At 37.9% G+C, this 72,089-nt stretch overlaps 2 protein-coding genes across 3 annotated transcripts; one reads left to right on the plus strand and one right to left on the minus strand.

Annotated features, from left to right (window-relative positions):
- The first annotated feature begins 526 nt into the window (after nucleotides 1-526).
- DYNLT3 (dynein light chain Tctex-type 3) lies at nucleotides 527-9,065 on the plus strand. Its single transcript, XM_069463877.1, has 5 exons — nucleotides 527-584; nucleotides 2,776-2,817; nucleotides 7,409-7,532; nucleotides 8,186-8,263; nucleotides 8,547-9,065. The coding sequence occupies exons 1-5, from the start codon at nucleotides 555-557 to the stop codon at nucleotides 8,621-8,623; spliced, it is 351 nt and encodes a 116-aa protein (XP_069319978.1). The 5' UTR covers nucleotides 527-554; the 3' UTR covers nucleotides 8,624-9,065.
- A 17,459-nt stretch (nucleotides 9,066-26,524) lies between these two features.
- On the minus strand, nucleotides 26,525-58,103 carry CYBB (cytochrome b-245 beta chain). 2 transcript variants are annotated; one of them, XM_069462810.1, is made up of 13 exons: nucleotides 58,042-58,103; nucleotides 54,836-54,931; nucleotides 53,421-53,531; nucleotides 45,382-45,466; nucleotides 43,643-43,788; nucleotides 41,321-41,511; nucleotides 38,517-38,646; nucleotides 36,252-36,344; nucleotides 33,481-33,734; nucleotides 32,408-32,570; nucleotides 31,236-31,382; nucleotides 28,987-29,111; nucleotides 26,525-27,864 (listed from the first exon to the last, which is right to left on the minus strand). In XM_069462810.1, exons 1-13 carry the CDS (start codon nucleotides 58,084-58,086, stop codon nucleotides 27,738-27,740), a joined length of 1,713 nt encoding a protein of 570 aa, XP_069318911.1. In that variant the 5' UTR covers nucleotides 58,087-58,103; the 3' UTR covers nucleotides 26,525-27,737. The 2 variants fall into 2 exon arrangements, with proteins under 2 accessions (XP_069318911.1, XP_069318912.1); XM_069462811.1 differs by lacking the exons at nucleotides 53,421-53,531; nucleotides 54,836-54,931.
- Between the last annotated feature and the right edge of the window lie 13,986 nt (nucleotides 58,104-72,089).

The following is a 72,089-nucleotide window of genomic DNA, read 5'->3' on the forward strand; positions in this document are numbered from 1 at the left end:
GTATACAACATCTCATTTTGTCCTTACAACCAGCTGTGAAATGGGTATGATTATAACTTTTCATATGACAAAATTGAAACTGTGGGAGGAGAATTTTTCCAAGTATCATAGCTACTAAGTGGACAAATCAAAATGGCTTGTTCCCTTTGCATTAACTACACTTATTGCTGGATGATGATGAATGAACAAATACGTACAAATAACCACAGCAGTATGCACTCAACTAATAGTGTAGAGTCTAGACCCCCCGGCACTGGGTCACCCTATCTGATCCACACTGGCACGATTCCCAGCTCTTTAACATCCCTTCTTTGTTTTCAGAAAGGTTGGAAGAAGCAAGGAAGAGGTGCCTGACCCACAGTGACGCCAGGCGTCACCCAGGGCCCGCCCCGCGTTGCTAGGAAGGTGACGCAAGCCACTGTGACACAAAGGCGGGGACTGCGTGGGGAAATGCCCCAGGCCATAAACGGGGGCGGGGCCTCCCTGGAGATCTGTGCGCGGCCGCGGAGTTAGACACGCGCGTCGCTCCGCCCCCTGGGAGAGCCGGCGCCGCCATGGAGGAGTACCATCGCCACTGCGACGAGGTACCGCCCCTCTATGGCCTGGGAGCGTTCCCCCGCCCCCGCCTGCCTCGGCGCAGGGTCTCAGCTGGGTGATTTCCCTGTGGGGGCCGGCCCATAGAGTTGGGGTACTACGTCCTCCGAGCCTGGAGCCTTTCCGCGGGGCCGCGAATCCGCCCCGCGCGTCCCGGTCCCCCCATCCGGACGTCCTGAGGATGGTCTGAGAGTCTGGGTTGCAGGGGTGGACAGGAGAGCGTGAATCAGGCGGTTGGGTCGGGGCCGGGTTGGGCGGGGGCCAGGCCTGAGTTGGGGTGCCTGACGTGACGGGGGATGGCAGGCACCGCCCGTCTGCCGGGCGGGCCTCAAAACCGGTCTTCACTCTGCTTCCTCTGTGCCTTTGCGTCCCCAGAGCAGGTGCCGCCCCGCTGCTCAGGGCCTTGGTGGCACTGCCACTCTCGCCCCGGGAGCTCTCGCCTGGGTGGGCTAAAAGGAAGTGCTTTGTGGATTATGAGCTTATGTGGATATTTGCTTACTGACTCAGGCTTCCCTGACCCCTACGAGAATCCCATGATGTCAGTTGTCCTGTTACTGACGGAGACTCTGACTTTTCATGACGGCTAAGTGACTTGCCCCAAGTTAAAACTTACAGGAATGACAGATGTTCAGTTTGAACCCAGCCCTCTGACTACACAGCTACAGTTCTTGCTTCATTTTAACCACTAGGAAAATGAGGCCTGTTGGATCCCAGCATAACTTGTGACAGCTTGTAAGAGCAGAATAGACAAAGACATTTCCTATACAGTGGTGGCCACTGGTGAATGATGCAGGAAAATAAAAGTAGGCGCATGGTGGAGATGCAGCATAAGATGCTGTATTATTTAGTTCCTGGAAGGGGTTCTGGTCCAGTGGGACAGTTTAGGATGTGGGCTTCTGCAGAAACTAAAACCACATTTAAATGAATTAATTCTGTGATACTTACAAGTGGTACTTACAAGTCAATGATAAAGTGTTCTAATTTTAGAAATAAGGACTTGAGGCATAAGAAATTCCATGACTGGCTCCCTCTCAGGCATATCCCCCAACAAGTGCTCCTCACCTGACTCCTAAGAGGGTTCTTTCCTGCAGTTCTTCCTAAATACATATATTTACAAAGAAAAGAACTAAAGGTATGTATGTTGCCATGGCCACCCAATGCATCCAGATTATTAGGTGACTTTCCAAATTGAAGTGAAATGGGCAGCATCTCATTCATGGGCCAATTTTGAAAGTAGATAAGGACCCAATTTTAAGGTAAAATGATAACTTGTAATAGGGTCCTCCTATCTGGCTATAATTTTGTATCTTTTAGCAAATCTCTCCTTAGTTACCTCTTCCTCCTCCCCTTCCCAGCCTCTAGTATTCTCTGTTCTACTTTTTACTTCTATGAGATCAACTTGTTCAAAGTAAATTTAAGTTGTATAGTGGTTTTCACAAAAATGCTGATGTCATGAAGCACCTAAAAACGACTCCATGGAAACATATCATGTATTACCTGAAGTGTCTTGGTTTAGATTTCAGTCTTATCATATAACCTAGTTCTGTACTTTAGGACACTTGGATGTCATCGGTAGTTACTGTTAATTTAGGATTCTAACAAGCTACTCCAAAGAAAAGACTGTTATCAAACCAATTTATAGTATTAAAGTGATATTAATTTTGAATGATCAGGTATTTTTATAATCTTTAATTTAGAAAAGCCACATTTTTGCCTAGCATAATTTAAAAACAAAATTGAAAATAATCTATTAAGCATTCTTTTCTTACAGACCACTTCATTCTTCCACTTAGCTAAAACCATTTCCTACATACTGATAACACATATGTCTTTATGGCCACTTCCTATTTATTTCCTGAGCTTTACAATATAATGATTCTTAATCTAGGATGTCCATCAGAATCACCAGTATAAAGCACTTTTTTAAAAAGATGTAGTTGCTCAGGCTCTATACCAAACCTAATGAATCAGAATCTCCAGGAGGTAGGTAGGGAATGTATTCTGTATTGTTACATGTTTGGGGTAGGATTGGCAGCCTTGGTAGACCTAGTGCCTCTTATCACTATGGTCTCCTATCACTAACACTTGTCTAAGCCAGCATAGGATATTCTGTGTAGTGTCATATCTACAAATAAAGGGAGTCTGTGTTGAAAACAGCTTTTCCTATTGTTTTCCCTTTAGGTTGGCTTCAATGCTGAGGAAGCTCACAATATTGTCAAAGAGGTAAGTGATATATTTTGTTTATCGAGAAGCTTGCTGCATTGGTGGAAATTAAAAAAAAACCTTTTGACTTTTAGTACAAAGTTAGAAACCATAGTGTTAAAACAAGAAGATTTTAAAAATGTATCCACTGACTATAAGGATGTATCTGTTTTGTTGTGTGCTGTCAGGCATCTTGGGGCTTACTCTGAAAAGATGCTTAAGGACTTTCTTAGTCTAGAAAACTGGTTTGCTGTTTTCTAAAATTGATTCTTTTGAATGAAAGAACTTTGATTCTAGTAGGCCAAACATTATTTTAAATGTTAATGCTATAAAAGTATGTGTTTATGTGTGTGTGTATCTACATATATATACTTTTTATATCTATATATATACACTTTTTATAATGTAAAGTGTACATGTAACATATATGCATATTATGTCAAAAAGATGAAAGACCCTACAAATGTCTACCTTTAGACATTGTATGCTATTTTTGCACAATATAATTGGAAAAATAATCACTTGACATCTTTTAGACAGAGATATGATAGTAAATCAAAATCTTAAGAAAAATATTTGAAACATGAAATCTGGTCCTCCTGTTAGGAAAATAGAAAAGAAGTTCTTTTGGGGATTTAATTCTGACAGAGAAACTTTCATTTTTCTAATGATATCACATACAGACTACTGTGGGTAAGGTATTTATGAACACTTTAATAATCCTGAGTCATCTTTAACTTTGCCAAATCCCAGAAAAAGTCTGAGCTGGCCCAGAAGGCAGGCTTGTATTGTGAGTATGGCTGCTGGGGCTTATGTCTTAGCAGGCCCTGGTTGCATTTAGTCAGAGCTGGATCAGCTCCACCCTCTGGTCATTGTTCACATCATCAGTGCATCCTGAGACAGTACCTCACCTGCCTGAATGCTCTGGGGCGCCAGCTCATCCAGAGCTCAACCAGGGGTCACCCAGGGCTGGCCTTGTACAACTAGGATTAATTCAAGGTCTGGGAGGGCTGGCCAGGCGCCTTGAAAAACCTGCCAGATTTTAATAGTTCAGAATCATGTATTATATACATCTATGTAGCCCAGGAATAGTTAATTATTAAAAATAGAATGCAAATGTTTTTAATACCTGGACAATGTAAAAGCACAAACAAGAGAAACCGGGAGGTAGACGAAGCAATAGAAGCAGTGAGAAGGGCAGAGTGATAACAATCTCATTTTTCAAAATAGAAAGTCAGGAGAAACTGTCCTTGGTTGATGAAGCATGAAAGAAAGGATGCTAGGGTCTTTGAGGGTCCCTTTAAATAGTGCCTTCTTCTTTACCCAAGTTCTGAACCAAATGAAGAGACAAGTCACTAGAGAACAAAATACCACCTTTACTAATGATAAAAAGTAAGTTGGCAATTATATCTTGTTTTGTGAACTCCCACTCAGTTCTCAGTTTAGACCTTAGAAAAGGCATCCAAAGGAAAGTTTGAGTCAGCAGAGAGAAACACTTACCCAGGCTGGTGCCTTTCACTGGTTTGGGTGGAGAGGGAAGAAGAAACCAAAACCCAAGTCCAAGACATTTGGGAAATTGGCTCTCCCAAATGAGAATATTGGAACAGTGGTGTCACCCACCGACCCCAGGTAACTCACTCCACCTCCATGGGGAGGAATAACCAGTGGGACAAGAGGCCAGGAATGTTAGGGAGAAATCCTCTGTGTGGAAGGAAATGTTAGGAGTGGAAAAGAAACATGTTCCTAAAAGTGTAAATATATTGATAAATTAAAATAGTGAATTCATTATTTTGAGGGAAGTGGTGAGAGGAAGGTGGCAGGTGGTCTGAGAGAACCAAATCTTCATCTATCTTAGCAGGAGTTCTATATTTCTTTGAGATACGTAAGTAACCGCTAGAAGAAATAAAAACAAACAATTGTACACTGAAGGATTTCCTCTGGGAAATGGGGCTAGGATGTGAAAGGAAAGAGTAGGGACGGGACTTTTGCTTTTTATTGTAAGCTCTTTCTTGAGTTTGGATTTTTAAAACCATGGGCTTGTATTACTTTGATGTTAAATTAAAAGAACCATGCTTCTTAAACTGGGATGTATGTAGTTGGCAGTGACTAGGTGGTGCTAGAAGCCACTATATGCATTTTAAAGCATCAATTTTACTTGAATATTTGCAAGAGGGAGTCAAGTAATATAAGTAATTTAACTGAAAACATTTTTAATAAAAACTCTGATACATTATGTAGTCAAAAGCAAGCGTCTCTTGAATTTTTTATATGAAATATGAGACTCCAGAAATATATCAGGTTTGCTACATGTTACTTGCAGCTACATTGTCTGTCCTCTTCCTTTCTCCTTTTTTCCTATGAGTCAACTTTCTTCTGTCATCAAAACATTTCCACTGAGGCATTGGAAAGGCTTGAGTGTGAGTGAGATTTTAAAGCATTTCAGTACTTCCTAGATGATTATATAATTTCAGCAATTATTTCTGTTTTTCTTATCTCTTACTGATCTTATTTTCTTTCCTTTGATTTCCTTGCTCTAAGCCCCTATGCTAATATAATATTTTTCCTGCTGAACTCTTAGAGCCACTCATTTATCAGTGATACGCATACATTTTATTTAGTGTTAATGATAGAATTTGTCTCCCAAAAAATCCTCGAAGAAAAAGTGAATTAAAAATGAAATTAACTTGGAACTTAGTCTAAAGTATATTTAATTTAGGATGCCCAGATAGTATATCCAATCCAAAATTGCTTCAACAACATACATTTATGGAGTACCTGCTTTATGATCAGGTCCTGAGTTTGGCCCTGAGAATAGAGAGCTGTTTAAGGACTTCACTCTCTAGTGGGCCTCTGGGTTAATGGTAATTAATTAAGCTAAATGTTAATTAATAGTAATTAGCAGGGCTATTTACAGTGGCACCCATACCCCATGGTGTTTTCTGCTGTTTAGAGCAGAGCTTCGAGTGATCCTATTAAATAACCTGAAAGAAAAATGAGTGCTCTTACTTTCTCATTAAGGAAAGGTGATCTCTAGAGAGGAAGAGATTTGTCCAAAGGTCATCAGCTTAGTAATGGCAAAACCGGAATTAAAATCCTATTCTCCCGACCCTTAGGCCACTGCCTCTCTTATTTTGTCATGTTATTGAACTTTCTAAGAGAATAATTTCAGCCACATTACTTTCATTAGCCTCTCTAAATTATTTAATTTCTCTCTTTTACATTTTATCATTAGTGAAGATTTTATACTATCCAGCTTAAAATTCCATATTAGTGTCTTTATAAATCTTGATTATAGTCTGACTGTGGTAAATGAAAGCTGCATGTGTGTATGTGTGTGTGTTATTAAGCTAGATTCTAAAAATGAATTGAATGAGCGCTTTATTATTTAGGCTATATCACTAGAACATAAAATAATAGGAATAATGATAATTATAATAATAATTAACATTATTTATGTGCTGACTCTGTGCTAGTCACTGTGTTTGAGCACTTGGAGTTTCATTACCTCATTTCATCCCCATAACAACCTGATAATATGATGCCATTATCTCTAAGGATTAAGAAAATAGGGGTTTGAAGGAGTTAAGTCACCTACTAAAGGTCACACAGTGAGCAGGTGGCAGAGCAGGCCTTAAAACCTAGGATTGTGATACTAAAGCCAGTGCCCTTAATCAGGTGTCTGAAACGGATGCAAGTAAGGACTATAAGAAATTATTTGACTTTCTTTTTCCAGATCATCTTTTTTTTTTTTTTTTTTTTTGAGACAGAGTCTCACTGTGTTGCCTGGGCTAGAGTGCCATGGCATCAGCCTAGCTCACAGCAACCTCAAACTCCTGTGCTCAAGCGATCCTACTGCCTCAGCCTCCCGAGTAGCTGGGACTACAGGCATGCACCACCATGCCCGGCTAATTTTTTGTATACATATTTTTAGTTGTACAGCTAAGTTCTTTCTATTTTTATTAGAGACGGGGTCTCGCTCTTGCTCAGGCTGGTCTTGAACTCCTGAGCTCAAACTATCCGCCTGGGTCAGCCTCCCAGAGGGCTAGGATTACAGGTGTGAGCTACCATGCCCGGCTCCAGACCATCTTTACTTTCAGTGGCAGGTGTGCTAGTTGTATTATAGCTAAGCAATTACATGGCATGAATAAGAATTATTATGCACCCTACGTTTCTAGCATCTGAGCCTTAGTTCAAATCCAAGCTATTTACAGGCCACTCTTTAACCAATTGATGTCACCTTCTTTTATTTGCCCCATTGTAATCCTTTTACGACATAACTTATCACCCATGATCAGTCTTCCTTGTGTTTATAGATATTAGAATTCTTTTATCAGCTTATCTGCTAGATTGTTAAGTTCTTTACAAAGAAGCCATGGCACATTTATCTTTATATGGCCTATAGTATCTTGCAGAGTGAGAGATAATGCATGCGGAAACTCTTTGAAAACTCTTAAGCAATTAAAGACAGTGCATAATCAATATTTACCAGATGTATATTTTCTAAGATGCTTTATTGAGTTGTAAATGTGTTTTATGTTTTGAATAAATTTTTACTGTAATTTGTGTAAAGCTTGTTCTTTTTGGCTAATTCAACTGTCCTCTGCCTTTTTAGTGTGTAGATGGGGTCTTAGGTGGTGAAGATTATAATCACAACAACATCAACCAATGGACCGCAAGCATAGTGGAACAATCTTTAACCCATTTGGTTAAGCTGGGAAAAGCTTACAAATACATTGGTAAGTATCAGTGTCTTTCCTCACTAGTTTACTTGCCTTTGTTTTTGTGATTTTCCCTGAATTTTGAGAATGTATATGATGATAGACATTTAGGTTGGGTACTGTTAATAATAGAGTATGAAGGACTTCTTTCTTATTCATTGAACAATAATATAATAATACCTAAAAGATGAAGATCTTTCACTACTCAAAAGCAGTTTGAGCCACTTGTCTTTGGTAGCATCATCCTTTGCATGTGCATCAGTTCTCTCTTTCTCTCTTCCCACTCGAGACCCCCTTAGTCTGACTGTCTTCCAGTAGTCCTGCGCCTCTTTACCTGTAAGACCGTGAAATTTTATACAGTCACTGTGGAATATTTTCTGCATTTCTGTGTCTGAATTCTGCCCATGGTTCAAAGCACACAATTTAACCAAGATTTTTCCTGCAATACAATCACCAATGGTTATGGCAGTGGTCAACAAACTGACTGGATACAGTGGGGTCAAAATCATGATGGCAGATAAACAAGATGAGAGACTTTTTTCCCAATCCATTTGCTGAATGCTTTGTTTTCCATTATTTTTTTCACAGCTTTTAGGTCTCTAAACTTAAACACTTTGACCTTGGCTCTCTTTCTGTTTGTAAGTGCCCTCACTCTGTGACTTTATTTGCAGTGACCTGTGCAGTGGTCCAGAAGAGTGCATATGGCTTTCACACAGCCAGCTCATGCTTTTGGGATACTACAGCTGATGGTAAGAGACTTTAATCTGATTCACACAAAATCTAACTTTTAGCGAGGTCACACAGTGTACTTTTTATCAAATACTTGTTTAGCTCTAATTAAATTCTGAAACACTTTATCAAGAGAATTACTTTGTAGCTAGTAACAAGTATGCCCTCAGGCCAGTATGAAATGTGGAGATTTAATAGGTTGAAGGAAATAAGATGTTAAAACCTTTGAAAAATGTATACATATGCCCTGACAATTTTAATGTTTTGCTGGTATTTCAAAGTCTTTATTTGCTGTGTTTTCAGGAACCTGTACTGTAAGATGGGAGAACCGAACCATGAACTGCGTTGTCAATGTTTTTGCCATTGCTATTGTTCTGTAACTGACTAAAAATGTTGGGCTAAAGCCATTAAATTAAAACTTTGTCAGTGTATCCTTTCGAAAAAGAGTAATAGTTACTTATTAATGTACTAGGTGACAAGTGTGCAATATGCTTCAAAGCTATCAACAAAAACTGAATATTATAAACAAGCAATCTCAGAGTAAATTGGCAGATTATCTCATATTCTATACAGCATAATTTAAATAGGAAAAATTGAATGTTAGCAAAAATAAATGCAGAAATTTGGCATGAAATGAAATACAATCATATTAATATTTACACCAGCTTTTCACTAACATTATGTACCTAAGGCTATGGGGAAATCCATTCAGATGATAAAATTCTCTTTCAGCTAGAGAAGTTAATAGGGAAACATATATGAACGAAAAAGCTACAGGGATAAATATGGAGAGAATGATAAGAATTAGCTAACACCTTTTAGGTTTTTTTTTTTTTTATTTCTTCCCCTCAGTTGTACCTAATATTTAGTGGAAAGTAACTTTGTTCCTTTATTTTGTATCAACTAGTAATACAGTAGCAACCATGGTTAACTTGTTCACTTTTTCTGAGAATTGGTAAATTGGTTTTTTTATTTCAAATTTTTGGATTTACACTTGAGGATAAGTTAAATCTGGTAACCCGAATTTCCTAAACAAAATTAGTTACAGTGTATGATGAACACTATGTGACTCAAACAGCTGCCTTACAATTCACTCATTCCATATGGAACAAACATTTATTGAATGCCTATTATAAGCATATTTATCTGTAAAGCATTACAGTTACCAATGTGCTGTTGAAATGCTAAGTTCCATTTAGCAACTGTTCAGTTGAAAAACTAGCAGTTATATTTGAGGGAAGAAAAAAAGGCTTGTTTTACAAGGTTGGAAAAAATCAAATCTGGCTATACATGTAAAAGTAAGCAAAATGAAAAGCACTTGCTGCTGACAGAATTATAGATATAATTTTAAGAGTTGCTCCTAGCAAGTTTAAAAATGCATAAAATATGCAACTCTTAGTTAAAGGCCTTATTACCATTCTTAAGTATACAAGTAGTAAATTTTATCATTGCTTTAGTTACAACCATCTGTAAATAATTTTAAATACTTATTTTGTGGGGTTCAAGTTGCGTGGAACAAAGTATAGATTAAAAATATACGATCAATAGTAAGTTATCTAATATCTCAGGGCTTATGAAATATAATTAAATTTATTAAGAAAATAAAAGATGAAAAATTAGGGTACACAGCTGGCCACCAAATGTGAAGTCAATCTGCTATTTAACCTTGAAAACAAAATCAATTTTGCATATTACCACTAACACTAATACATATAGAGAGTGAAATCATAATTCATTGAATTTGGGGGGAGAAAAAAGCTTAGTATTAGTATTGACAGTATTAAGGAAGTATTCTTGTAGGAATACTATGTGCATGTTTGATATTTGCTGAATAATATTCATCATTCAGTGTTTAAGAAGAATCTTAAAGGATAAAGTTTACTGAGGTGATCTACATTTTTTGGCACATCAAAAATTCATTACCTTTATGTTACTTTATGCTGCTGGCTTTTGTGCCCTTGAAGGTTATAATAGTGACCAAAATATCTGTGCAGTAAAGACTTATTTTTTATTATTGTTGTTGAAGCTTGATTTTAAAAAAGATAATCAAATCATACCTCGTGGACTTGCTATCTGCTCTGTTTCTAGTTAAAATATAATAAATATTATCTTCCTGTGCTGTACTCTTGCTTCTGACTGATCATTCAATAATTAAAGAAATGGCATTCTGCTTACTCTTAAAAATTCTAAATAGGTGGAACGGGGAAGAGAAATGAATATGGGACCACATAGATATATTGTAAAGTATAAATACCATTAAAATAGCAACCAAAATCCAGTATTCACCATTACAACGTAATTAATAGCTTCTATTTTATGCCTTTTATGATTTTAACATAAAATTTTATTTTAAAATAACACAAAATTTTATTTTAAGAAGTCAGTGTAAAAATATATTCTGTAACTATTTATAAGCTTTTAATGATTATTTTTTGCAAGGAAATTTGTCCTATTTGTCAACTTGCAATTGAGTTGTTGCTGTTATTTTTTTTAATTAAGGACTTTAAGCATGTAAAATTACAGTATTCAAATGGAAGTACTAACTCAGATTTTTGTAAAGTTGTAATTTTATGTTTGTAAAATACCAGTATGCTGCCTAAATGGTGGCAACATCTCATTACAATTTCTCTAGTAAAATGTACTTTTCTGTTCTTCTTTCCAAGTAGGGTGTTAACTAATTATGAGTCACTGAATGTATTTTCACCACCTACACTCATCATCATATTTTAAAATTAATCCTAGGATGTTTAGGATTATTTTTTCAAAATTTGAGTAAAAATAGTTATCTATTCTTGATAACAATTTTTTAAAAGTGGAAGAAAAATCTGTGACTTTTTATGGCAAAGGAAGTCTTTCTTATTACAGCAGATACCAAAGCAAAGTTTGGGAGATGAATTGAAAATGAATTGCTAGAATCTACCCAAGGGGAATTTGTTTTATAATCCAGAAGGTGAGGCTGTATTTGTGACCAAAGAGGATTATAGGTTCAATGTTGAGTAATTCTGTAAAGTTGACCTTTGCATATTAATGAAATTTTTTATAAAAGGATCTTAAACATTCATCCCTTACAAGATTAAGATGACCATCAACAATATGCATTAACCTCAGTGGCTTAGGAGAGTCTAGCCTATAATTCTCACTGTGGTCCCGCTGCATGTCACTCCACATCATTCTTATATGTGTAGGATGTATCTACAATTCAGGTCTCGATATAAATGCCCCCAATTGCTTCATGAAGAGTGTCTTTTCCCAAAATTATTTCTGAGGGTCTCAGGGTTAAAGCTGGGACTTTGTACAGACACTTGCAGGACCACTGGTATGGTATGTATCTTCCCTATAGGAGACAAAACATGGGCAACCACCCTTCACAGCTCCCCCTAAACAAGTCAGGGAATTTGGTGCCTGGGCCTATTCAGTAATAAATATTCAACTTCCTTTATGGCAAAATGCATACCTTCTTATTTGATTGAATGCCTCATATTTTTAGATACATTTTCATGGGTGCCATTGTCTTAGTCTGTTTGGGCCACTATAACAAAATGCCATAAACTAGGTTGCTAATTATAATAATTGATTTCTCATAGTTCTGGAGGTTGGGAAGTCCAAGATCAAGGTGCTGACAGATTTCCCGTTTGATAATAGACCATTTCCTGGTTCATAAATGGCTCCTTGTAGCTGTGTCCTAGCATGGTGCAAGGGACAAGGCAGCTCTCTGGGTTCTCTTTTATAAGGGCACTAATCCTATTCATGAGGGCTCCATCCTCATGATCCAATCACTTTCCAAAGACCCCACCTCCCAATACCATCACATTGGTGATTATGTTTCAACATAAGAATTTGAGTGGTTCACAAATATTCAGACCATAGCAGCCAGCTTCTAACTTGATATATTTCAATCTAGTTTTCTCAGGTCAGAGTTTTACATGAGGCTGTACTATTACTTAATGGAAGTTCTGTCAATTTATGTTAATCCCCTATAATGCCTTATGAAGAAAATATCCATGAAAATTATTAGATTGTGGCATGTACTGACCTTTCCATAACCTTTAATTTTGTAGGCTAGGAATTTGATATGGGATAAGTTGCATGGGCTAACATAGACTTTTGCAGTTAATGCTCATGCAGAATACCATCAAAAATGATCAGGATTGGAGTAATGGATTCTTAATAATAATTAAATTAAACAAAGCAAACTTTTTCTGTAAAGGGCCAGATAGTAAATATTTGAGGCTTTGTAGGCCTTTGCAACTACTCAAGTGTGCTGTTGTAATGTGAAAGCAGCTGTAGACAAGTAAATGGATGGACATGACTATGTTCTAATAGTACTTTATTTACAAAAACAGGTGGCAGGCTAGTCGGAGTTTACCAACCCCTACATTAGAATAAGAGATGTTGTCTAGCAACTTAAAAAATTATACCTTAATGAACTTTTTTTACTATTATAAACAATGCAACACAAAGCACTTTTATATATTATGATTTTATCATCTTGGACCCAGAGGGATCTTATCAGTAAAGCAAACCTGTGCTCTCTTTATTATAAGAAAGAAAGGCTATAAATCAACTTTTCCAAAATTAGATTATTCCTTTTTGATACATATCACCTAACTTTTCACTAGTTTACAGATAATTTTATATATTCTTGGAATTCATTTTATGACCATACTTTTTTGAAGACCATTACTATAAAAAGTTCAACATTTTGTGAGTGTTTTATTTATTTTTGCTTATTTTTGTGGCTAGGATAGGCATCTAGTTTATCTAGAGAATTTTATGTACATACTAGGAATGGCATTCATGGCTCACTCAATTCCTCCTGTTAGCAGAAATTGCATGACCCACCGATCAAATAACACTGCCCCCCAGTTTGGGGAAATAGATACTCTTTACACAGAAGTGGTAACATATTACATTAGTCATGAACATCTGACACACAGTGATGCCTCATCCATAGGCTGTAAACCCACAAGGTGGCTGGTACAGTAACTAAGCCAACCAAACTAATTTCTCCTGAATTTTAGATTGGAGAATAAGGAGAGCATTAGTCAGTTAATGGGAGGAAAAGGCAGCAGATAAAGAGAGAAGCAGAAACACTTGGGTCTGGTAAAGAATTGGCTCGAGTTTTCTTGATGGCAGAGCTGTCACCACAGTTGTCCTTTTGTCTGTCTACACCCTCCAATCCAGGGAGGGACTGTCCAAGCTCCAGTATCAGCAACACCAGCAACAGTATTGATAATGGCATCAGAAGAAATTGTGGCAGAGAGCATGGTGTACAGGCAGGAAGCAAGTTTTTGGGAACAGTCTACTCCAGTAGATGGCTTAGGATTGCCAGCATCTGGTGATATTAAAAAACAGACCAGCAATCTGGATACCAATGTTCATAACAACTTTGTTAGTAATAGAAAAAATCTAGAAACCACTAAGATGTCCTTCAGTGGGTGAATGTTTAACAAACTGTGGTGCATACATAGGTTATTACTCAAAATAAAAGAACTAACTATTGATACACACAACAATTAGCATGAATCTCCAGGGAATTATACTGAGTAAAAAAGCCAATCCAGAAGAATACATACTGTATGATTCCATCTATATATTAATAACATTTTTTTAAAAAAATGAAGAACAGATTAGTGGGTACCAAAGGATAGAGATGGTATGTGGGGTGGGGCAGGAGGGACTTGGCTGTGGTTATAAAAGGGTGACGTGAGGAATACCTGTGGTGGTGGAACTGTTTGGTATCTTGGCTGTGGTGGTGGATACATAAACCTACACATGTGATAAAATTGTGTAGAACTAAGTATACACTCGAATGAGTACAAGTAAAATTGGGGAAATCTGAATAATATTGGTGGATTTCAAGAAGGTCAGTATCCTGGTTATGATACTGTACTTCAGTTTTGCAAAATGTTACCACTGAGTGAACTGGGAAAAGGGTACAGAGGATCTCTGTTATTTCTTATAATTGCATATAAATATGCAATTATATCAAAACAAATTTCAGTTAAAAATGAAGGTGAAATAAAGGCAATTTCATACCAAAAAACATTTAAAAAGCAGATCAACTTTTGTTTGGTTTTATTATTATCTTTAAATCCCCTCCATATAATGCACCGTTTTTCTGCTTGTACCCATGGAGGAACACTCCCACTTCTCTCCTTGATACAACAGTGGGTAGAAATATAATAAAGAGAAAAAGTGAGATAGCAGAACAGCCAAGCCTATTGCAGGGGTAACAAAATGTGCCAACATAAGCAGGTAGGTAATGTATATGTTGTCAGAAATATTTGCTATCAGAATTGAGCTTTATTTTTTCTGAGCTCTGATGTCACTATGTAATAGTTTATTATGTGTGTATAATATTGGAAATTATGTTTAAGTCTGGAATTTAAAAACCAATAGAAAATGGAAACATTTTATTTGTAATTTTGCCCTCTGTAATATTTTACTCCTTTCATGCGCATCTAACAACATTTCTCTTCAGGCCCAAGGTGTCAATGTCAAGGTCTTTTATTTCTCTTTGTGATGTGCAGTAAATAATTTAGTCTAGATTTCTTTAACTGGGAGCAGTATATAGTTCTATTCAGTTTTTGGTTTTGTCTTGAAGAAACAGTTGTTCACAAAGGTAGGTACTTCCAACATACATAAACGTTTTCCAAAATGGCCTTCGGTAACTCCTCCAGAGGTCTATTTTTTACTGAGTCTTTAAAATTTGTTCTTTATATACTCTGAATTTTAATTCTTTGTCTGTAATATATGTTGTAAATATATTTTCCTACTCTTTTTAAATGTTTTGTGCCGTTTGTTGTAGAGATGTTCTTCTAATTTTTGATGTAATAGCTTTTTAGTACGTTGTATTCTGAGGTCATAAAGACTCTCCTATGTTTTCCTGTATAATTTTCAAGCTTTTGTTTTTTACGTTGATGTCGTTGATTCATTCTTAGTTTGTTTTGGTCTGTGGTTTGAGGTATAAGAATCTATTATTTTTCTAGTTGAAAAGTCCAATGTCATTTATTGAGTGGCACATTGTTTCCCTCACTTATTTGGGATATCATTTCTATCACATGCCAAGTTCACGTATATGCCTGGGTCTGGGTCCTTTTTTGAACTCCCTATTCTATATCATTTGTCTACATACCAATGCCACTCTGTTTTAATTATCATAGCTCTATAATAAGCTCTGATACTTGCAAAGTATGGTCTTCCTCCTTGTTTTATTTTTTTCAGAATTGTCTAGGCCATTATTCAATCTTTACTACTTTGTGTAAATTTTAGAATTTGTTTGTTTAGCTCTATAAATCTTAGGATTTGTTTATTTAATTGATTAAATAATATTCCATTAAATTTATTAATTCAGAGAGAATGGACAACTTTGAATATTGGGTCTTCCCATCAATAAACATAAAATGCATTTATTTAAGTCTTTTAATATATTTTTCTATATCATCTGGTAATTTTCTCTATAAAGATATAGTATCTCTATATCTAGATGTCTTACAGGTTTGGTTAATATTTTGAATGAAATTCTTACTGTTATATTTTCCAATCGATTATTGCTAGTATATTGATTTTGGTATGTTGATCTATTCAGAAACCCTGCTAAACCCATTCATTATTCTAATAAATTTTCATTTGATTCTCTTTCATTTTCTGTGTGAGCAACTGTGTTGTCTGAAAATAATTTGTCTTCTTTTCCAGTGATTGTTCCACTTATTGCATTGACTAAAACTTCCAATACCATGTTGAACAGTAGTGGTGATAGTGGGCATCTTTGTTTTTGAGAATGCTTTTCAATGGTCACCTTTAAGGGTGATATTTGCTCTAGGTTTTTGCTAGATAATCTTTAGCAACTTCCCTTCTACTACTCATTTAATCTAAAGTTTTAAAATAACTTTAATCATCAATGCATTAAACTTTCCAAGATAGTGTCAACATATAAAAATAAGTTATTTTCCTAATGTTTCGCTGGATCACAGCATACTCCCCACCCCACCCCCCAAAAAAAAGCACAAGAACCGCAAATCACACACACTGGGCCTACTCTTTTTGGCACGCTTGGGATGTCATACCTGCCCTGCTCTTTACATAAACTTATGGGTTTTGTCGGTGGGGGGGGGGTGCTGTTGGCACCTGTGTTCTACATAGAACTTTCAAGAGGGTTTCTTCTAGATGACTTTCCTGAACCACAGCAATTTTTGTGGAAGTAGGAAGGAAATGTATCAATGTAAGACATATTATGGAGTTGGAATCCTCTGGAACTCATGACTGGTAGGTCTAGGCAGCCAGGCAGAGAACAAAACTAAGAATGTCATAGGGTTTGGTTTCTTGTTTGTTGAGCTGAATAAGGTTTGTTGAAGTGTCTAAAACCGTAGGAAGCACCATTTACTTTGATCAGCTAAATTGATGTCCATAGCTTTGCCTCTCTGCTGCCAAAAGGAGCATTTTGCATGGTATGAGAAGGCCTGCATTCTAGTCTTGGCTCACCTCCAATTAGCTATGTGATCTTGAAGTACTCATTTTACCTTTCTAAGCTATATATACTTAATTCATCTATAAAATGAGGGAGATAGATCATATCCTTTTTAGCTTTAACATCATGGAGTAAAAAAATCCAAATCAAGAGCCAAACATATATGTAGATATCTGTTACATGTATTTAAGTCTGTACATTTTACATCTAATAGATATTTGATACTAAATTAACACTTTGCATCTGCCCAGGAGCTCTTCTGGTACTTTTTTCTCCATAATACATGTTGTAAGGCTTTACAGAACTAAAATGGGACAAATAGAAAATCCATTGCTTACGACTGGCACTAAAAAGCAGGAAAGCAAGAAATCAGGTGCATGCAGAAATCTTGGTCAAAGGTGGCCATTGTCCTGAAGCCAAAGGGACAGAACAAGAGTGATCTGTAGCTTAGGCCAGAAGCCTGTGCAACATTGGCTTGTATTCTTCTTCAAATCAGCAAACAGGACATATCTTATGAGCAAGCCAAATTCTACCTTTGACATTTGCAAATTTCCCAATTTTTTGCTTTTGAAGGTTCAGGGCAGTGTCAGAGGAGGGACTTCAGACCCTCTTCTGTTATACTACCACTTTGGCCAGTGCTTCCCCAATGTAGTACACAGACCACCTACTGTGGGGAGAGCTTAAATGCTAGCTAAAGTGGAAGTGCCCAGGCTCCATCCTTGGTGTACTGAATCAGAGTCAGAGGGTGAGTTGGGGAATAATGGGAATTCTCCATTTTTTGACCTTCTCTAGTAAGTTGCCTGCATTTTCAAAGTTTAGGAAAGAGGATTAAATAAAGATTCTCACACTGCATACAACCAAAAAAAAAAAAAAAAAACCAAAAACCCATTGGCTTAGGGAGTCAACTGTGGTCAGGACACACTCCTTGAGGGTTAAGATTTCCAGTCACACAAACTCAGGAATAAAATATGTGTTGTTAGGCAGAAGTAAGAAGCACACAGTGAGGAATCCAAGGAGGATATGGATGCCTCCAGCAAGCAAAAGTCTGAAGTAGGAAAGTTAGGGATGCCCAGACTCATAGACAGGAAGGGAGTGGAATGAGAAAGGCTCGTCATAAAGTTGGAGAACCCCAGAATTGGCGAACACTTTGAGGCTGCCTATGCCAACCTCCCAGCCACAACAGAAATCCATTATACAAACACACTTGGCAGATGGCTATGAAAGGAGCTTACCTGGGGCCTAGATGAGGGGCTGTATTTTACAACAAAACATAGCTGTCAGGGTAATGTCTTCCATTCAATTGGTCCCCTTTGATGGGGGATGATGAGCTCGGGGTCAGGAAGTATGGGAAGGTTTCATAGAGGAGAAATCTTGAGAGATCTTTATCCTAAGAAAGCACACATATGCATTGCACATACACTTATGGTTGGTACAGGCTTTGAAAGATAGTACCTTGAAATTGTTTTGCTTTCTCATCTTCAAGGAATTTATCATCCCATGCAGTTTAGCTGTGCTGCCACCAGGGGACAGAAGGATGCCATTGATTGTGCACTGAAGTATAAACTTAGAAGTTTGTGCTCTCCGTAAGATTCAAAACGATCTCTTTCTGCTCATTTCCACCTCCTACCCAAGATGTATAGTCATAGATCTCCAGATTTTCCTATAAAACAAATGCCTTTGTTAAAGTGGTTAAAATACCTCAAACTTTAAACTCATCATACACTAGAACCATATTTCCCAGGCCCCCGAGAAAGAGCAGCAGTCTTTGGTTTGTAGCAACTTTTTCTCAGAGAAAATGCTACTATCATATGCTCAAGTTTTTCCAAATTCTCTGCCACTTCACTTATTTCATCAAGTTTCTTTATTTCCTGGAGATCTTGCTGAAGCACACTCCCTTCCTGCTTCTATCTGAAATAACTACTCTGAAAGCCAACTGCACAGCCGTAATTCTGAAACTTTCTTTCTCTGCTTTCTTGGGTTAAAGACATTACTTTCTGGATCTGATTTCCTCATTTGTTTCATATTACTTCCTCATTTTTCAAAAATACAGCTTCAAGTGACTTCTCAAGAGTTATGGGAGGTAAATTTTAGTGTACCTTCTTTCCCTCTTGGTCAGAGCCTGTCTGTGTGGAGTTGCTCCTCTTCTTCCAGGCTTGGGTGAAATGTCCCAACACAGAGCACAGGGTCTAGTTCTTGACCTCTCACTGAGGCTGGATTATGTAACCCAGGAGTGTGTGTGTGGGGGGTGTGGGGGGGGTGGGGTGGGTGGGGGGGGTTATATTCTCATGGAATGAATCTTGATCAGTGAAAAACAGGTAAGAGTGCACTGGAAAAATAAATCACAACCTCTTTCTCTGTTTCTTGGACCATCTGGAGGTACAATTCCTTTGAAACACCTCCGGAAAAGACCCATGCAGTTAACAAATACAAGTGCTGAGCATGGATTTTGGGGGTTCATTGTGAATTGGTGGCTGTGCAGTGATGCTTCACATCTTTCTTTGCCTCACTTCCTTGGTTTCTCACTCTCACCACCCTAAGCTTATACCTACAGATCAAAGTATCAGCACTTTGGCTAAACTAGCTGAGCATAGAATTCTAGGTTGAATATAATTTCCAGCAACACTTTGAGGACTTTGGTCTATGGTCTTCTAGTTTCCAGTGTTGCTAGAACCAGTTTGATTCACTTTGCTTTAATATTTCCTTTCTGGAGGCTATCGCAAATTTGCTTTAACCTTGATGTTCTGAAATCTTGTCATAATATATCTAGATGTGGAAATTTATTTTCAATGTGCTGGTTACTCAGTGGACTCTATCAGTATGATGACTTGTATTATTTAGCCCAGATAAAGTATCAGAATTTCTGACAATTTTCTCTCACCTGCTATCCCTATACTCTCTTTCTGGAACTTCCATTGGTTGGATGACAAACTTTACTCTTTTCAGCCCAATGTATCACTGTTCCTCTCCTTGGTATCTGATATTTCCATGCCCCTAACTTCTCTGGAGTTTTTCCTAGTAGATAGACATCTTCCCGAGCTTTATCCCCTTCCTGACATACTTCTGGTTTTGATTTCCTTCATCCCAATTCATGATTTACCACTTCTGCATCAATTATCCAGCTTCTAGGGATATGTTGTTTATTCCTTGAGGGTCCTCTTATATTCTCTTTGCATGGGTTATACCATCATCTTTTAAATATCACTTAAAGGTCTTTGGAGAGAGAGAAAGAATTCATCATCTTGAACTGGAAGTGCTTGAATTTTTATTATATAGCTGAATCTGTCTTTTCCATGTGACTTGTCTGTTTCATGACTGCTTAACTGGGCTGTATTTTTTCTCAACATTAGGCGTGCTTTAGATTCATTCAGCCAGGTTAATGTTTACTTAGAGAAGAGCTTGTGGTTCTCTGCTGTCTCAAAGCAGTAAACACCACCTGCAGCAGACCTTCATCTGGCAGATTAAAACTTCCTCATTTCTAAAAATAACTAATTGGGTTTTTAAATACCACTAAGAAAGTAAAAAGTAAAGCAGTTGTTTGTTACTATATTCTGTATTTTTCATTTTCAGCAGCAGATTTAAGGAATTACTTTAGAAGAATACAATTTTTTCTTCTTTTAATGCCTCAAATAGGATATAAATTTGATTTTCCTTCCTCCCACTTTTTAAAGCAATCTAGTTCTTTATTTTTATCTTTGAATTAACCTGTAAACAAATTTTACTTTTTAATGAAACAATCCACACAATTTCTTTACTCCTTCCCTCTAAAATGTGGAGGTTCCTACACTGGAAATTAAGACATGCTAATAATACTTAAGCCATCTGAGAACACCATGGAATGAGTCATTCTTAATTGCTGCAGTTTCCTAATACCTGAAAATTTACCCTTTAAACTTACTAGAAATTCTTAACCATTTTGCATGAATATTTTAGCTGACTTAACCTGGCTTAACTCTTTTGTGAATGGACAGTTAAGAACATCATTGCTATTACACATGATATTGTGCCAAATTTCAAACTCTAATTAATATTCTTGCTCCTTTGGGTTCTAGTCAGCACAATGACCAGAGGAAAAGCTCAGTGTGCATAGCATTTTTTGAATAAATACATTAGTGATTGAATGAAGAAATGTAGTACAATGGTGCTCTTAGGTTCTCTTGAGGCACATGGAGCTCTTTTCCCCTTACACTAACTGGCCCCAGGCTGCTATGCTTCTGCGTTTTTTAGTCTGCCTTGCAGTGTCTCTTTCTTTGCCCTTGCTTAGGTTCTCAGATGTCACTTGTTACCATTGTGTATGCACCTATCTCTAGCAGTCCTTCTCTCTTAACTTGACATTTCTCATCAACACAATGGGTTTGGGGTCAAGATAACTAAGCTGGTTGTGGCAAGTATACAAAAGCTCAGAGTGAATTTTTGACTGCCTTTACTATAGTTTATTGTACTTGTTTGTGGATGTGAGTTCTATTTTGTTTGCACAAACACTTCCTTATACCCTTATCCACAGTTCTTACTATTATTTCAGATAGCGAGATAGCCAGATAGCTCATTTCTACACAGATGGAACAACGTGCTAATTATTGGAGTAGAATTGAAATAAATTACCTGCACTTTCTGGATGGCAACACCCTTGATCTAAGCCCAGGGACTTTGGTACTTTCCAAACATGTATGACTGCATAAGTCATGAAAAATCGGAGGATATAGTGTTTTCTTCATGCAGAAGCTAATACAGTCTTTATGGCAATCTCCAAAAAAGTTCGTCACGTGGTGAAAGTAAGAATATAATCACCTACAGCTCTCACCCTGGACCCCTGCACCTCATTCAACAATTTTTGATACCATTTGTATCAGTAGCTTTGTTGTGTAACAAACTACCCTAAAGTTAGTGGCTTTAAACAACAACCATTTAATATTTCTCATGCATCTACAGGTCATCTGGGTGTTTCTGTCTATGTGAACTGTGCTCACTTGTGCATCTGCACTGAGCTATGGGTGGGCTGGGCAGTTTTGTTAATCTTGGGCTTTCTCTCACATGTCTAGGGTCTTGATTGGGACTATTAGGCTGACTCTGCTCCACCCCACAGATCTGTCCCTTGAGCAGACTAGCCTGAGAATACCATCATGGAAAAGGTAGAGGAGCAAAAAAGAGAACAGAAGCATGCCAGATTTCTTGAGGCCTAGACTCTGGAACTCACACATCAATTCTTCTGCATTCTATTGGTTAGTGCATGTTACAAGTATAGCCCCCATTCAAGGGGTGAGCAAATGGACTCCTCATCATAATGGAAGAAACTCCAAAATCATATTGCAGAGAACGTGTATACAGAGAGAAGTAAAATATTTGGGCCAATTTGCAATCAATTTAAGCACTATTAACTTTTTTTAAAAGCAAGGAAAAATAACCATTCTATTCATTTTAATATTCCCTATCTTGTTTTTTCCTTCTAATAATACTGATGTCATCTATTTGCTTCACTCCGCCCCCCATCTCATCTTCTCATCCTTTGTTATACAGTATCTTAAAGAGAAAGCAGATTTCTCAAAATGTATTTTTAAAGAGAACTACCATTTGATCCAGCAATCCCACTACTAGGAATCTACCCAAAGGAAAAAGAGACATTCTATAATAAAGACATCTGCACTCGAATGTTTATAGCAGCACAACTTACAATTGCAAAGACATGAAAACAACCCAAGTGCCCATCAATACATGAGTGGATTGGATTAATAAAATGTGGTATATGTATACAATGGAATACTACTCAGCTACAAAAAACAATGGCGATCCAGCATCTCTTATATTATCCTAGATAGGGATTGAGCCCATCCTTCAAAGTGAGGTATCACAAGGATGGAAAAACAAGCACCACATGTACTCGCCATCAAACTGGTACTAATTGGTCAACACTAAGGTGCTCACGTGGTAGTAATACTCACTGGGTGCCAGTAATACTCACTGGGTGCCTAGGGGAGGTAGAGGGTAGAGCGGGTGGGGTGGGTAAACCCACAGCTAATGGAGATGGGTGGACTGTAGGGGGGAAGGACACGCTTGTGGCCCTGGCTTGAGCGAGGCAAATGCATTTCATGTAACCAAAATGTTTGTACCCCAATAATAGCCTGAATTTTAAAAAATGTATTTTTATATATACCAAGTAGAAAATAAAGTTTGTTGATTATTTCCTATAAAGGAAAAAAGTGCAAAAACTCATATTCTTAAAGTCTGTTTTACAACTGACTTTCTTTGTGAGTTGGACATAGTCAAACTTGCTGTTGTTTTTGATCTCAATAAAGCCATAGGCACATTTGCCCTGGCAGAATGAAATTCTGGGTAATAAATACAGCAGGAAGTTGACAATACAGATGTCTGAGTGTGATGTTTTAGCTGGAGATGATGCAGAGCCCCCAAATGGAAAACAGGATGATCAGATACCTCTGCTGGCCTTCAATAGCTTGGTCTGGAATAACTACCATGTCAATAGTGTGCCCTGGTGATTTTCAGCCAATATAACACATTAGCTGTTCCCAGGAGATGTTTAGGTAGCATGATTTTTTTTCTTATCAACCAACACCAGGATCTCTAAGATTTGCTCTGAAATCTCTTGGGAAGAACAAAGGTGATTCATTCCTTATTCCCTGACTTGCCTCAACCTGACCAGAAAAAGTGGTGTTTAACTTTTTCCACGAGCATGGGTGGGTTACTAATTTTATTATTACTTAACTGGGAATTGCATTACTGAAAAGAGGAAGTGATGTTTAGCAATCGAGTGATCCAACATAATGGTAAACTTGCTGATTACTTAATAGTCTAATGTAATTTTAAGATTTATGAAGATCTGTTGAACTTAATTTTTTGTATAAATCAGGTTTGCTGTCTTTGGAGTAGTCTTCGTTGAAGGATGAAGTTTTAGAATATAATATGCTGGGCTATTAATATTTTTAAAAGTAAGACAGACATAGTCTTCTTGTCATTAGTTCTCAGAGTAAGATCCAGAGAATAAACTCACAGTGGCTTCTGCTCATGTGCAAACTTTCCTAGTACTTCTTTTTATCCGAAAAACAGTACATTTTAAGATTTTGTTTCTTCTTATAGTTTACAGTATCCCAGTTCCTTGAAAATTACTAATCTGTTAGCAGTAATTATTAACTGGAATATCCAATTCCTTAGACCACCACCACAGTGAGATAATAAAGACCACAGTTTAAAAAAATCTCAGGCCATCTGGTTGATTGTTTTTCCACATTTTAGAAATCTCTAGTAGTCAGATTTCCTAGCCTCTGTCATCAACTTGTTTTTTGCCTAACAGCATTTACAGTTGAAAAAATTCTGTCCTCTTATAAATCAGCTTTTTTCTCATGCAAGTTTACTTCACACACACACACACATATGCATGCACAATATGGACAATAACTGGCCATTCTCTGAAAAACAGGAATAGTTTATAAAGAAAATAAATATAAATGAAAAAGTAGATTTAATAAATATTATTGAGTCACCCTAGAGCCTTCTTTTCTCTAAGCAAAATAATTGCCTTTCTTGATAGGTTCTATTTTATCTTAATTTAAAAGTAAAAATTAGCATGAATCAGGTTAACCAGTGTTTCTAAACTAAGATACCAAGACACTTAGATGGCATAAACTGGGGGTTTATGCCAGCACTGTTACAGCCCTTCCTGGTGCATAATTTGTACCTCGCACAATTGCTTTGAAAATATCTTTGGTTACTTCCACCTTGTCTAATCTGCTAGGATAGTATAAAGAACATGGAGTTTTTCACCAGAAAGGTGTGGATCTAATGTTGACATAGTCACCAAGCAGTCGTGGGGACATTTGCTTATCACTCATCCTCTTTCAGACTCAGTTTTCTTATTAATAAACTTGGGATAAAATGACTAACTTGCAGTGTTGCTGAGGGATTAACTGAAGTGTATGTAAAATGTTTGACACAGTGGGAGGTGTTTACTAAATGCTAACTATTTCTATTATTGTTATTTGTTTTAGGTAATGTCCTTTCCCTCCATGGCAGCATTTGCTGACTCCCATAGGAAATTATCATGTCCACATCCCTATGCATTTCCTAAACTGAGGGGATCATAACTGGTTGATTCACTTAAAACAATGGACAATACAGAACCATGAGCACATATGCCCACAATCTGACTTGATGGCACCTAATTGAGAATTTAGAAGATGAAAGATCAGTAGAAATGGGGGAGGGAAGGTCCTACCTGGTCTTCTTTATCTTCGAAATTCTGTCTATGATGTAAAGTGACACTCCCTTGACCCTTATATCAGTGTTGTGAGGATCACCAAGACATTAGCACAGAACTTAATCCTCAGTTTTCCCTTCCTGATCCATAAACTGTGCAATGTTTGGCATGTCATATACAGAAACACAGAGAATCTCAACCCCGCCACGGCAAAGAAAATCTTTGCTTAGCTGAATTCACCCTTTTTAATACCAAAATGAGTAAGACAGACACAGAGAGAGCTCATTAATTTTAATAGTTGAGCATAGTCTTAACAGTTCTTCCTAGGAATTATCTCCCAGGTCCCACCCAAAACTATTCACATACAATGCCTGCAAGTATTAAAATTTCATAAACACATATTGCAAAAGCAGGAGAACTAGGAAAAGCCTTCATAGCCTTGAGATTAATAACAATGCTTCATCATTCTCTCAGTACCTTTTACTAAATGCTAAATACTAAGTACTAAAAAAGCTGTGCTGGCAGCTGGCGGCTAGGGGCTGGTGGCTGGCAGCTGGTAGCTTGGGAGAAGAATAGAGAAGGAAGCTCTCATAGTGACAAGCACATTTACACTCATTTTTCATCTCATAAGCAAGATAACACAGGGCAGATCTCTCTATTTCGGTAACTAAGTTGGTGTCAAAGACAGAAAACCCTGGAGAAACATTCTCAGGGCAAAGTTTGGCGCTGATTTTACTCATGCCACAGGTTAGAAAGGGCCAATATTCTCAGACTCCTTATAACTGAGGTTCCCCCTGTCCTGCACATAGGTTGGTGTAAAGAATTGAAACTATGAACGCAGAGTCTGAGTCATAGTAATAGCACAATAAATATTTGTTGAATGAATGAACTGATACCTGGGGTGCAGTGTGAATAGGCTGGACCTAAGTTTCTCTAAGCGGAAACCTCCCTGGCACATTTTGGAGAAGTGACATTCGCACAGCAGGCCTTATTTGTCAGAACCAACCCTCAGTTCCCTGAGGAACCTGGGAGGCCAAGGGAACAGTGGTATGACAAGGAACAACTGAGTTCTTACTTAGTTCATCCCAGTTCCCTGATTATGCCCCCTTAGCATCAAAATTTGTGACCCGATTTCAAAAGTTTCAATAATCATATGTAATCAAAATAAGATGGATATGTGTATACCTCCTTCAATTACACTCAGTACACACAAAACTTTAAGAAATCTGGGGTAGGAATTGACTATGTGAGACCCCCTTCCCCTCCCTTTCCCTTTTGTCTTTTTTGCTTTCTCTTACTCTTCCCTTCTGTTCTCTTCCCCTCCTTTCCATTTCCTCCTAGCCCAGTTTCCTGCCCTCCCCACTTCTCTTTCTTCCTCATTACCAAAGTTGAAGACTTCTTAAAACTCTGTGTCCACGGAGGGTGGGGCAAATAAAGCCGTTTTTTAGTTCCCAGAAATGGGAGAAGTTCAAAGAAAAAAAAAACAAACTATTCCTATCCACACTAACAGTGATATAGAGACTCTCTTTTGATATAATAGATATCCAGAAAATTCTATTGGGAGTAAATTCAATCTCTACTCAGTAAATTGGAGATTTTAGTTTTCAGGATGATGATGATATAATAAAAATAAACCATTAGCCACACACATAAGATCCATTTTGTGTGCGTGTTTAAGTAAAACAAGGGGTGGAAGCTATTTTTAAAAAATGAGCATATCAAATACATATCTGTTGCAATTCTTAAGTTCAGAATTCACAAGGGCTGGCCGGAATAGAATGTCTCAGGCAGGAAATCAGTCTGAGTTTATTTCAGGGCACAGAGAGCAGGACTAGAGGAGCCAACCAGAGTAATGGCAGGAGGTCAATTCCTTGCCTCTATTCCTCTTTTCTCCATGTTTCAAATAAGAACTTGAGGGTCCCTCTATGTCATCCTATTGGTTAGTATCCTTAGCCTGTCTTTGACCCTGGGGAGAATCAAGTTCCTTTGGTCTACAAGAGTAGCAGAAGTTATTTCCTTAGATAATTCTGTTTAAGGCTTCAAATTAATTCTACCCTGGCACTGTATGGTTCTAAATGCAATTTTATTCATTCATTCAACAAACTTTCCTTAAATATCCACTCTGCAAAGTACCATGATAAATGCTGAATATTACATTAACTCCAATCAGACTAATATTCTTTTGTAGGAAGAATCTCTGATCCAGTTAGGCTGCAGTATTGGTAAACTGGAGTATGGTCAGATGTCAATACAGTCACTACCAAGCTACCAGGTGTTGAATCACTTTCAGTATATATTATCTCCTATCTGGAAAATTTCCTTAAGTATAATACTAATAACAAAATGACACAACATGGAAAATGAATAGCCACTCCTTGGCTTACTCCTTCTTTTGGGGAGTATAAAATTGAATTTTGAAGCAGCTTGTCATTGTGGAAAGACTACCAAATCCGGAGTCAGGTGGCTTAGATCTGGTCTCAGGCTTCATAATCTTAGGGAAGTTACTGAAGCTTTTTGAGCCCCCCTTTTTTATACCAAAAATGAGTCCAGAAATCTTTGCTTTACCTTCCTCTGACATTACTGAGAGGAAAAATGAAATAATGTTTATAAAAGTGCTCTGAAAACCACAGAGCTCCATACAAATGTAATTTATCACTATCAAACAATTTGACATTCCTTTCAGGGATGTCAGGACTATTACATTATAGTTTCTTTTTCTCCTTTTTTTTTTTTTTTAGCAAGGGTAACTTATATCATCAACTAGCATTATTTGGGAATTTGGCAGCATAATGCACATTTATTTTCTCATGGAAGAGACAATTTAGAAGTTTTCCTTGTTGAAAATGAAGTGGACTCCACGAGGGCCAGACTCGGAGTTGGAGATGCACTGTTTACTGAGAGTTTCAGCCAAGGCTTCGGGTCCACAGAGGAAAACTCCTATTCTGGTACTTTTTGGGGAAAAAAAAAAAAAGACAGTTTCAGGCTTTGGAATGAGATAGGCTACAAAGCAGGTGGGGAATTTCCTATTAATTTGAAGCCCCAGGGCAGAGTTCCCTCTGCGTCTTTGTCTTTTCCACAAATGTCAAGGAGTTCAGATCACTCTGGTGGAGTGTGGTTCAGCCCTGTTTGTGGGGGCAGCTAGATAATTCAAAAGGTAGTTGACTTCTCTGGAAGAAAGGAATCCACACAGGGTTTTTAGAAACTTCTATCACAGAGAAAATGGTGGTGAGTTCATGAATCTGTGGGCTACTTCCCTTCAGGGCCCTGTGCCCCCGTGCCCTTTCTGGCATCTTGAAATCAGGAGCAAACATGCTTTAGATACACCAACACTGCTAGCAGTTTGGTGTGGCTCCATTCCTCTGAATTTTGGAGTCTAAAGTCTTGCTGTTTAAGGTGTGGTTTCAAGTAGCCTTGGCATTAGTCTTTTAAGAATGTATATTCCCTGGCCTCATCCCAAACCTACTAAATCAGTATATGCATTTTAAAAAGATCCCCAGGTGATTTGTATGTTCATGAGAGTGTAAGAAGCAATGGTCTAAAGGATCTATTTATGGTGATCTCTCAAGTTTCTCATACGTTGTTGAAATACAGGGGATCCCCTTTAAGGTTTCATAGTGACTAAAGCTTTAGTGAAAGCAGAAAGGAACTTGGGACATCTTCAACTTATGATCTTAGATCCAGAAGCTGTAACTGAAAATGGGGAAAGTGTCTTCTTAATAATAAGTATAAACCATTTTGAATCTTTAAAAGAAGTAGGTATATTAGTGAAATTTAGGAGACTAAAGAAAAGAACTAAACTATGGCCCTACTTGGGATGTGCAGGTAGAGAAAGTCTGAGGTGGGGACCTGGGAATATTTATTTTTTGCAACTCTCTAGGTAATTTTGGTATGATTTAAAGATCCCTCTTAAAATTAGAGATATCTGGAACCTTCCATTGGGCATGAATTCGACTTTTATATAGTAATATGGGTATTTGAGTTTCTAGAATATACAAGTCTAGCCATGATTGGGGGCTGCTGCTTTAGGCAAATCACAAGCCTCAAGAACATCATGGTGGGGACCTCCTTACTTAGGGTGTTGACTCGCAATTGTCTTGAATTCGTTATCCCAGTTGGGCCGGCCATACAAAGTCTTTTGTTTCAGGCCTGTGATCACGTCTTTCTCCTCGTCATGGTGCACAGCAAAGTGATTGGCCTGCAGGAAAGGACATGAATTCAGAAAAAGGAGACATGCTGTAAAAGCACATACAGATGTATTTACATAATTCGCAGATCAAGCTCTTACTACCCCTTCTAACTGAGGCACCCTGCTGAAGGCTAAAAGGTAAACAAAGATGAACAAACTGGGTCTTCCTCAAGCAATTTACAATCTAGAAGGAGAGTCCCTAAGTATAAATATAAATAACCCTGTATGTAGAACAGCATGTGATGAGTGCCATGGAAGAGACATAAACATTCTAATAAGAACAAAGAAAGAAGGTGTAGTGAGAGGATAGGGGAAGACTTAGGGCCACAGTGTTTGAGTCAGGCATTGAAGGGTGGGTGGTGTCTCACTGCTTTTCTCTCTGCTCTACATTTGACTTTCTCTTTTCACCCTTATATACTCCCACCCCTTTGGGAGAATCACTAAGAACTGAAACAATTACAGACTAAAATGCACTAATATTTTAATAACATGAGACACTAAATCAAGCCTAAAGCTAGTCCATGTGTATGCATGTGGGTGTGATGTGTACACAGTCACAAGTTGTTTTTCTGCTATTATTCTGGGGGGGGGCTCAGCTTGAACAGCAGGTATTTTTCAAAAAAGTGGCAAATTAAAATTATTTTTTAAAAAGTAAATCATATTTTAAATTCACTGGATGGATGATGGCGATAGAAGAGGTTAAACAAGGTGGTCATTCTGGTTTAATAATCCTGTAGGGACCAGTTTTTCAAAGAAAAATAATAATTATTTCTTCGATGCAAATATATTGCCCATTTGAAAAACTGTGACTGGCTTTATAAAATAACAAACTGTAAAATAATTTGTATATTATATAAATTATATATAGTTTTTTCCCTGGGCTTCATTTTTTTTTTCTGAGACAGAGTCTTGCTCTGTCACCCTGGGTAGAGTGCAATGGCATCATCGTAGCTCACTGTAACCTCAAACTCCTGGGCTCAGACAATCCTCCTGCTTCAGCCTCCCAAGTAGCTGGGACTACAGGTGCGCAACACGATGCTGGGCTACTTTTTCTATTTTTAGTAGATATGAGGGTCTCTCTCTTGCTCAGGCTGGTCTCGAACTCCTGAACTCAAGCAATACTCCCTCCTTGGCCTCTCAGAGTGCTAGGATTATAGGCATGAGCCACCATGCCCAGCCCTGGGGTTCATTTTTATCAAAGCGTTTTTGGGGTTTTTTGTTTTGTTTTGTTTTGTTTTTAAATTGCAGAAGTGGCATCTCGAAGCCACTTTTTCTGTAGCAGCAATTCTTATGGTCATGTGTCCTTGGCTCTACATTGCTTACTCTGCTAAGACTTGGAGAATCTATAATAAACAATATGTCAAAACCCAAATGAAAAGTCAGTCTTCATAGTGACAGGGTGCATGTGAAAGATGCCCAGGGTTGAGGAGCCAATGTCCATATACAGCCAGCTGTTATGGTTTGAATGTGTCCCCTCCAAAATTTAGCTGTTGCCAATATGATAATATTAATAGGTGGGGCCTTTAAAAGGTGATTAGAGCATAAGGGCTCATCCCTTATGAATGGGATTAAGGCCTTTATAAAAGAAGCTTAATGCAGCATTCAGCAAGCTTGTCCTGCCTTCTACCATGTGAGAACACAGCATTTCTACCCTCCAGAAAATGCAGTCCTCACTGAACAAACAAACCTATTAGCACCTTGATTTTGGACTTCTCAACCTCCAGAACTATGAGAAAATAAATTTCTGTTCTTTATAAATTACTCAGTCTCAGGGAGAGAGAGAGAGAGAGAGAGAGAGAGAGAGAGAAAGTGCGAACACCCGCACGTGCTGATTTTCCCCCCAAAACCCGGTGGATCATCTTGTCTACCTGGCTGAGACCCCTGGTGGAAGCATTGCTCTGATAATGTCAAAGTCATGGCTTTTATTTCCTCATAGGCCTCTTAGCTTTGAATATAGTCTCAACAGTCTAAACATCAATGGGGATACTGAATAAGAGTGAATGGGCTGGATCACCTGAATCTATTAACCATTCTTAGAAAAAAACAGTACACAAGACACACCAGTAACTAAGGGCAAGCGAGTAAGCCCTGGACACTGTGAGAGGGACCTGAGGCTTTGAATCTCATCCTCACCTGAGATTCATCCCAGCCAGTGAGATAGATGTTGTAGCTGAGGAAATCTGCATTGTTCCTCTCTTGCATCTGGGTCTCCAAAAGCTGTAGCAGGTCTGCAAACCACTCAAAGGCATGTGTGTCCCGGCACAGCCAGTAGAAATAGATCTGAAAAAGGGATGGATAGTGAAGCAGATTATATTTGGATAGGCCCTATCAACATTAACATGTGGATTTCCACTGTTCCCCAAACTTTTTCCTGATGTTCAGAATGCCTAGAAACAGGTTTTCATTTCACAGACTGGACATTTCACAGTCTAGTTCACATAAACCTTCTCTGGTCTTCATACTGACAGAGCAGTGAATAAATAACTTGGCCTCAGACATATACAGCTTAAGAAAAATCTATTGGCTCACCACTTTTCCCACTGGATCTGCTCTTACTCTCCCAGAATCCCTGACTTCCATTGAACTTCCTCTCAGAAAGGCCACTGGAATCTAGACTAACAGTGACTGCCATAGGACTTCTTTCCTGCCTGATCCTGCCAGACATCCATGAGTTCCTAGAAAGAAAAATAGTTCTACTCACACCTTCTCCACATATAAAAGAGGTAAAGGGAGAATGCAAAAAAAAAAAAAAAAGTATTGGGGGCCAGAAATCAAATCAATCTCAATATCTAACACAGAATGATAGAAAAATTATTTTATGTCCTCTCAATGGAACATGAAAGAATCATTAAAAATCATCATTATAAAGCCTGTGACAACACTGGAAAACACTTTCTATAATATTTTTTAAAATCAGGATATGAGATTATACATACTCAATATTTATAACTTTCTAAAACTATGTAAGTGTGGGAAAATATTAGAAGAGAATATACAAAAAGGATAGCTATTAGGTTGGGGTCATGAATACTATCTTTCTTTCCCAACTTCATTTCTTCTGAATTTCCAGTAAAATGATACAAATATAGTATATTCCATTCACTAATAGGCCTGCTTAGATAGAAGCATATTGAACTTATCAAATAGTCCTTTGAAGAAAAGCCTGCCCCTCCTGAACCACCCAAAGCTTTTCTTCATTTCCCATGGTCTGGTCTCTGCCAGCCTCAGCCCTGAAGGTGCTCTCGGGCCTCACTTAGCAGAGTGTAGGTGACTGCTCCAGGCTCTCCAAAACTGAAGGAACTTACCTTTCTGAGCCTCAGATTGGTGGCATTATTGCAATACTTGTACCAGACTGACTTGAGAATGGATGCGAAGGGCGTGACTCCAATCCCTGCTCCCACTAACATCACCACCTCATAGCTGAACACATCTTCACTGGCTGTGCCAAAGGGCCCATCAACCGCTATCCTGAAGGGAGATGGGGAGGAGATAGTTACAGAGTCATGTTGCTCTTCAGAGTGAGATGGGACACCCATTATTGTTGGGGATGTGCAATATGTCAATTCAAACTGGAGCAACATATCTATGGGGTGCTTTCTTCTATGAGATAGCTTTCAAGTGACCAACTTGGTCCCAACGTTGGGGTTGGAAGTAAGAAGAGGAAATTTTGGCTAACTGAAAACATTTGGTAACTCAGCCCAGGTATTTTTTCATCCCTTCAGCCCCTTCCACACAGAACACCCACAAACCTACACTCCTACACAACCACATCCGCACCCACACCCAAATACTCATACACACATGTCTGTATCTCTTTCCAGGACATCCCACACTTGAAATTCCTTCTCACATTGAGCAATGAGGTGAGAATTTCCACACCATAACATCCTTCAGCTTTAATATCACCACTTTTCATTTGTCTATTCATTGAATTATTCAACAAACTATCAAACTTTTATTCAGCACCTAAGTGACTGACCCAGTGATGGGCATGTGGGGAAGAAGAGTCAAAGGAAATAATGTTTGGCATTTGCCCTCAAATAAATTATGCCAATTAAAATGGAAGTATATGTTTGATACACCACAATTTTGTTTGTTAGGGAAGTTAATATAACTTGGCCTTGATTCTTACATATTTAAAGGAATTTGGGATTATTCTTTACTAATATTTGATTCAAATGTTTTATATTTCAGATAAGGATTATAAAAATATGCATGAACACACCACACACATGAAATGGGGAACACAGAAATAGCTACCTATATTCTTAGAACCTGTGTGTTTTGTTAGAAACTTGTGAAATACAGGGGGAAAGAAACTATTTAGTGTCATTTTTCCTGAACTCATACACCTTTGCAATATGCACATTGTACTCACTTAGGTAGTTTCCAGGCATCTTGAAACTCCTGCTTATCACAACCACAAGCATTGAACAGCCCCTCCGTCCAGTCCCCAACAATGCGGATATGGATGCTAAAGAAGTCTTCCTCAGGGGCAGAGGTCAATGTGAAAGGGTGCCACTCCAGCTTGGACACCTTGGGGCACTTGACAAAAATATATTGTCCCACCTCCATCTTGAAGCCCTTCTTCTTCATCTGTAGCTCGATAGTTTTGAAAGGGTGAGTGACCACCTATGGAACAAAACATGTGTCTGGAAATGCCACTTTTCCTCAACACTTGCCTTTTCAGTGTCCATATGGATAAAAAGAACTAAGATGCCCCCCCCGACCCAGATCTCCACTCGGGGGCCAACACAGCAGTTCCTCCAGCAGATGTGTCTGTCACTGGGAATTACCCTGGGCTGTAGCCCATGACTATTGATGGGCTGATGAAGGAATACAAAGGCCTAGTCCCTTCTCTTTAATTTCAGACAACTCAGAGGGGCCACCCCAACTCCAGTACTCCCTGTAGGGTCAGCGGAGGCCACAGTGGCAAATACATTGTGGGTCAGCTTTTCTCTCTCCCCAATCCTGCTTTTCTTACTTCCTTTACAGGTTCATCTCCTGAGAACATGTCCCTGGAAACCTTATGCATGAAGTTCTGTCTCAGAGTCTTTACCAAGGAATCCAACCTAAGATATTAACCAATTTTGATTTTTTTTTTCTCTCAGAAGTCAAGAAAGGTACTAAAAATAGAAAAAAAGTGATGGTTTCCTACTCATCCTTCCTATCTTCCGGGGGGATGAGAGAGGGCCTTAGCAACTGGACAGAAGAAGGAGATCCTATTGGCTTGTTATGTAGTAACATCCCCCAAACCAAGCCTAATTGGGGGTCTGTCTTTGTCCTGAATTATCCCTGAAACCTGCCTGATTCCATGCATTGGTTGTACATTTCTCTCTACCTGGGGAGTGTATCATCCATCTCTCCCCAAGCCAGATCCTACCCACTCATTGCCATCCTCATTGTCCATGTACACAAATGTTCATAGCAGCTTTATTGATTACAGCAAAAACAAACAAACAACAAAACAAAAACAGGAGACAATCCAAATGTCTCCTCAACTAATAAGTGGATAAACATTTTTTAATTGAACACAATAAAAAGCAATACAGACAGTAATATACCGTTTCTTTATTGATTACTAAGATGTCTAGAAGAACTTTATATGTATAACTAAAATAAACTGAGGGACATCAAAAGAAAGAAAAATCAACAGAAACAAAATAGCAGCTTCCTAAGGTTGATTGATATTGCTGGGATTTTTTTTTTTTTGCAAGCAGGGAGTTGTGGAAGAGTGGGACATTCCTTTAATAAAATATTATTAAACATTTCTAAAACTTATGATTTAAAAGCATCTTATATGATAAAGTCGTAGCCATCTTCCCTTGTGCTCTGAAATAAAGAGTTGTAAAGCTTCATTTTGAAAACAGAAAATGAAAATTATGTTGAAAATTGTCTTATCATGTTGCAATTTTGTGTGGTGAACAATTTTTACCACATTGCAATTTTGCTACCACAGGCACAAATGGGATTTAACTAAATAAGAAGTACTAGCGGACAGCATTCTCACTGGAATACTTTCGAATAACATCTTGTTTGTTATATTAGTTTATATGAGAAGAAAATGAATATCTATTTTCTTCACACTTTGCCTTAGAAGTATGTTTAAAGGAAATACTTGTCTGGTTCAGTCCTCTCTAGTCTAATAAGGGAAATTTTGTGGCAGCTCTTTTTGCTGATCTAGGAGATTTTTTTATAATACAATATAATATCACGAAAGAAGAACTATTGTGGCTTCCTATATTTCAAGACTTTCAATGCCAGTTGACCTAACTTTACTATGACCCTAGATGCCAAATGAGGAAAGCTAGGGTGGAGGACAGGAAGACTTTGCGTGTTTTGCAAAAGCAACCCATAGTAGGCTTTTGGCAAGTACTTTTTGAACTGAGTTGAATTGAATTAAATTTTATTTGATAAAAATAGTCTTGCCTGGTGGTCCCTGAGATTATAACAAGGAGTTTCCATTTATATTTATTTAGTTGGATATTTAATTATTTTGTGATGGCAAACAGCTTAGAGAACAGTTGGGGAAAAGCTACTCTAGATCTGGAGTTAGGAGACCGAATTTGAGGTGTAGCTTAGTTACTAACTTGTTTGAGACTTTGAGCACTTCAACTCTGATATTCTATGATTGCATATAAAACACAGAAAAGGAGGTAAAGGCCACATAGAAAACTATCTCAACCTCAATCAGACCTATCCTTGGTTCCTTGGTTCTTTGGGCATCTGAATATTTTAAGACTCCATTTATGCCCTTTGAATTCACCTCTTTTCCTTCTCCATTCTTAATTAACCACACAATGCCTCTATGCCCTTCCCCCCATAAACACTCACACACACACACACACACACACACACACGCACAGAGAGAGAGAGAGAGAGAGAGAGAGAAATATTCACACACACAAGTCACGTGGCTTCATTTTAACACAGAAAATGGTAACCTCTAGTTTTCCCTGTTAAAGGTCCAACCATTTGATTATCAAGCTAAGTACATTGAAATAAACTATAGGTCTTCTCTCTGCCCTAAGTTTAATCAAAAGAAACTGAGTAAATGATTGCTCCAACCAATGATATAGAGAACTTGGGTAAACTTGTCCATTATATAGTTAGATACTGACTACTAGTAATTCCTAAACCATCCAATACCTTGGTGATGACCACCTTCTGTTGAGATCGCCAAAACCGGACCAACCTCTCACAGAGGTACAGGAACATGGGGCCCACTATCCATTTCCAAGTCTGTAATCGGAGCAAAAATGAAAATGAGATGTGTTAAGGGGTGACAGCTAATAAAAGATTCAGAGGGAGAAAAAATTTTAGAAGTCAAGTTAATCTTTGTAGACTTGTTTAAATATTTGACATTAGAGAAGAAAATTTCTTCTACAATATGATGTATGGATATATCTGAAAGTAATATAATTTTTTGAGCCAGTAAAAATGCAGTCTTTTTAGTCACATTAGGGAACTGTATCTACAGCATGAAACTTTCCCAAGAGGAACTGTCCATAAGCATGGGATTTCCTCTCAGTGTCACAACTGCCATTGCAATAACTCTACAACAGAGCAAGACTGGTTTCAGAATTAACATTTCTCTAAAGGGTAGCATTTCAGCAACACAATATTTTTAATGAAATATTGCAATTGCTTTTTCTTAGCTACGTAGTCCAAGTTTAATCTTTTGCAAGATGCCAAATTTTGTGCAAGAGTTTGGCTGTTTCTCCAATATTCTGGTAAATTCTGGGAGCTCTGCAATGCACTTGCTGAATGGGGACAAACAGAAAGATTTTCAGATTTCTCTAGATCCCCCTCTGGTCAGAATATGCAGTGCCTCAGAACTCTGGAATTACTCTGTAGCATTGTTGGCTATACAAAAGCATATTTAGGCCAAACAGATCCATCTTGGGACTCAGCCAGTTGGGTTCCTAGTTTAATACCAAAAGTAACAAAGAATTTTAGAGGGCAATATCATCTCAACAATGACTCTCCAGAATGGATTCCAAGGAGGAGAAAAAAATAAGAGAGTGTTTCCCATAGTTTTACATATGATCTTTCTATTAAATTAATTTTTTAAGAAACTGTTGGAAGTTGACAACACCTGAATGTCCCCATTTGCAGCCAAAGCTGAAGAATATCCCAGAGGTCAGGAATGTTCTGCTGCTGGCTTTTGTTTTCATGGAACAGATATTTAAAACAGTTTCACATCATCTGTTTCCTGGATACCAACATGGGACCCCAGTGAATGGAACCAGATTTGGATGTTGCCTTTAATATCCCCAGAAACCCAGAAGCTCCTTTGAGATAGATCCCTGTCAAGGTAGGAGTACTCTGAGTCCAGCTGTGATCAAATGTGCAGTTCCTAGCCCACAAAGAAGATTGGCAATACAGTTGCCTCTTTATCCTTCCTATTGATGCTTGCATGTAGTGGGGACAGTACACTGATATACTTGGTTACTTTCATTAATGGACAAAGATGATTAAAGATTTTAAGTCCTCAGATAGCACACTGTGTCTAGAGGAAGAGTATGCCCATGCTAAGAGAGTAGGAAAAAAAGAAAGGAGAAAATGGGATGGGAAATTTGCCTTTATGTTATACTGTGATTAAGGAAAAAATAGTAATTCTCTTCAGAAGCCCTATACAAATGTTGATTTTTGTCTAGTTTTATACAAATGGCTAGCACAATAACCAATAAAGTATACTTTCTGCCAATGGAGGAAAAGGTCTGAAGATTACAGCGCCACCTTCTCACTCTATGGAGCAGTGATATTGAGAATATACAAAATGGAGACTTTCAGGCTCCCTGTAGAAGAAGAGAAGTATTTCACCATGTTTTTCCTTTGTCACCCTTGCCACACTCCTCCCCCGCCTCCAATGCCATTCAGTGTTGGTATGAACCTGGCTGTCCAGCCTCCTTTATGCCTCATAGACAGGACCTCCCAGTGCCTAAAGGCAGCCCTATGTGCCACCTTATCAATTCCCTTCCCAGCTCTAAAAATCTTATAGAAAGTTTTACTTTCTGGTATCTGAAGAGGCTCCTAGTTCCTTGTAGGTGACTTATTTGAGCTACCCAACTTAGCTCAAGATGGAATCCCTAAATGTCCCTCTGAATATCATTAACTGGTGTTATTGTATCCCTCACATTCAGAAGAAAGGAGATGGAGCCTCTTGAAAGCAAACAGCGCTTTTAAAAATATTGCTTTTTCAAATTTTATATCAGGACATTGATAGCAGACCAATGCAAAGCTTATTTTTCAAGAAACAATTCTGCCCAATAGGTACAGCAGAGAAAAGCAGACTTAGGTGTTCCATGACATCTGTAATGAACAACTCTATGACATCTGTACATGATTCTTAGACATAGTTTGAAGATTGTCAGTAATGAAACTGTAATAGCAACAGTGAATTGTACATACCATAGGAGGGTTCCCAGAAAACTGCGGAATTGGGCATTCCTTTATTTTCCCCCATTCTGTGATGTTTTGTTTACAAACCTCTACATTGTGCTCTTTCAAACTCTCTGCGGTCTGTCCACGTACAATTCGTCTGGAAGAAAAATGTAAGTCAAGAGTTGGACCAATTAATAATTAGAAATTTTGTTTATTTTAGATTCTGGATATATTTGAAGTACTCTAATATAAGTCTTATACTTTTCACTTAAAAGTAAAATCTTATTATGCCCTCCAAATAGATTAGAGGAATGGAAAGAAAATATGTGATCTTCAGCAACAGAAAAGAAAAAATATGTGCAATAGCAGAAAGAATATTTACATGTAACATTATGGAATGTTAAGTCTTGGATCATCAATATGTGTTCTCTTAAAAGGAGAATTTATGCTTCTATCTCGAGTATAATTTTCATTTACAAACAAAAAAAGCAGAAAAACTGCAACTAACTAACAGGGTGACTGCTGGCCTATATAAGGCCTTTGTGCAAATTAGAAGAGGGTGCCTCCTCTGTGAGGACAGTCTTACACTCCAAGGCTTGGGCAGCACAGCATGGGCTAATTTTACCTTCCTTGGCCAGGCACCCTTGTATAGTGGACAACCCAGACAGTCATATACAGTGGCCCTGAAACTTAGCAGAAGTGCTTTTTTTGTGGGTTCAAAAGTTGTATAAATTAAGCCAAAATGTTGAAATCAGTTTAAGAAGACTTAAATTTATGGGCATTATGAAATTCTTCACGTCCCTGACTTCAAGGAGCATAAATGATACGGTCTTCAGAATATATAAGAAGAAACACATAAGGCCCTTTGTAAAAGTTTATTTTGGAGACCTAAAATTTATTGTGCCATTTGGTGTATTCTGAGAATGTTTTAATTCAAGGTCATTAACCACCATCCCTTAGTATCCCCAGGTCTTGGGGAAGAGAATTACCATGTATTGAGTACTTATTATTTGCCATGCTTGGGAAAAGGCACTATGTACAAATTATCTCAGTCCTTATAACAAGCCTGAAAGGTAAGTATTATTACCCCCATTTTACATGAGGGTAATAATTTAAAGCAGAGTGATTTCATGAAAAAAATCCTGTTTTGAGCTAGACAGCCTTGGGTTCAAGTCCCAGTTCTACCCTTTATTAGTTTGGTGGCCTCAGACAAATTATTTAACTTCTTTTAAGCCTAAGCTTCTTCAGCTATAAAATAGGCATAATAGTACTTCATTAAAGGTTTATTTGAATAATCACTTGGCATAATGTATAAAAAATGTCAGATACAAAGAGTCCAACAAATAACTATTAAAATTCTTAATGTCTCAGTTCTCATTGGAAGTAAATAATAGAAAAATAATCTAACTTTCTCCTTCTCGTCTCAGTACTAAGACCAGGAGTCCAGAAGCCTGGTCCCAGTTCAGCTGTTCTGTAGCCATGAGACTGTGAGCAATCACCTAACCAGAGTAAGTAGAAGATTCTCCTCAAATGGGTAAATATACCTCCTCTATTTGCTCCTAAGCAAGATGAATATCTGTGAAACTATACAAATGGAAAGTGGTAGGATTACTAAACTAGGGAAGGGAAGAAATTCCTTCTCTTCTCTGGGAGTCTCTGAAACAGCTGCATTATGACTATGTCCCATTTAAAAATACACAATTGCTTTAGGAGAGTCAAGAGATTCTTGGTCTCCACTGATTTCTTGGTGGTTAGAAAGAGTTTGTCAGGGGTCAGAGTCAGCAAGTAGATTAAAAATGCACACAGTGGTTGCCCAATGCTACTTCTCCCCACACTTCTCCTTTTCACACCCACATCTTGGCCACCTCTAGGCTGACTGGACTCTGAGCAGAGTGTTTGAGCCTTGAGCTTCTACTTCCTCCATTCCTAGTTTCCTGGAGTCCTAATGCCCATCAGGGAACTTCCCAGGCCTGCCTTTGTGTGTATGTGGTGTGAAACAATAGAAAAAGGAAACCTGGTATTAAAGAGGATTTCCAATAAGGCAAACCCTCCCAACCACACACCCAGGCACTGTGTGTCTTTAAGAGAGCATTTATCACAGCCTGCTTTAGACTTCCTGGGCTCCAATCCCACTTATCATTTGAGTGGCTTGGGCTACATATTTTAACGTTTTTAACTTTAGGTCCCTTGTCTACAATTACTATCTCTAGGAAAAAGGGATAGTGAAAACATGTATATATTTTGGGAAGCAAAAGAAATATTTCATGTCAAGCCCTTAGCACAGACCCTCAGTAGAAGTTAGCTATTACCTTTATCATTATATTTTAGAATATTTGAAGGCAATACCCATGTATTTTTCCTTCTAGTATTTCCCACAGTGCCTGAGATAGGTGCTTATACACAGTAGGCAACTAATAAATGATTGTGGGCTTAAATCAAAATTTATTGAACTGTAACAACTCCTGATTAATCATTAACCCCTCTAGTTTAGTCTAATTTACTAGTGATTAAACCACAGAGACATCATTGCAGACATCCAGGACCCCACCAGTGTTCTCAACATGTTTTATACACTTGCAGAGATACTCAGACTTTGGTATATTTTTCAAGCTTGCTACAAATACCTGTGCTATGAATAGCAATTAAATGGGTGCAAGAAATTAAAGTGCTGCTGAGTGGTTCCAATCAAGCTGAACTCTTCTGTCCTCTTACATTCCCTTAGTAGACAAGCTGACTACACACAGGCAAGGAGGTCACTATGCCTCTAATAAAGCATCATGCCTAGAAGTTGAGGGATATATAGTCCCTGGCTTCAGAGTTTAAACACTCACTCAGCTCCATGGATGGCAAGACCGATGAAGAAGATGACAAAGAGATGGTGTGTGTACCAAAAAACTTCAAAGTAAGACCTCCGGATTGTTTTGGTAGAGGAGGTGATAATTAATATGAGGCACAATGTGATGACAACTCCCGTGATGCCTGCCAACCGAGTCACAGCCACATACAGGCCTCCTTCAGGGTTCTGTAAAATATAAGCACACACGCACATACACACACACACACACACACACACACACGTTACTCTGCATTCTCAAATGCATAACTACCTATTTATAAAGTATCCAGTTTATAGAGCAATAGGTATTTTAATTCCTTTGGATAATCCTAATTATTTCTCACAGAGACATACAGACTTGGAATAGATATTTCTGAATTTTAAAATGTCTTACATGGTTGAGGTGTCACAGCAAATATGAACTGATATACTTAAATAATTAGTTCTAAGTGAGTACCAAATAAAGGCCATCAGTTGACTACAGGTTGTCCTAAAAGTATCTGAAGCTCTTTGATTCTGAAATGGCCACAGTGCTTAGTTTGCAAATATATTCTGGGAATGCCAAATATCTTCAGCTGGGTTCCCCAGAAGCAGACCCTGAGATGAAGATTCATGGGCAAGTGACTTAGAAAGGATGTGATTAAAAAAAAAAAAAAAAAAAAACCTGGTAAGGGGAATGGGGGAATAGACAGGAAAGAGGGACAAGTCAAGCAGGGGGTTGATCTCAGGCAAAGGATAGCTTCAGTCTGATTCTGCAGGGAAACTCTCAAGGGGAAGTTACACCTCAGAGTTTACCTTGACTCAAGGAAAGGAATCTGGGCTTTCGTGGCCTATACCTATCCAGTTATTGGCTAAGGGCTGCCCAGGGAGAGGTAACCATTCAGGCCCTCCCGGATCTCTGAGCCTGTGTGCAAAGGGACTCTAGTAGCTCCAGGGCAGTCCTCTGAGGAGGAAATACACCTACAGGTCATTGAAAATGAAAGCACTCAGAGGGTGTGGGAGCACAGATATAATAAAAGTCATCCAGGAAGATCTGGGAAGAGCATGGCAGTGTCTGCTTACCTAGTTGTATTCACATTGCAATCCTCATATATCATTGGACAAGTAATGATCAATGTAAAATAAAAATTATCCAAGATATAGTAGAAAAAGAATTTCTGTTTTGTTTGACGCTGTTTAATTTTTTCTCTAATCATGTAAGTCATTCTCATGCCAGTTGAAAGATAATAAATTTTGTAAAAATTAAGGGTCTTTTCTTGTGATCTTTTCTAAACACAAGAAAATATGCCTGGAATTCAATGTATAGTAATGTGCTTTAGCCATCTTCCCAAGCCATTGGGCACATGAAGATGACTTGGAGCTTCTCTCTCTGAGTGTAGGAAGTTTCAACAACTGCTGGGAGGGAAGATGTTCATGCTCTTGGATACCCTCCTGGCTGCCTCTGGAGAACTGCTGAGTTACTCCCAATGCACCATGCTTCTCAGGAAATGACAATTAGCAGGCATAGGCTATCCCTCAGATGCTGTGGGTAAAAAAGGACAAAAGCATCGCTGATAGCTGTCAGCTTGTGGCTGAACTGACACTAACACCTAGGTCAAGGTGTTCCCTACTTCACATAAATTATTTCAACACCAACATCAGATGAAGTCACGCTGTGAGTGTGATGGAAGGAGATCAAAACAAGACCACTGTGAATTCATGTCTGAGCCCAGACAAGAACATGGATGACTACTGCTTCTTTGCCTATTATAGATTTAGCCCTGTTCTGTTCCTTCTGCCTCCTAGAAAAATTATTATAATACATAATATGAGAACTATCTCTAATTTCTGACCATAACTTATCCCGAGCAAATCTGTGCTTTCTTAAACCCTTCCAAAACCATCTAACACAAGCCTAAATCCTATGACAAGTCCCTCATAACATCCTTCTGAAGTGTGCCAGACACACCTTAAGGTGTGAGTTCTCTCTTGCTGTAGCAAGAAATAAACCCAACTTTGACTAAACATGTGTTCCTGGCTTTCTTTGACTGGTGGGTATAGCCACTGGTAAGCCTGAGTTACTCCAGGCTCCATGAAAACACATTCTCATAGTGAGCTTAAAGACCTGGAAAACTTCTAGAGACCCTCCATACATGGGGTCAAGAGTATGGGAGATATTTTTTCTATACTCACATTCTTATAACCTACAGACATGTCCCTCTGATGGCTAGCCAAGTTTTCTTGTTGTTCTGGCCAAGTAGAGCTCTTCACTCACTGAAATCTAGTCTTCAATTTTAATGGCCTAGAAAATATCTGAATCAGAAAATGAGAGGCTTACCTTGATTTTATCCCGAACAAAATTGAGATAACTTTCATTCTTCCTGTCTCCAATTTTAGAGAGTGCTACTGAATAAGGATCAGAATTTCCGACTCGGGCATTCACACACCACTCCACATTAAATAGATGTGCAATGGTGTGAATTGCTAAAGAGGGCAGAGAAGAGAAACAAATTTATTGTAAGCTGGGTTTCTGGCCACAGCCTCTGACTCTATGATAAGTCACAGGGAGACACAGCGATGGCCCAAGACACTTATAAACAAGAAGTGGGTCTCCAGAACGAGAGAGGCAAGGCAATTCTGTAAGGTAAGCTTTTCTCTAGTTGTATGATTGTGGGAAAATGACTTGCCTCTCTGGTCTTGGTTTCCTCATTTGTAAAATGAAGGTATTAAGCTACATACTCCTAAATATCTATCCAAGTTCTAAGATTCTACAGAATAGCCTTAGTCTCTGAAGGTGTTTGAATGTATTCTCATTGTCTCTCTCCCCCCTAATATATTTATGCTGGAATAAGAAAACTCTCATGTAATGCCTAGTGGCTAGTCGATTTGCCTGACTCTGAAATTACCTCCAGAGAGAGATATGACAGATTTGATTGAATTAATATAAACCTATGGTCATAAGTATGAATCTCCCTCAAAAAATTACATTCATTATTTAGCAAACACATAGGACTTACTAGGTGCCAAGCAACTAATAAGTAAGTGCTTTACAATTACTCCTTACATTGACCCAACGATGTAGGTATTATTAACATCAGCTCATCTTACAGATGAGGAAATTGGGGCATAGACTGCTTTAAAACCTTTCCTAAGGTCACCAAGCTAGGAAGTAGCAGATGTAGGAATAAAATCCAGGAAGTTTGGTACAGAAGTCTGTACTCTTAACCAGTACACTGTGCTAGTTTTTAACAAGATTTTATCATACATTTCTTTTGAACTATTTCATTTGCCACTGCTCAAAAAGCCTGCCTGATCTACTAGTAGAAGAAAAATCCAGTCAAATGCCTGCAATCTAAGCTATTTTACTCAAGCTAGGGACAGATTCCTTAAGGGCAGAGTAAAAGTCTGTATTGTTCGTCACTGTGAATGCCTGTTGTCTGGCCCATGAATTATTTATTAAGTGAATTAGTGGAGATTGGATAAGAGTCCCAGATATACCCCTTCTTGCACTGACACCCCCACTCTGATAATTATAACATATAATATACATAAATATGTATATATTTTATATATACATATAGTAATAACATAATAACAATAACAGTAATAATAATGGAGGTGTTTAGCTGATAAGGGCTGTTTTAAGGGAGTCTCAATTTATGGGCTCTGGCTACTGTAGGTATACTGCAAAAAATCCATAAATCCACATATGCAACCAAGCACTTTTGTAGGATGAATAAAAGCTCTCACATGTGCACTAACATTTTTTGATACTAAAAAGGATGGAAAAGGATGAAAATACCAGGATCAACATTGCCTATGGCATATTTCATTTTTATAGGAAGATCCTAAGATAAAAATTTTAAGACCTAAAGGAAGAAATCCTAATGTTAAGATAACAGAAAGAATGGTAAGTACCTTTTTGAACAGAACTCATTCAAAATATACAACTTACTCAGCCAGCAGTTATTCTACCTATAAACGATGATTGAGCTCTCACAAAAAGGTACCTAAGAATAGAGGCAACTCTCTAGTTCCAAGTTTTCTTTGCAATCTCAAATGTCTTAATAAACTTACCAGTGTGAAGTGCAATCATCCATGCCACCATTTTATGAAAGGTGAGGTTCCTGTCCAATTGTCTTCGAACTCTTGTTGAGCAGCACTTTGGATTAAGGGGGAAATATGTTAACAAGAAGGATTTATATGTGCCACACATTTGATATGTATCATCTAATTTAATTCTCATTAACACCACCCTACAAACTATATCATTCTAACCATTTGATAATGAGGAAACTGAAGCTCAAAGAGACATAGTCATCTATCCCAGGTCAAACAACCAGTAAGTGACATAGCTTGCTTGACTGGTATGTTTTCTATTCTCACACCAGTGACACGAGGTATCCCTTGGAATCTATTGCTTAATTGTATAAAAATATGAATTTGCACAGAAAACATATCTAACTGCATAGTTTCTATTGTTGATTAATTTATTCAATAAATTTCTATTCAATAGAAATTAATAAAGGACAGGCCTTCCCTCATGTACCTCACAGTCTAGTAGGGACACAAACAAGGGAACTGTTCTACAACAAGCGAATAGTTCTTAAACAACTCTGTTCTAGGATATATACACAATGAGAAGACATGGAAGGATCTATTCACCCATGTAGGTCAAAAACATCACAAGAGAGATCATTGACCAAATTATGGTAGCAAAAATAACAACAGCTAACATTTACTAAGAGCTTGTGTAACGAGCTGCTTTGTGTGTTTTACATGCATTGACTCATTTAATTTTTACATCAATTGTATGAAGAATGTAGCATTATTATCACTACGTAACAGATGAGGGAGCAAAGGCATAAAGAGGTTACCTTACCTTAGGTCATACAGCTAATAAGTGGTAGAGCTGGGATTGCGACCCAGGCCATCTGATACCAGAGTTTATAAATATTCTGATATATCTTACCTTACATGATTACCTTGAAATTAAAAAAGTATTTTTGTCCATATTTTAGTGTATTTGTCCTTCCCACATATGGTAGAAGATGTGGGTTTGAACATGGATTCAGGCCAATGTTCGAAGCAGGGGAAAAACGGGTTTATGATTGAATTAGAGTTTTGTCCTCCTGAAAACTGGCCAATTGCCTACTCTGGAAGTTTTGTTCCAGAGTCTAAATATATTGTCACAGAGATTCAAAGACCTTTAAGAAGAAGAGAGTGAAGTACCCAAAATACCTTAGGTATTTTAAATATCTGGTTCTAAATGTTGTATTCAATTTAAATATATGGATGTTTAATGTTTGGTTTATGCTCTGATCTTATGGAAAAATAAAATTGCGTGGAAAATTATGCTTACTCTATTTTCTCTCAGTTAGCCATACCTAGGGAGGGCAGGCTGTTTGGACCCTGAGAGTAGATTCTTGAAATTGCAGAAATACTAGTAAGGAAGACACTGCAGATTTCAGAAAAAAGGAAAAAAGAATTAGGCTTTATTGAGTGTCTTCTCTGAGCCAGGTAGTTTACCCATAATCATTATCTCATTTAACATAATGAGGTAAGTCTTATTGTCTTCATTTTACAGACAAAGAAAACTAAAGCTAAAATTGCACATTTGCTGAGATCTGAGTCTATTTGCCTATAATAGGTTCATGCCCCTTTCTACCAAACCAAATGTGAGAATATAGTCACTACTATTCTAAATGACTAAAAACTTGAGACAGGAATTTAAGTGTAAGTACTCTTTCTGGAAGGTGATCACAGAAAATGAGGGTAGAAATAAGATCAGAATGGGAAGGAAACCAATAACAGGTGTATTATCATATCAGCTACCACTATCATATTGTATCAGTGGGCACAATCACACCAGGGAACTCTGGGAGGCTTTGTAGACTTGTCCCAGAGGGTTTTTGGGTTTGTTTGTTTGTGTTTGTGTTTGTGTGTGTTTGCTTTGTTTTTTGGTTTTCATCTAAGGGGAAGGAAGCTTGGGTGTTCAAGCACCAACTTCCATCCATTGTTAGCTGAGGGCTGCTCCCAGGGCATCAACTCCTTGGGATTTCAGGCTTACCCCAGGACAGGGCTGAAAGAAAATCCCCAGGCAGAGAATGGTGCTTACAAAAGAAAACTGTCAGTGTGTAGGGACTACGGTGCAGCTCCAACAGCATTGGCTACAACTAAGTGTCCACCAGTGGATCTGAGCACTGACTCAGACGCTCAAAATAAGCGATTCCTGTTTGAAATAGCTTATCTTACATTTCTGTTGGTGAAAAATTGGCTGTTCTTGTTGTCTTATATAGCCTCATTGTGTTTTGTGTTTATTTCAAGTCTGAAAGTTGTTTTTGTTCTTAGTTCTTTGCAATTTTAAGGAAATATCTTTCTCCTCTTTCCCAATTGCCACGTTCCTCCATAGTTTCTAAGAGTCCTTGTGGTAGGCAGATTTCTAGGGTGATTCACAATGACCTTATATAATCTCCTTCCCTTGAATTTGGGTGGGACCTGTGACTATGATGAGATATCACTCCTGTGATTTTTTTACATTGTATAGCAAAAGGGATTTTGCAGAGGTAATTAAAGTCCCAAATTGACTTTAAGAGGGAAATTATCTGGGTGAGCCTGAACCAATCACATGAGTTATTTAAACATGGGTGTAGAAGTCAGAGATGAAAGAAGTCAGATATTTGAAACACAAGGAAGATTTGATGCACTGTTGCTGGATTTAAGACAGATGGGACACGTGGCAGGAGACGTAGGGGCCTCTACATCTGAGAGTGGCCCTTAGATGATCACTAGCAAGAAAAGATGGACCTCAGTTCTGCAACTGTAATGAACTGAATTCTGCCAATTTAAGAATGAACATGGAAGAAGATTTTTACCCAGAGTTTCCAGATGAGAATTTGGTTCAGTAGACACCTTGATTTCAGTGTTGTGATACCTGAGCAGAGAACCCAGCCACAAGGTACCGGACTTCTGACCTACAGAAATGTAACCTAATAAGTGGGAGTTGTTTTAAGCCATTGGGTTTGTGGTAATTTTTTACATAGCAATAGATAACTAATATCGTCATTACTGGAGTAGAGAGACTAGATTGGAATCCAAAGAATCAGAAAATGGGAATTAGTATAATTGGAAAGCAGTACAGAATTACATTTGAGAGCAAGTTTTGTCTTCAGATGTACCTGTGTTGGGTCCCAGCCCTCTCACCTAGCTGTGTGACATTAAACAATGTACTCAGTCAGTCTCCAGTTTCCTCACCTGAATATAATCATTGTTCTTCCCTCTATCTCTGTTGCATAAATTCATTGAAAGGTATTTAGTAAATATTTGATGTTACTTTTTATTATTATTTAACTTTTCAGCAGGGCCCCCCAGCTAGTGGGTAAGCTTCCTGTATGACGAGCAGTATGTCATGTGCTTTCAAAATCCTTTCATCATTATTTGGTCGAATAAATGCATTACATTTTCACTGCCCTAGAACCTAAGATGACTACTCTAAACCTATAGAGATCTATTCAGCCCTATATCTATGCTTGCCACACTGTTTTCTTTTCTACTTCCCAAAAAATCCTTTTGAAATTTCTTTTTGGAGGGGAAATTCACTGGCCCTGCATGCTGAATTTGAAGAAAAAGAATATGGTTTTGTTGAGGTCCCTACACTGTCTTCCTGGTCCTATCATTCTAATCATCATCATCACCATGGATCATCAAAAATGTGAAATAACAGATGTTGATGCCCCTTAACAGCTTTAGCCACAAACCCTTGGAGAAAAATAAACTGAATACCAGAATAGTGGAGAGATGTGCTTGGGAAATACAATGTCCGTTCAGTAATAGTCTGTTTTATCTTAATAAGTAATTTTAAAAATTAGTTAATATAAAACACATACATTTTATTAAAAGGAAAAACAGAGACTACTAGTCACTAATGGGCCAGTAGAATGGATCCCACCAGAGCACCAATCCCTGATTTTTCCCAGCTACCCTCTTTGGTGTGATCAGAAATGGCAAACAAATCCAAAGAGAAGCCACAAATCGTGCTAATACCGGGCTTTCAAGAATACAATCTCCTCACTACTTACTGAAAAGGGGGCAAGACCACCTGCTGGTGGGGTAGGAAGGAGGGGCTTTACTTCCTGTGACTGCCCAGACCATTTTTGTTTCTCCTCTTCATGTACATACCATTTACATGCTTTGAGTCACTTCTGAATTACCACCATCCACCTACCAATTACACAAGCTGCCATCATGGCCTATAGCTTCCTCACTGAACTACCTCTTTGCTTTCTGCCACTGACCTCTAAAGGGAAGTTTCTCTGTTACTATCGCCTAAAGCCTTGCCCAATTTCAATAAACTACCATTTTAATGCAAGAGAGATTATTGAGTCACCTTGGCAGATTTCTATGCTCTATTGAAACTGTGAGTGAGAAAAAGAATTAAAAAAAAGAGAAGTAGAACTAAAAAGAAGTGCATATTTACGGGCTTTAATAGAAACTGAAAAGCTCTATTTTTTGTACATTTGATCTCATTACATGCATATTAATGTATCTGAATTAGATATTTATATGCAACTTGGGAGAAACTGCAAAAGACAGCTTTGAATCTACAGAGCTCAGGCAAATAAGTTGACAGTAATGTCCACACCTGGTGGCAGTGGAATATGTGATAAATATGAATAACACCACTTTATTTGCATAGTACTGTATATAATTTTGAAATTTCATGTTTATTCTCTATTTCCTCTATAAGATTCTAAGCTCCTTACATTCATCATGGCCCATCTATACTTTACTCTTTACTCACCATGTGTCCTTAGGACTTAGCATATAGATGGCACTCAACAAATATCTGTTGGCTGACAACTCACTAATTGACAGACTCAATCAAATAATACACTTTTAGAATGGCATACTCATTCTTACATATGCATTATTTGACCTGTTTTTTCAGCTAAAACACAACTATGAGACCCAAAGCCCAAGAGATTTGTGTTAAAGCACATGGTTAGACATAGAGCCATACTGAAGACCTCTGACTCTCAGACTACATAAGGTAGCAGATAAGACCTCACCCTCTCACCTTCTTGTTTCTTTCTGATCTTAAGACTAGGACTGCCATACAGGTAGAAATTAGTTTCTGCATGGCAAGTTGGGATTGTTAAGTCTTCCTAAGGGACTTCCATATGCTGAGCTCCACCCTCAACAAGTAGGCTGAGAGCCTTTATCCTTATCTTTCTTGGGGTGGTGGGAAGGGCAACCCTGGAGCTTACTTTTTCCGGGTAACCAGAAGGATTACAAAGCAAATTATGAATGATTAAGACTTCTAGAAACTGAATGGGAGTTCTGTGGCTATTTAGTTTACATAACATCTTACTAATGAGTCCTTGAAGTTACAACATCCTTGTCATTTCTAGCCTAGATTCTTCAGCAAACTCAAACACTCATATACATGATGTATTTCTAAAACCATAATACTGCAACAGGACAGTGTCAAGAAGTTTAGGTGACACAAAGAAAAGTGAATGGGGTTACAGTGACTTGGGTTTGAATGCCAACATTCCCATCTAATTTTGTTCTCATCTTACTGGCTTGATGTGCAGATTTCTTGAGATAAATTCTAGGAAGCTTCAATGAGTGGCAGCTATTATCATTCCCAACATTAGTCACAGAACACTCACTCCTTTTAATCCCAATCGTAAAAGAAGTTTCAATTGAAAAGTTCACATTTCAGGTTGGGAATTCCATAAGAAAGGACGTGTCTTGTCTGTAAAAGGATGTGGCTTGCTGCTAGTTTTAAAAAATATATTCTTTTACATAACGATCTATCTGGTTACAGTGCTGCGCTTTTCTGTGCAATTTGAAGAGCTGCCTTATTTCATCCCTGTCTTTAAAAATTCTCGTGAAGATCTTCCCTCTCAGGCCATGGGGGGGGCGGGTAAAAGCTGCCATTACAACATATGCTGCTCATGGGACACAGCGGCTCAACTTCAATGCAATCTGGCCTAGTGGGGTAACCAGAATTTCTTAACGGGCCATGCTGTTGAAAACACCACCGGTTTCTCAGTATTTACTTCCTCTAAATAGAGAGTATTTGAATGGGAATAGAGAGAATAAAAAGAAATTGTATCTCCTTAAAAACAAAAAGCTACAGTGCATGGGCTTCATTTAGCAAATGTTCATTAAGCACCTATCATACAGTAAATTTTGTACATTACAGTAGGTGGCTCATCAATAGAACTTTCCACTGAGTGGGATTTCACCTCTGTGGTTTCTTAAGTAGAGAAAATTATTTGGAAATACTTATAAACAATGTCTAATTCTAAGTGCTGCTGTTAGTTTTGGGTTTTGTCTGGCTGCCCGTTTGCATGACAACATTGTGCAACAGAGTTTATGGCTTAAGGAAAAGGATCTCATGACAGTATTTTCCAGAGGTAAAAACAAAGTCATGACTCTTTCTGGAGCATCTAAAAATGTTTGTCAGCATTATACTTTTTGTTTTCTGATGAAGTGAAGGTGTTAGAGTTATTTCTGCCAACTGGTATTTTAAAATTAGACTTGTGAGAATCCAACTTTGATGGTCAGTTTAAGATGAAATGACATTTTATAAAGAGTTAATTCATATAAAATACAAGTTTAATTGTATTCTGGTAATCCTATATTAGTAAATCAAGTGTTATATGTTCTTAAAGAAAAAAATTTCTTTGGACCAATGTGAATTTGGTATGACTAGGAAAAATGAGGCAGAGTTCAAGACAAGTTATACTTGTTATTGACGGTTTAGTCCACTTCCCTCCCCCAAAATATTCTGTGATTGCCAATTAAATATTAGCTCCTCACCTATACATTTAAGGCTCTAGTTTACCAGAAAAATCCCAGCTCTCCTCTCCAGTCTTATCTCAGGCCCCTGCTCTATAAAATCCCTACATTCCCATAAAAGTAGTTTGTTCACTGCTCTCCTCCATAAATGATTTCTACTTAATAGGGAATTTTTAAATTTGTTAATATGAAACGTATACATTTAATTAAAAGGAAAAACAGAGGCTACTAGTCATTAACAGGCCAGTGGAATGCATCCTACCAGGGCACTAATCCCTAATTTTTCCCAGCTACCACCCTTTTTGGTGTGGTCAGGGATGACAGGAAAAAAAAAAAAGCCAAAGTTTTGCTGATTCTTGGCTTTCAAGAATACAATTTCCTCATCATTTCCTGTGCTTTTGCCCATGCCATTTTCTCCATATAGAATGCCTTTCTCTCTCATTTATAACTTTCACATGCTTATTTATCCTTATATGGCCATCTCTAAGGCCACTTTCTCTAAGAAGCCTTTCTTCATTCCCTGCCCCACCTGATATAATTTCTCTCTCCTTTGATTCCCCATAGCTCTTTATTTGTTTTGTGGGACCCATCATATTTTGCTTTGTGGCAGATTCATTTGGGTACATGTGTAGATTGTAAGTTCCTTGTTTCTCATCTTTGTATAACAATACCAATAAGAAATTTATATATCATTTTAAGGGTCACAAAGGTTCTTCCTACTTAATCTTCCCCCACCCTTCTAGCATAGTGCATTTAGGGGTTTACTAAATTGTTTAAGTGAGAATCAAAGAAGCCCTGGGCATTTAGAAAGCTCAGCACTCCTCAATTCCATGAAGCCAACGCTTAGTCACATTCAATACAGTGTGACTCTTTGCCCATTGATTCCATCTGCTTGGGATGTTTTCCACAAAAGATATTTTCTCTGACTTAAAATTTTTGGAGTGGTACTGAACAGTTAGTTCCCAAATGCCACACATGTCAGGCTCATAAAGCCCTGTTTATATGCATATATATTATATGTGTGTGTGTGCATGTGCATGCATGTGTACTTACTTCATTGTCATTATTGAGGTATAGGCGGGGTTTTTTTCTTGTTAATTTCTTTTCCAGGTTAAGTGGCTGTCCTAGGGAGCTTCATCCACAAATAGTACCGAAATAAACTAGAGACTAGGGCATGGCTTGCCTCAAGAATAATCTAGAAAAGCTGGAGTCCTTGTAAATTTTCAGTTACTTTTCCTTAAAAATGGCACTGTTCTTTATAACCTTTGAAAATTTGAAGAACTCAGTAAAACATTTGCTCTTACCGCACTGGAACCCCTGAGGAAGGAGAGTAGATTTCGACAGACTGGCAGCAGGATCAGCATGCAGTTGAAATTCAAACAGGCTGCAGGGGCCCTGGCCAATGCCAGCGCTGACTAGAAGAGGCAGGATAGGGAGCAGAATGACTCTTGTGAGCACAGAATGTGTTCCCTTCCCACTTCCCCAGGGTTCCCAGCATGAGGGCCACATACCAGAGATACCAAGTGATCTGGACAGGAAGGTCCTTCAGAGCCAAGAGTTTTCCTTTAGGGCCTGCTAGGACCTTTTGCTTTAATCTGAAACTGGCCCTTTACCCCAACCCAACATTTTATTATTAAAATTTTCAAACATAAAGTGAAGTCGAAAGCTATTTACAATGAAGACCTATTTATCCATCTCCCAGATTGGACCTTTTACATCTTACTGTGCTTGCTTTATCACATGTCTGTCTATCCATTCCTGTATCCATCCATCAACTCATTCTATTTTTTTTGATGCATTTCAAAGTAATTTGCAGAGATCAGTTCAGTTCCCCCTAAATATTTAAGTGTATATATCATTAACTAGAGTTCAGTACCAAAACTGGACCTTTTTAATATTTTAAAGAAGGTTTTCTTAGCACTTAGACTGACCTTAACAACAACTTAAATTGGTATGGTATAATGCTTTAGCATCATAATTATTAGCTTTGTCAACATCTAAAGAAGTTGCATATTTTGGAGGGGGAAAGCATTAATGTAAAGTTAAGAACAATTATAATAATGTAGTATAATTACATATTATAATTATTTATACATATGATTTATAATACATATTATAATTAATATTAAGTAATTAATCCATAGTTTCAGCATAATGTAACAAATGATGTTCTCTGAGGGAAAGAGGCCTTAAAGTTCAAGGAAACAGAATACTAGAGGACCCAAGGAAACTGCAGGGCCTTCACTCTGCTAGCCTAGTCAACAGATGTGGCCCTTGAGCAAATTCCTCAAAATCTCCGTATGTAGAGAGAGGTTGATTTTCTGAAAATCATTGTATAACATGTCATTAGGAGGAGGGCTCTACAAGCACAAAAGTGATAGGAACCTGATGACTTATAAAATATGGAAAGTCACCCCTGGATGGATCGTTCCAACCTTTCATTTCAGAGTCAGTATTGGATTTCTCCTTTAAGCCGATTAATGGCATAAGGACCTTGGGCAGGGAGAGATGCCATTGGAGCTCTCCGTCACACTTTTGTTTGTCCTACACTGGAAGGCCTTAAGAGACTCTTGCCCAGGAAGTTTCAATGTAGGGAGTGAGGCTGATAGTGATATTTGAGTTGATCAGAATATTTAAAATGCTAAGGGGAATATGAACATGAATGTTTGATTAGAAATATGAGCCAGTCAATGTTGCATGAGACGGAACTTATACTTACCCCAAGAAGTTTTCGAGTGTAAAAGAATTTAGGTGGAATATCATATACCCGGTAGTACCAGACAAAGAGGAAGACGTTCATTCCCAGCCATACCAGCTGCACAAACAGAAATAGTTGCATGAGGTTTTTGCATTTTAATAGTAGGTTTCACTCAGGATTGGAGTTAAGTGAGGATCAGGACTTCCCCAAGTCCAGCCTTTGACAAAGGTGGTGACAAAGCTGGGTGTAACAATAGCTTTTCTACAACAATGTCACTACACTTGCCTGTAATTAACCTTTCCCTGTGTTATTCCCCATGATTGTTTTACTACCTGGCCAGTATGCCAAGTTATTATCAGCCTAACTCTCCTCCTTTTTTTCCTCCTCTTTTTTTCTTAACCTTTGATGGGTAGATGATGGCAGGTGACTCTTCTTAAAATGAGAAGGGAAGGCAATATGTCACTATTGCTGTCCCCCAACCAGTAGGACACTGTGTTCTGCTCTCATAGGTGCCAATCACCTCCCTCCCTCCACACAGTATCCCAGCTAGTGGAGTCTCGTCAGCCCAAATGCCAGGACTTCCATTCTACTTGGTAAGTTTTACTTAACTTTTGAAGGAGCAGATATTGAGCATGAGGGAGAGGCATGGAATTTAAAATAAAAAGAGCTTTCTGGACTGTGACAGCTTATTTCATTCCAAGCACTGACTTTATCAAGTGGTGACATTGCTTAGTCTTCTATCTTCAGTTCCATAGTGATCTTGTATTAACTGTGTTTTGAAGCTATTAAATGTCCATAGACACTCCAGAACATTCTCTCTTTACAAAGAAGAATGTGATAAAGCAACTTCTCCATTTCCTGACCTTGTTATTCTTTCTTACTCTGTCTTTCCAAGTTGTGTCTTTACTTTTAAGTAAATGAGTATATAATTTAGAAGGAGGTCATTTCCTGGGAAAATTGTAGTAGGAGCTCCTTGTTTTCGAAAGGAATAATCTGTTCTTAAAATTGTGATAAGAAATCAAAGTTTACACCTTCAAAGTTTCAGAAGAATTCCATATTGCAATAGAATGTTGATTTGGTATAAAATATACTTTTAGAACAAAATATTTGTTTCTTCTATTTTATTTGTACCACTAATTTGGCATGTGCGGAAGAATGAAAATGGATCCCTATCTTTCACCATATACAAAAAGCAAATCAAGATGGATTAAAAACTTAAACGTAAGACCTGATACTATAAAAAATACTAGAAGAAAACCTAGGCAATACTCTTCCAGACATTGGCCTAGGCAAACAATTCATAACTATGACCCCAAATGCATAGGCAACAAAATCAAAAATAGACAAGTTGGACTTCATTAAACTGAAAAGCTTCTGCACAGCAAAAGAAATAATAAACAGAGTGAACATACAACCTGTAGAATGGGAGAACTAATATCCAGAAACTACAAAAAACCCAACCAACTCAACAACAGAAAAAAAAAAATAATAATCCCTTTAAAAAGCGAGCATAGGACATGAATAGACATTTTTCAAAATAAGATATACAAATAACCAAAAAGTATATGAAAAAATGCTCAACATCACTAATCAGAGAAATGCAAATTTAAATCATAATGAAATATCATCTTACACCAGTCAGAATAGCTATATTAAAAAGACAAAAAATAAAAGATGCTGGCAAACATGCAGAGAAAAGGGAATGCTTATACACTATTGGTGGGAATGTAAATTAGTACAACCTCTATGGCAAACACTATGGATATTTCTCAAAGAACAAACAATAAAACTACCATTTGATCCAGCAATCCCACCACTGGGTATCTATCCAAAGGAAAGGAAATCATTATATCAAGAAGATAGCATGCACTCGTACATTTATTACAGCACTATTCATAATAGTAAAGATATGGAATCAACATAAGTGTCCATCAATAGATGATTGGATAGAGAAAATGTGGCATATATACACAATGAAATACTATTCAGCCATAGTATTCATAAAAGAGAATGAAATCATGTCATTTGCAGCAACAGGGAAGGATCTGGAAGGCATCATCTTAAGTGAAACAACTCAGAAAAAGAAAAATAAATACCGCATGTTCTCACTTATAAGTGAAAAATAATTAATGTACACACATGGACATAGAGTGTGGAATGATAGACAATGGAGACTCAGAAGATGGGTGGATGGGAGAGTGTGGATGATGAGAAATTACTTAATGGGTACAATGTACGTTATTTGGGTGATGGATACACTAAAATCCATGTAACAAAATTACACTTGTACACCATAAATTATACAAAGTAAATAACCCTCAAAGACAATATATTTCATAATAAATTCTTACAAAAGTTCCATTCATAAGTGTTCTTTATAAACATATGTACAAAGCTTCCATTGGCTATTTAGAAAGGCTATTTATAAATCACATTTCTATTTGCCCAATTTGTCCATGATTGCTTCTCTGAGATCACCATTTTAAGAGAATAGTTGATCTCCATTATGTTAAAAAGTACAAAAAATCAATATATCCATTTTTAAAATTACCCATATCTTTACTTACAAAAATTGTTTCTTAAGATAGATTATATTGATTTATATACATATAATTATATATAATATATACCACTACATGTATAAGTCTAGATAACTTATTTTAATTCCTTTCTCTTGAATTTTCATAAACCTCATAAATAATTCAAGTTTAGACCTCTGCGAAAAGAAGGTACTTGGTTTTTAAAATAAATTGGAGAACTTTAATTATTTGGGGGGCAGTTACTGAAATAAAGGCCAATTTATAACATAAATCAGTATTATACTTGTTATTTGAAAATGGTATAAAATTTCAACTGGCCATTTAAAATAGTATAAACATATAAAAAGTAAAGAAATTTGCCTCTGAGTAAACATTAATAAACAACTCAGAATCAGGGATCATTAGCATGAAATATCTTCTGCTCTCTCTGTGAAGTAAGTGCTGGCTAATCTGGTGCTCCTAGGAACTCAGAAATAAACTAGAAGAAGTGAACTCCACAGATACTTTCTTTCCATTAAGGAATTTGGAAAAATAGAGTCAGTCTGCTTACAGATAGATGTATGTTCACACAGTGAACCAGCTAAAACAAAATTTCCCAAACAAACAAAAAAGGTTTGCTCTATTTTAGTTCCCAAGAAAATCCAAACAAGTCAGATAATTCATAATTTATCCATGGTTGGTACTTACAATGACAAAAATGGAGAGCCCCTCATTCACAGCCCAGTTCCCCATGGTGGCAGAGGTTCAATGTGTTGTGTCTGACTTTCTTCTGTATTATGCTTCTTCTACCAATGAGGAAATGAAAATAACAGCCTTGGGGCAATCTGTTTCCTTTTCTATTATCAGAAATTAGCTAATCATTGGTCAACTGAAAAGCTTGTATCCATAAAAAACTTAAATCTTTAAGCTTCAAAAAATGTCTATAATGATCCAACACAACTAAACATAGTAGGAAATGAGCCCAATCTCTGCAACTAAGAGATAAATAACAGCACAGTTTGTGGGACGTATTTTACACAGTGAACTAACTTTTTGACTAACCAGTTATCTGTCAGCAGTTTTGAGGTCACTCAACTAGCCATGACTTGGTGCTGGTTAAAACACATTAAACAGGTGTGATGCCTTCTGATAGGCTGGAGCACTATTTATAGCCTTGCTGAGAAAAGTATTAACAATAGTAATGGTTGATATTTCTGAGATGCTTACTATGTGCCAATTTTATATGCCATATATATGTGTGTGTATATGTACATATATACATAAATATGAGTTGAAACATGTATATATTAGTATAAATATAGTAATGCACCCTACAATGATGTTTTGGTCAATGATGAACCACATATAAGACAGAGGTCCCATAAGATCATAATGGAGCTGAAAAATTTCTACTGCCTAGGGATATCACGGCACAACACATTACTTGTGTGTTTGTGGTGATGCTGGGGTAAACAAACCTACTGCACTGCCAGTCATATAAAAGTATAGCACATATAATTATGTGCAGTACATAATACTTGATAATAAAAATAAATGACTATGTTATTGGTTTATGCATTTATTATACTATCAATACTATACTTTTTATTGTTATAGTAGAGCATACACCTTCTACTTATAAAAAAAAGGTTAACTGTAAAACAGCCTCAGGCAGGTCCTTCAGGAGCTGTCCCAGAAGAAGGCATTGCTATGATATGAGATGACAGCTCCATGAGTGTTATTGTCCCTGAAGAACTTCCAGTGGGATAAGATGTAGAGGTGGAAGACGGTGATATTTATGATCCTGACCTGTGTAGCCCTAGGCTAGTGTGTGTGTGTTTGTGTCTTAGTCTTTAACAAAAATGTTTAAAAAGTAAAAAATAAAAATTAAAAATAGAAAAAAGCTTATAGACTAAGAATATGAAGAAAAAATATTTTGTACAGCTGTACAATGTGTTTGTGTTTTAGGCTGTTACTTAAAAAGAGTAAAAATGTTTAAAAAAATGAAAAAGTTCATAAAGTAAAAAAATTATAGTAAGCTAAGTTGAATTTATTATTGAAGAAAGAAAAATTTTTAAATAAATTTTGTGTAGCTTAAGTGTACAGTGTTTAAAAATTCTATAGTAGTGTACATAAATTCTATAGTACTGTACAGTAATGTCCTAGGCCTTCATGTTCACTCACCACTCACTCACTGACTCGCCCAGAGTAATTTCCAGTCCTGCAAGCTCCATTCATAGTAAGTACCCTATACAGGTGTGCCATTTTTAAATCGTTTTTACTGTATTTTTATTTTACCTTTTCTATGTTTTGATATATTTACATAAACAAATACTTACCATTATGTTACGATTGGCTGCAGTATTCAGTACAGTGACATGCTGTAGAGGTTTGTAGCTGTGTGTACTAGGCTATGCCATCTAGGTTTGTGTAAGTACACTCTATGATGTTCACACAATTATGTAATTGACTAACGGCGCATTTATCAGAATGTATCCTTGTCATTAAGTGATGTATGACTGCATATGTGTGTATACACATGCAGACACACATGCACACACAAACACACACATATCAATTCATTTGATTCACACAACTCAATCCCTATAAAGTATGTTCTATTGTTATGATTACATTTACAGATAAGGAAACTGAGGGAGTTTAAAAAAAGGAAATGGGAGGAGTGGAAGGGAACAAAAGAATTAAAAAGAGGTGAAAAGGTATGAACTCTTTTGATGCTGTCTAAGAACAACTTGAGACAGCTTCTGGACTTATGACAGTTAAGTAGTATTGTTTTTCACTTTTTTCTTTTTTAAGAGGGTCTCGCTCTGTCACCCAGACTGGAGTGCAGTGGTGAGGTCATAGCTTGCTACAACCTCAAACTACCCAGGCTCAAGCGATCTTCCCATCTCAGACTCCCACGTAACTGGAACTACAGGCAGGCACCACTGCACCCAGCTAATTAAAATAAATTGTAGATAGGGGGTCTTGTTTTGTTGTCCAGGCCGATTTTACACTTCTTAATATTTAAGGAAAGGTACTCAACTTTGACCTCCATGGCACTTCAATCATGTATTACCCACATAAAGGGAAGTTGGCCTCATGGTTCCATTTCACACAGAGATGAATTCAAAGAAACACAGACTATCAAAACATGTGCCAGTTATTTGCTTCTTTGCTTTCAGATCTATTTCCCACCCTTTCCTTGCTCTGCTGTGTCTCAGGGAGACTTATATTTGCCAGCCTCCTTGGCCTCTGGCTTCTTGTATGTTTAGCTAAATTGGAGGATGGACAGAAGGGGAGAAGCCAGAGTGTCTCTTCCATGAGCTTTCTGCTTCAAGGGTCTGCATCCCACGAAGGGGCTGCATCTGTGCTGAGGCTCCAGCTCCCACGAGTCAGACCCTCCCTCTGTGTAGGAGTTCCTGCTGGCCATCACCACCGTAGTTCTAGATCCTGCTAGATGGCCTTGGCTTCTGAGCTGGAGTTACACCACCTCCTCCCAGTTTCCCCCTAACCCTAAGGTGGTAACCACTTCCTGTAGTTGTTCATCTTTATGTTGCCTCAGCTGCCCCTGTAGGGATTCTCCACATTACCATCACCCATGTTAGCAATTTCCTGGTTTGAAATTCCCCTTGTTGAAATATGGTGGTTTCTGTTTTTCCTGACTGGATTTTGATACAAAAAGTAATTCAGATTTGTACTCATTTTCTCACGTGATTAAAGAACTAAAGCATATATGCCTAAAGAGGAATAAAGCACCTTAAAAAATCTGCTCTCTCTCCTCAACTCTGTTGCTCTCAAACTCTTCCATAAAGGTGACTGTTGCTCCATTGAGCTCTTTGAAACTCACTGAAATCTTCTCCTCTGTCCTTCTCTCCACATTTGTCTTTCCCTGCCTATGGTTCATCTTCTCTCATCCTACATAAATCTTTAAGTCTTTCCCACATTTTCCCATCTACCTCCTGAAGCCTGTACTCTGCTAGCGAGGCAATGAGAAGGGAAAGATGAATATGTATATACTAGGAAATAATGTTCCTTGTTTTACATAAACCTATTTCTTGAACATTTTCCCACTCCCTTTTCCTCCTTCCATAATTTAAGAAGAAAATTCAAAAAAGAAAGAACATTTTCCATGGATAATCAACTATTCCCTTCTATTTCTTTCTCCCCCTCCTTTATAAAAGTAATCACAGGGCTGTGAGTATCAATTTCTTGAGAACTGTAATCACCTCAATCAGTTTCACAGCTGGAGAAAGAGAGAGCAGTTGCAATGAAGAGTAAAATCTTTCTTTTATGCAAAGTAACTTTCCTTTTGAAAACTTGTTTAAGTACAATGTAACATGCACTGCTCTTAGAAAGATAGGCACAAAGTTTGATAAAGAAGCAACAGTTACTGGTTGACTGGCATTGACTAGACATGGGGAATGAAGAAAATTGAGCTTCTATGCATTAGCTAACAGTTTATCTTCCTCCAGCCACGTTGGCTTATATTGTCTCCTAAGCTGTTAGTGTCAAGCCAGACAGTGGTGAACATAAGGAAGTACTCACCACACCCAATAAACATCAATAGCCACTATAATCAGGCTTGTGATTGAAACCCTAGACAACTCTAACTGAGGAAAAGGAGAGAGAGGAGAAGCAGATGTATGTCTCCAGGAAATTCCCTGACTTTGCATCCTGAGTAAGATTCCTTCTTGAAAACTCAAATTAAAAAATAGGTTCCTAATTATTCCAAGTAGTGTGTATGCAATTGCTGAATAAAGAGAGATGTGTTACTACACTGAGATTCTTAATGAGTTTTGTTCCTGGTGCTGATGAAAAATGAATTTCTGTTCCTTTTACCTCTGCCATGCATCCTGTTCTTTTCACAACTGTCAAGCCCCCATTCTATATCCTTCTATGAGCTATGTGGACCTACACTCTTTGCCTGAGGATGGCTAATGAGAGGACTTCAGCCCCCTTGGACACAGTGATTGTCCCAGGAATGGGCACTTGACTCAAAAAAAAAAACAATTAGTTTTTGCGTGATGGTGGGGAGTTGTCAGGGACTCAAACTTTTATCTCTTTGCAAATGATGTATGCCTGGTGCTGCCATAGGCCATCTCTATGACCTTGCTCTAAAAAGCTGCATAAGAATTATACCAACACAAACGAAATCAGTAGGTGGGTAAGGATATAAAGGTTTGGAGACAAATATGATGACAACGTTTGGATTCTTGAGTTTCATCTGCCTGAGATTCTTGGACATTTCAGTTTTCCTTGCAGATTTGGTTTCCTGGGAAGTGGAGTCTGAGATAGAGATTAATGTTCAGGAGTTTTACTGTGGAGTGTTCTTGAAGGTAAATACCTATGGAAGGGAGGGAAAGATAAGAAAGCACGAATTGGTATAAGGGAAAGTTGAAATATCATGTGGTCATGTTAGGTAGATAGGATCTCAGGCTCTTCTCAGGACAAGGGTGTCTGGCTTTGGTGCTGTCTCAAGCAATTGCTCCACCTGGGAAGAAGGATAAGGGCAAGCACTCCATTTTTGCACTGTTCCACCTGGAATCCAATCCCAAGCAACTGCTACACCTGGGGAAGAAGGGAATGCTTTGTCAATCTGGGAATTCCCCAGCCGAAGCATGATAGGCTTTAGAAAGTGACCTAGGGTAACCTAAGGGTAATTATTATGCCATTAGCTTGAATCTGCATTGTAGTTCACCCCACCCCCCAGGTGGGCTTTCAGAGGGGGAGCTCTTACACGCAAATGGAATTTTGAAGACACCTGTTGATCATTTGATAACATCCCATACCTCCTGAGAGCCCTCCCCCAGACTGGGCTAATAAAAGGAAATAATCCCAGAATTCAGAGAGACAGTGGGTCAGCCAGTCAGTAAGTCCATCTGTCTCTCTCCACTTGAGGAGACAGACCCGTTTTATTCCACAATAAAGAGCTGCTCGTGTGAAACTACTTCTTGCCTTAGGGTACTCCATCGCATTGGCCCTGCTGGTGATCTTTCCAAGCAGGGAGCCAGAGGACCAGGATAATAGTCTGGGCTTGACACTTTGGTGTGTCTGGTCATTCTTCAGCCAAGAGCACACCAAAAACTGAGGGCAGATTCCCACCCTGACAGTCACAATAAGGCCTCAGCAACCATGTGGGGAGATCTGAAGCTGGTATGACCCTGAATGACCGTGGGCAAGATGGTTCTCTTCATTAAGACAATCTCTGTAGGTGCTGACAGTAGGGGAGTAAGTTTATTATTTTTGAATTTGGACCTGGTCACCGCATTACAGTATTTAACTCAGTTACTGTAGATGTAAATTTCTACCACAACCACTTCCTGCTGAAGAAAAAACAGTTTGAGATGGATTTCTACCTCTCATATCAACATGGGTTCTTACTAAAGCATGGTGTAATGAAACCCACTTTTTAATTTCAAAAAAATTTAGGGATACAAGTATTTTTTGTTACACGGATGACCCACTTTTATTCCATAACCAGAGTCTTGAGAGTTAATGAAAGTTGGAAAAGCCTGATGGAATGAAACCCAGATGTTCTATCTCCTGTTTGAGAGAAAATAAAGTAAAAGAAGAGGCAGTCAGAAAAGAAGGGGTAATTTACTGATCTAGGCAATCAAAGGCATTAGGAACATAGTTTTAATTGGCATTTCACTTAATAAAAAGGGAAAATGCCTGGTGATGAAAATTAAAATTTTTAACCCTTTATATTAAATATGATTTGCATATATCAACACACCAACTGCCATGTGAGTTGTATTTAATTCATACTAGTTTTGAGCCTAGGGCCTCGTGAAGCATATGTATTAGGTTAGTACAAAAGTAATTGCGGTTTTAGCATTGTTAAAATTTTCTGTTTGATATTGGAATACATTCTTAAATAAATGTAGTTATGCTAAAATCATTTTAATGCATATTTCTTGATTTATGTGTTTTTGCTAATGACTTATTGCTTGCTGTTTATTTTATATTTATTTTAGACTATGGAAATGATGTTAGACAAAAAGCAAATTTGAGCGACTTTCTTATTTGAGTTCAAAATGAGTTGTAAAGCAGCAGAGACAACTTGCAACATCAACAACGCATTTGGCCCAGGAACTGCTAATGGATGTACAGTGCCGTGGTGGTTCAAGAGGTTTTGCAAAGGAGACAAGAGCCTTGAAGATGAGGAGCGCAGTGGCTGGCCATCAGAAGTTGACAACCACCAATGGAGAGCAATCATCGAAGCTGATCCTCTTATTACTACACAAGAAGTTGCTGAAGAACTCACGTCAACCATTCTATGGTCATTCAGCATTTGAAGCAAATTGGAAAGGTGAAAAAGCTCCATCAGTGGGTGCCCCATGAGCTGACCGAAAATCAAAAAATTCATCTTTTTGTAGTGTCGTCTTCTCTTACTGTATGCAACAACAATGAAACATTTCTTAATTGGATTGTGACACGCAATGAAAAGTGGATTTTATAGGACAACCAGTGATGACCAACTCAGTGGTTGGACTGAGAAGAAGCTCCAAAGTACTTCCCAAAGCCAAACTTGCACCAAAAAGGTCATGGTCACTGGTTAGTGGTCTGCTTCCAGTCTGATCCACTACAGCTTTCTGAATCCCAGCAAAACCATTATACCTGAGAAGTATTCTCAGCAAATCGATGAGATGCACCAAAAACTGCGATGCTTGCAACCGGCATTGGTCAACAGAAAGGGCCCAATTCTTCTCCAGGACAATGCCCGACTGCACTTCACACAACCAACACTTCAAAAGTTGAACAAGTTGGGCTACAAAGTTTTGCCTCATCCGTCATATTCACCTGACCTCTCGCCAACCCACTACCACTTCTTCAAGCACCTTGAAAACTTTTTGCAGAGAAAACACTTCCACAACCAGCAGGATGCAGAAAATGCTTTCCAAGAGTTCATCGAATCCCGAAGCATGGATTTTTATGCTAAGAAATAAACAAATTTATTTCTCATTGGCCAAAATGTGTTTATTGTAATGGTTCCTATTTTGATTAATAAAGATGTGTTTGAGCCTAGTTATGATGATTTAAAATTCACGGGTCCAAAACCACAGTTAGTTTTGCACCAACCTAATAACTCACAAGTCTCTACCTTTGGAGACATGTGAGCTATTTTTCAAGTTGCATATAACTCCTGCACAGAAAACAATAAAAATAACACATTTTTCATTAAATTAGAAAAGATTATTTTGTTTTTGAAGGTTTTATCCTATTTTCATAATCAAACACTGTAGTCCCAAAGAAATTATTTTTTCTAGTGTGGCAGTCAATGTGTTAATTCATCAGAATAAGGAAAAAAATGAGGAAATCTCTGTAATCATTGATTTGAATTTAAAACTTTTCAGTATGATTCCTGTTTTAAATTGGCTTATATTCTTTGTTTTTTCTTGAAAAGATCTATTTTTACAGACTTACCTTGATCTTATTAATAGCAGCTAATATTTATAAAGCATTTTATACATGGCACATGCCTTATGTGCTTTGTCTCATTTATTTTTTAACAACCACCCTTTAAGGTATGTAAACTTGTCATATCCATTTGTAGTAGGATGAATCTTCCCCTCCTCACCAAAGATGTCTGGGTCCTAATCCCCAGAACCTATGAATATGTTACCTTATATGGTTAAGGGGACTTTGCAGATATGATTAAGTTAAGGATCTTGAGATGGGAAGATTATCAGGGATTATCTAGGTGGGCGCAATATAATCACAGGGGTCCTTATTAGAGGGAGGCAGGAGGCTCAAGGTCAGAGAAAGAGGATGTGAGCATGGAAGCAGAAATGAGAAGGTGCTATGCTGTTGGCTTTAAAGATTGAGAAAGAGATCATAAGCCAAGGAATGCAAGTTATGCATCTCTAAAATCTATAAAAGGCAAGGAAAGGGATTCTCCCCTAGAGCCTCCAGAAGGAATGCTGACCTGCTGACACTTTGATTTTAGTACAGTGAAACTGATTCCGGACCTCTGATCTCCAGATTATAATAAAATCAATTCGTGTTGTTTTAAGCCAGTTTGTGGTAATTTGTTACAGCAGGAATATGAAGCTAATACACCACTTTATATTAATAGATGAGAGATACAAGTCCAGGGAGACAAAGTAACTTGTCTATAGTTGCATGGCTACTTGATGCCAGAGCAGGGATTTGAGTCTGGGCAGTCTGATATATCACTGTTTATTTGAGCCACCAGAACCATTCTATAAAGCTAGAACTTCGTTGTAAATAATGAAATTATTTCATGAGCCTCAACTGTTATCCCAAGGCCCTAGCTTGAACTTTGCCATCCTGCTCTCAATTTGCAATATGTAATATAACTCTTCCCCACTGAACTGATCAGAAATGCCCTTGGTTTCCAGTCTCCTGACAGCCTAAATGTTGCTGTCAGTTTCTTGTAGGAATCACACATGCAGAGCCTTCTCAGTCCAAGAAGTGTGAAAAAGTCTCTTGAGCAGTTAAGTGTTAGGTTTCTATGACCAGTGTCTGTATATATTTCATCTCAACCTGAAGGAGAAAAGTTCTGTCTCTGTGTCTCCTACATTACTTTTCCTTACTCCAGGGTATATGGAGCTCTCATAGTCCCACCTGGGGCACTTGGCAAAGGCTCATTGTTATGAAGATGTTAACCAGTAACTTAAGTGTTAGTTAGGTGAGAGCTTCAAGTGTCAGCTTTCTTAGAAATGCTGGCATTGTGATGGGATTTTCTTCAAGAGAAAAGGCATATGGATTTCACATGACCCTGAAGTCTATCCTTCTTGGTACTTTCAGCACATATGTTTGGCCTAACAAAACCAATAGGGTCTGACTCCCTACTAGTGAGAAATTGAAGATATTTCATGTAAACATGTGTAGTCACATGCTAAAATCTATTAGCATGCATAACCACAGTAGTTGTTAAAATTAGAAACTGTAATATGGACATATTATTATCTAATCTACAGTTCATATTGAGAGTTTGCCAACTGTCCCAATAATTTTCTTGTCTGGGATTTTTTTTTTTCATTCTGGTCCAGGATCCAATCTAAGTTCATGTATGGAAACCAACTGTCATGTATGTTTGGTTGTCTTTAACCTGGGCTAGTTCCTCAGCCTTTATTTTTTTTCACAATGTTGACATCTTTGAATACTATAGACAGGTTATTTTGTAGCATGTCCCTCATTTGAGATGTGTCTGATATTTGTTCATGACTACATTCAGGTTATGCAATTTTTGTTATGCATTTTTGGCACATCATAGAAGTGATGTGTGTCATTCTCAGTGTACCATATCAGAAGGCATGTGATGTTGGTTTGTCACATTAGTGATGCTGGCTTTTCTCTTAGAAAATACATACTGAAAGTGTTTAAGAGTAAATGTAGGCAACTTATTCTCAAATTGTTCAGAAAAAAATAACATGGGGAGAGAGAGAATGATAATGTAAATGTGACAAAATGTTAATAGTTGATAGTCTGGATCAAGAGTACACTGAATTTCTTTGTAGTATCCTTGAAATTCTTCTGCATGTTTGAAATTATTTTAAAGTAAAACAGTTTTTAAAATCTGACATATTACACTCTATCTTCAGTGTGTACACGTTGCTCTGGAAGTTGAGGGGAAGAATTAGTTCTGAGGAGAGGCTGCTTTTTTGTTAGGGCAGACACTTTGATGGGCTTTTTGGTAATTAAAAGGTACTGACTGATCTAAAGGTTAGAGGTTGAGTCATAAAAGAGCTAAACTGCTCAGTATAGTAAAATGAAAGGGTGATGTTCTTGAGTGGAAAAATTTACAGTGTTAATTTGAGCTGATTTGAGGCTTGCATTGGAGATTGTGGAAGAGAATGTTATGCTAAATAGGAGAGATTTTCACAAAGATGAGGAATAGGTCCCAGAATAGGACAGAATGTCTGGCCCAAGAGAGGATATGGCAAATAAGGGGCTTTCCTGCTCACGGTGATGATCTTATAGAACAGAGATACACAATAATGATTGCTGGTTTTCCCTTTCCTGTATCGTAATCCCTTTATGTTGTTTGTGTGTCTTCAATAAAGCTGATTAACACATACAACGTATTAATAGCATTGGCCTTGAATTAATGGTCACCTAAGGCAGAAGCTGGCCCTGAGGTTGTTACTGCCCAACCAGGTTCATTGCCTGCTGCTCAAGAGGAAGCCTACACACTGAGACAGCAGGAATTACAGTGGAGAAACAGTTTAATATAGCAGGTACCATGTGAGGAGGTAGGAGGAATTTCTCAAATCCATCTCCCCAAGAATTTGGGAGACATGGATTTTAAGGATAGTTTGGTGGGCAAGGGGCTAGGGAATTGGGTCTGCTGATTGGCTGGGGATGAACTCATAGGGTCGGGAAACAGAAATTATCTTCTTGTGCTGAGTCAATTCCCAGGTCACAAGACCAGTTGAGTTGGTTCCTTGGTATGGGCCACTGGTCTGGTTGGGCCAGTTGGTCCACTGGAATCCAGGGTCTGGAAGATATCTCAAAAGACCAGCCTTAGGTTTCACAAGGGTGATATTATCTAAAGGAGCAATAGAGAAAGCTAAGAATCTTCATGACCATCAGTTATGTGACTCATGACTAGTAAGCAATTATAGGAAAGCAAGCTAGGGAACAACGGCTGAGATATATATATATATATATATATATATATATATATATATATATATATAAAATCTCTATGCCTGTATCTTTGCAGAGTTCAGGACCCTACCACAGTTCCTACCTTAAGGCCTTTTATTAACTTTATAAAGGGTGGTTTCAAGGTGAAGTAGACTAGCTTCTTCTCAACAATTATAAGCTCTTATTTAAAAGCAAAATGAAACCAGATGTTTCTGGCATCCGCATGTCTTCAGGATTCCAGCCCAGCTCTCTGTTCCTTTTCACAGCCTCAGCCATTATGAGGTGACTCACTCTCTCACCTCAACCCACAATATCTGGCTCTCCTCATTGCTCTCCAGTTAGACCCTTTACTGAGGTCACCATCAACTTCCTATTGCTAGGCCAGAGGTCACTTATCAGCCTGTTTTGTATTGAGTGTAAAAAAATAAAGCAGATAATGAATATTTTATTTCAATGCAGTTAGTTTATTAGTTTGTGGTCATTTGTGATTTGTGAGATTTATAGAATTACTTTCTGAGACGGAGTATCTCAGTAATTAAAGAATTCTAAAAAACTCAATCAGCAAAACTTCAAATGAATCACAAGGCTTTACTTTCTCATGGATGTGAGAAGACATCTGTACACACTAAACTTGAAACTGTAGGCATAAAGTGTGAATACTGCTCTCAGTTTGAGGAAGTGAAGATATTCAGACTGAAACTGGATTTATATATAATTCAGGGACTGCACTCATTTTCCTTGCTAAACTTCCCTGGGCTGAATGGGTTAACAATTTTGAGCAAAGGCAAACATTTTGGGGGAAGTGAAACTACATTAAAAAAAAATTTGATGACTATGAATGACATTTAAAATTTATTCATTTGCTTTTGAATGTAATTATCTGTTTCTATACATATATAATTAGATAAATATCAGTCTTATCAGCATGGCTCAGTTTTAACAGTACTGAGTAGACTTAAAAATGAAACATGCTCATCAAAAATGTCAAAGTGTCCATGGAATTATTGTACATGTGCAGCTACATTAACTTTCATAAAACTTCTAGTAATATGGCCCAATGATGAGCAATATGAGCAATGCTTGGGTCTCAGGTGACTATACAAAATTGCTATCTTGATAAAACAGCTGAAATCAAAGAGGCACCATGGACAATGTAAACCCAGAGTCAAAATGAGGTACTCTCTGGCTGTCTCCACTCCATGTTTCCCCAGAATAGTTTAGTCTGTTAAATACTAGCATGGCAGGCATTGTTTTTGACTATTCCAAAGATGTTCTCATCTTCCCTTCTCCTCTGCTGGCTCCCACTATAAAATATGAAAAACAAATACTAGGTCTCCCAAACTTCCCAAACTGTTTCACAACTAGACTTACAAAAAAATCTTCCAAGGGAGGAAGTGGGTAATGCATTGTTGGGAAAGCTTTTTTATTTTATTAAAAAATAATAATAAAAATTAAGTCAGGGATGATGTCAACTAAAAGGATGGTGTAATGGGCTGAATTGTGTCCCTTCCCCACCAAATTCTTATGTTGAAGCCTTAACCCCCAATGTCACTGTGTTTGGAGACAGGGACTTGAAGGAGGTAATTAAGCTTAAATGAGATAGGTCATAAAGATGGAGCACTAATTCAATAGGAATAGTGTCCTTTTAATAAGAGGAAGTGACACCAGATCTCTCTCTCTCTCTTTCTCTCTCTCTCTCTCTGCACTTTCACAGAGAAGAGGCCATGTGAAGACACAGCAAGAAGGTGGTCATCTGTAAGCGCCAGGAAGAGAGGCCTCACCAGAAACCAACCCTGACAGCACCTTGATCTTGGACTTCTAACCTCCATAACTATGAGAAAATAAATGTTTGTTTTTTAAGCCACACAGTCTATGGTACTCTGTTATGGCCACCTGAGCTGACTAATAGTAATACAGAAGAAGTAAGGAAGTTTGGGGGCCTGTACATCCCCAGAATCTTTGAAAAATGTGGGAAAAACAGTCAGGATAAAACTTGTCAGAACTCTGGAAGATAATTAAAGGTTTGCAGCAACCAAATGAATTCTTAACCAGGAGAAAAGACCACTAAAACACAGTAGGAGAACTTTGTGGCATTTTAATTTACCCTGTTCCACCCCCATCTCCAGTGAGATAATGATCTTGAAGCTAGCAGCCTATATTCCCATTGTGGATACTTGGTTCTGAAAGGAACAGAACAGATATTGTTCCCAAGGAATAGTGTTTGTCTATTTTTATCTGTCTTGGGGTTCCCTGAAAAACTGATACAAAGTGCATGACCTTTTTTTACCTAATTTGGAGCTCTCTCAGGGTAGAGAAGTGGTTATGTGAAGATCCTTCCTCAAAAACATTGAAAAGCAAGCCACTGTCATCTGGGGCAGAAAAATAACAGTTGGAGCAAACAACAGACACAAAGTCTGGCAGTAAAGGCTGGGGTGTAAGATTCCTTGGGGGAAATAAGGGCTTTGAAAAGTTCCAATATAGACTGGGGGAAACTAGAAGGCCACATACATGCCCAGGGCAAGATGCATGCTCAGAAAAGATTTAAGAAGACCTTAAGCTTCTACCTCTGGCTGATTTCTAGGTTCAGAGCAAGCAGGAAGTGAAGGTTAAGGCAGAATTGTAAATGGCCTAAGAATCAAAGGATTGTCAAACACAAAACCAATCTTCAAGGACCTGGAGAGCATGTTTTTCATCTTTTTCTTTTCTGTTCTCTTTAAAAATTTGGCTCCAGAAGTTGAAGTAAATATCAAATGACTAGCTGCTCAGTCAGCTAAAGGAAGAAAGACCTCATATACCACTCATGGCAAAAAATACAATTAGTTTAGAAAAGTCACTAAACAAACAAGCACAACACACAGCAAACAAATCCTGGAGAGGAAGGAGAATTTGAGTTACCACATCATAATATTCATAATGTCCATTTTTCCACAAAAAAATACAAGACATCCTAAGAAAAATGAAAGTATTGCTCATTGACAAGAAAAAAAAAAAGAACAGAAACTGTACCTGAGGAAGCACAGATATTGGACTTACTATATAATGACTTTAAATCAACAGTCTTAAAACAGTCTTTTAGAGCTAAAGAAAACCATGGACAAAGAACAATAATGTCCAAACAAATAGAAACTATCAAT

This window comes from Eulemur rufifrons, chromosome 30 (genome assembly GCF_041146395.1).
Source record: "Eulemur rufifrons isolate Redbay chromosome 30, OSU_ERuf_1, whole genome shotgun sequence".
Lineage (NCBI taxonomy): Eukaryota > Metazoa > Chordata > Mammalia > Primates > Lemuridae > Eulemur > Eulemur rufifrons.

Coding starts and splice junctions, on each gene's coding strand:
- CYBB (XM_069462810.1), bottom strand. CDS start 58,086: ATGGGGAACTGGGCTGTGAATGAGGGGCTCTCCATTTTTGTCATT. Junction 38,647..41,320: donor CTTGCCATCCATGGAGCTGA/GTGAGTGTTTAA, acceptor TTTTTCTTCCAG/ACGAATTGTACGTGGACAGA. Junction 27,865..28,986: donor ATTGCGAGTCAACACCCTAA/GTAAGGAGGTCC, acceptor TTCCCCAAAAAG/TACCAGAATAGGAGTTTTCC.
- DYNLT3 (XM_069463877.1), top strand. CDS start 555: ATGGAGGAGTACCATCGCCACTGCGACGAG. Junction 7,533..8,185: donor AAAAGCTTACAAATACATTG/GTAAGTATCAGT, acceptor CTTTATTTGCAG/TGACCTGTGCAGTGGTCCAG. Junction 8,264..8,546: donor TTGGGATACTACAGCTGATG/GTAAGAGACTTT, acceptor CTGTGTTTTCAG/GAACCTGTACTGTAAGATGG.